The 70,596-nt window shown below is 51.4% G+C and overlaps 1 protein-coding gene and 1 long non-coding RNA gene across 2 annotated transcripts; both read left to right on the forward strand.

The window, feature by feature from the left end:
• The first annotated feature begins 28,325 nt into the window (after window positions 1-28,325).
• TRIB1 (tribbles pseudokinase 1) lies at window positions 28,326-36,014 on the forward strand. Its single transcript, XM_016135091.2, has 3 exons — window positions 28,326-28,719; window positions 30,819-31,111; window positions 33,588-36,014. The coding sequence occupies exons 1-3, from the start codon at window positions 28,360-28,362 to the stop codon at window positions 34,051-34,053; spliced, it is 1,119 nt and encodes a 372-aa protein (XP_015990577.1). The 5' UTR covers window positions 28,326-28,359; the 3' UTR covers window positions 34,054-36,014.
• Window positions 36,015-64,319: 28,305 nt separating this feature from the next.
• On the forward strand, window positions 64,320-65,366 carry LOC118612049. The gene is made up of 2 exons (XR_004954769.1): window positions 64,320-64,596; window positions 64,967-65,366. It is a non-coding gene; the product is annotated as an uncharacterized LOC118612049 (long non-coding RNA).
• The last annotated feature ends 5,230 nt before the right edge of the window (window positions 65,367-70,596 follow it).

The raw sequence follows: 70,596 nt of genomic DNA on the forward strand, positions 1-70,596 counted from the left end.
AAGGTCTGTAACGAATACTAGAAATGTCAGCACTTCATTCATTTAAGAGACGACAAAGAAAGCGGTTTAAAGAGGTCGGGGCGTGGGGAGCCAAAACAGTAAGCGAAAAGACCCAGCGTGAGTTAAACCACAGAAAATGTAGAAAGAAGCTGTGCTGAGGGATTTAATAAAATTTCCACATCTTAAAAGTGCCCTGGGTGGGGTCTGGGAAGTGAAAGACAGAGTCGTTTGTATCATCCTTTTCTCCCCCGAGGAAACCAGACAGCCACTCTCGGCCTCGGCCCCGGCTGCCTGAGGAAGCGGTGAGGCAGCCACACCTACAGCTCACGATAAAATCTGAGACCAGACTGCGAGCTGTGCAGGGGACGCACGTGGAGCTCAGGACGGATGCCGGCCTGACCCACAGCTTCCCGCCTCTCCACATACCGGTCCCTCCCAAACGTCCAGGGGACAAACAGGGGCCTCGGGACCGGCATCCTGGGCTGGCGTTCCCCCAGAGCCCAGAGACTGGCCATGGGATTTGCAGCGAGTCCTTGACCTCGCTCAGCCTCAGGTCCCCTCTCTGTGAGTTGCAAGTACAAGGACCTCTGGCCAGGACGGTGACATGAGACGGGCCTCGGCCAGGGGACGGCCCCCCGTCCTGCCTGTGTTGTGTATTCACGGCACGGACAAGCAACGCGGACACGGCTGTGGCTGCGAGGGTGGCCTCCAAGGGAGAAAGATGCTTTCTCTGTCACTTCGCCTGCTGGCAGCCTCCTGTCTCTGGACTCGTGGCACTGAGGCGGGGTGCGGGAGTCAGAGAGGGATGCAGGAGTCACCGGGCTTCCTGGGCTGGCCACCCCACACAGGCTGTGGAAAAGGGCACCCCCATTTCCGGGAGCTCTACCCAACACCTCACCCAACAGATTCATGACCCGCATCGGCAAGTTGCATCAGCAAGTTGGAGGCTTATGTCAATGACTTAGCCGAGGCCATCACTTTGCATTGGCAAATCTGTCCTCTGAACTTGACCATGCTGTTGCTGGGATTTGCTGTTTGACGTATGTGCACATGGTGGGGTGGGGGAGGGGGAGGTGGAAGCCCATCCCGTCCCCTTCCTGGCTGTCATCTACGTCTTCCGGAGACGGCTCTGCAGCGGCGGCTGCAGAAGGCGAACCTAAGGGTCTGAACGGCAGCTCGGCCCCCGGCTAGCGCGGGCGTGTATTTGGAGCAAGTTTCTTTCTGCCCCTCGGCCTCAGTTTGCTCATCTGTAGAATGGGGGTCATTGGGAAGATAAATCCGAGGACGTACGTGAAGCGGGAAGGCAGGGCCTGGCACGCCGTGTGCGCTCAGCGTAAGGACCTATGTCAGCAGCTTCGGCCCATGAGCCTTTATCGAGTATCTACACTGCGCCCGGCGTCTGGGCTCGAGGGCTACGGCAGCGAGCGAAGCAGAAAAGGTGTGATGGGGGATGGACAGTAAACAGGCAGAGAGCAAGATGCCTGGCAGGTGCATGGTGACAAGGACCCGGGAGGAAGATGGAGCCGGGCGGGAGGAAAGCGTGGTCGTTGTAAACAGGATAATTAGTAGAGGACGTGAGAATGCGCGATTCAAACCAACACCAGAAAGGTTAGCAGAGGATACGGGGCTGGCGATGGGGGGTCTGTCTTGATCTTGGACCAGCTGTTCCTTTCTCAGGCCCTGCTCGCCGGGCCAACTCTCTCCCTTTCCCCGTCGCTCTGCCTTTGGCCCAGACAGAATGCTCCACCTTCCCCGCAGCCCTGAGGCCCCCGCCTGCCTGTGGCCTCCGCAGGTGCTGCTCTCTGTCTGGACTCTTCCTTGAGTGCTCAGCAGCTCTCCTCGCCTGGCCAGCTCCTGGTCCCTCAGCACTCAGCTTAGCCGCCCTGCCCTCCACTAAGCCTCGCCGACCCGCTGCCCCCCGCCCAGTGGTCTCGTTAGGTGCTCGGCCTCCGGGTTCCCGCCGCCGTCTGTAGCACCCCCGTCGCGACACGAAACGCGGGGGTCCCTCCGAGCAGGGAAGGGTGCCGCCGCTGCACCGCCACCTGGGACCGGCGCCACGCATGTGTCGGAGGAGCACACGGAGGCGGGAGAACGTCTCCCGCCCTGGGCGCCCCCCCTCCCAGGGCTGTTCTAGGTCCTGGAACATGGAAACGCACGTCGTGATCGCCCGGCCCCAGGTCCCAGGTCCAACAGCGCCCTTCCAGCTTCACCCTCTGGGGTCCCCTCCCTGTCCTCCAGAAACTTGCCGAGAGCGTGGGCAGGGGAAGAACCCCCTTCCTGGAGGAGGCACGGGGGGGGGAGGGGGTCCTTTCCGGGGACGTCCCCAAGGCGCCCGAAGTGTTCTCGCCACCGCTCCATCGCATGTCGCGAGAGCGACGCGAAGAAACTCACAAAGTTCTAGGGGGATCTCGTCTTTCGTTAATATCGGGAGGATCCCTGAGATGAGTGAAAATGGAGGCAAAAGTTCAGAAAAAGATCCCGTGAGAGAAAGTGAAAGAGGAGCCGAGAGCCTTTCATCCGACATGTGCCGGGGACCTGCCCCGTGCCACCCTCCTGCCAAGGCACTGGGCGTGGAGGGATGGGAAAGTCCCCGTCCCAGCAGAGGCCTGAAGCGTGGAGCCATGAAGATGGAGTCTGGGTGCTGCTGAGTCTTGTGAAGGGCCCAGGAGGAGGCCTTCTGGATAGTGTTTTTTTTTTTTTTTTTTTTGCAGTGATACACTGTTTTTCTGTGTCATGCCCGGCGGAGCCAGTAACAGACTTGTGGCCTCAGCCGGGGCTTCCAGAAGTGTGGTCCTGGGGGTCTAAGTTGGAAGGTCAGAGGTCTTATTCAATGGAAGAGTGATGAACCTTCTTAGTCCACGTCCTTGCTGTGAGGGCACCGCCCACAGGCCCCTCCCAGCCCCAAGCTGCCAGGAATATTGGCTCCTGGAGCTCACGACTGGGTCCCTCTGCCTTCCCCAGGCACAGCTCACAGGTAAGGACTCAGTGACAGGGAAGCAGAAAGCGATCTGCTCCTTAGGGCCACCTCAGCTCCAGAGCTGGCATGGGCTCCGGCCTCTGTCACCAACCTGCTTCCTTCGCCCGCCCACACACACACCCCCCCACCCCCAACACACACACACACACACACACACACACACACACACACACACAAAGTGAGGACGGAGAGAATCGAGACTGTCACTGTTCCTTGGGGACTTCAGGATTTCCAGGCTGGAAACGTTCTCATTCTTTTTGGCATTTCTATCCGACGTCTGGCAGCCTTCACCATCTGGAAGTTCTTCCTTGCTTCGAACCGGAATCCCCCCTTCTGTGAAGTCTCCCCATTTCCTCTCTCTTTTCCTCCACGGAGCCGTGTTCCTGCCAAGAAAGAAAGTTAAACGGGAACGAAGACATATGGTTTTCTTATTAGGACCAAAGCCCACGTTTTAGGAGAGTCAGAGGAAAGCGTTCAGATAAGGGCAACGGAAGCGCATTGGCCTGCCACCGACATTTGAGATCGATTTTTTTTTTTTTAAGTTATCAAAATAGTCAGTCCTCCTTTCTGTCCAGTTCATTAAACTCTGGAGCAGTAGGAATGTGCTGGAGGCCCCCACTCAGAGGCGGCGCAGTGCGGAGAGCCCAGGGTTTGGAGTCTGACGCGTGACATCCCAAGCCTGTTCCTGCCGCTCGCCAGCAGTGCGACCCTGCGGAAGGCTCTTCGCCTCGGAGCCTCAGTTGTCCTTAGTGCTATGGAGAGAGTCAGGCCCAGGACGTGGAAACGCTCGGTAAACCGTGAAACCCTGGCGCAGTGCGCGTATCCAAGGCCGAAATCCTGGACAATTTTCTGAGCAGCTACTAGGTACCGAATCCCACCGTGTCTGGTTTTGGTTTTATTTTCTGAGAAATTGACAGAGCGATACTAAAATTCATGTGGAGATGCAAAAGACCTAGAACAGCCAAACAATTTTGAAAAAAGAAGGAAGTTGGAGGATCGATACCACCCGATTTCAAATCCTATTATAATGTTAAAACCGTCAGGACGATGCGGTATATATCAGTGGTGTAAGGATAGACAAATAGATCGATGTAGCAGAAGAGAGAGTCCAAAACGCAGACCGACACATACATGGATAACAGATTTTTTTTTTTTTTTTTTACAAGGGTGCAAAGGCAGTTCTGTCATTTCAACAAATGGTGCTGGGACAGTTGGATATCCGAATGCTAACAAACGAACTTGGAACATACACAAAAATGAACTTACATCATATCCCAAATTTAACCCAAGATGGACTATAGGTCTAAATGCAAAACCTAAAAACTGTAACATTTCTAGAAAAAAAAATGTGTGAGAGAAAACCTTTGTGACCTTGGGTTAGAGGTGACTTCAAATGGATAGATCGAATTTCCTCAAAATTTAAGAAAACTTCTGCTTTTTAGAAAATGACTATTAAAAGAATGATAAGCTAAGCTGCAGACTTGGAGAAAACAGTTGCGCACCATATATGTGACAAACAGCTTGTATCTAGAATATATAAAGAGCTCTCGAAATTCAATAATAAAGCTAACAACACAAGTATAAAAAAAAAAAAAAACGGATAAAAGATTTGAACAGACATTTACCGAAGAGAAAAACAGGTATCGAATGAGCACAATGAAAGATGCACAATGTCATTAGTTAGTAGAGAAATGCAAATTAAAACCATAGTGAGATACCATGATATATATAGATATATATATATATATGATATATATATATATATATCATATATATATATTAGAATAGCTGTTACGGACTGAATATTTGTGTCCCCGCAAATTCATATGTCGAAGACCTAAATCCCCCTCAGTGTGATGGTATTTGGGGGCGAGGCCTTTGGGAGGTGATTAAGGTTAAATGAGGTCATGAAAGTCGAGCCCCCGTGATGGAATTAGTGGCCTCGGCAGGAGAGGAAGAGACCAGAGCGCCCCAGGGTAGAGGCCCGGAGTGCCTCCGTCTGGTGGTGTTACAGGTGGGCTGACTCTCTGACTTCGAGCTGGCCGGATTCTTCACACCTGGCCCCTCAGACCCTTCCCTGGCCCTGAAGCGGAAGTGGCAGCAGGTGTGGGCTTGGAAGCCTGGGTCCGAGCACTGACTTGGCCACTACTTGACCTCTGACCTTGAGCTGATCCCTGAATCTTTCTGGCACAACAGACATATGATTCCGTATTTCCGTGGAGTGGAGTGGGTGTGTGGGGCTGATGGCCTCGAGTTCACCCTGCCGGTTTATGTGCGGGGTGTGCCGCCTGCGAGCCTGGTTGGGTTTCTTGTAGGTTCCCACGGAGATCACCCTTTTGTGGGAGGTATCTGATGCTCCCTTTCCTTGCTGACCAGGCGACGATTCCACTCATCTTTCTGGAAGTCTCAGCCTTTAGCCCGAAGAATTACTCAGGGGAAGTCAGAGCTCATAATTATTTGACTAATCCTCATGTGGCAACACATTAGAGATTGTTTTTTTAGCACAAGTCAGGGCCTGATTGAGAGATTCTCTCCCTGCAGCCTTGCCCTGTCTGGGTCTGAAGGCTGGGAGAGGGCGTCTCTTTCCTGGGAGCCCCCGGATGGGGAAATCTGGGTGCGAAGGTGCACAGCTGGGTCTCAGGACCCCTGAGAATCTACGTAATGCCACATATTAGTCTTCCAGGGCTGCCATAGCAGGTGATTACAAACTTGGGGGCTTAAAACAGCACAAATTTATTCTTTCTGTTCAGGAGATCAAAAGTCCAAAATCAAGGTGTCAGCAGGGCTCAGGGAAGAATCCAGCCTTGGCTTTTGCAGCTTCTGGCATTTCTCGGCACTTCCTTCCTCGCTAGATGCTCCTCTCATCTGCCCTTTCTTCTCCAATGCATAGCTACTGTCCTATCCAGGCTCTCTCTTCCCTCGCTGGGACTGGTGCAGTAGTCTTCCAGCCTGCCTCAGTCTCCTGCCTTCATTTTCATCTCCTACTCTCATTCTCTTTGCTGCTCCAGAGGGATTTTTTCTAACCCTCAAATTACCCCATATCTTCCCTGCTTCAGATAAATGTCAAAAGGGCAAGCCCAGTCTCCTTGGTGTGTGGGGTTTTTGTTTGTTTGTTTATGTTTGCCTGCCTTCCTTCCTTTGTTCCTTCCTTCCTTCCTTCCTTCCTTCCTTCCTTCCTCCCTCCCTCCCTTCCGTCCTTCTTTCCTTCCTTCTTTTTTGTCTTCCCTTGCTGTGGTGGGAGGCCCTGACCAGCTGCTCAGCTTCTGGTCCAGGTCTCTGCTCACGTCTTTCACTCTGATAAGACCTTCAAACAGACTTTCCTCTGACCTTGAAATGCCTTTTCTTCTCCTCATCATTCAGCGCCCAGTTCACCAGCCAGGATCTCTGGGAGGTCTCCAGCCCTGTCATGTGTCCTGTGCACGGCCATGGCCATTGTACTTGTCACCATCAGCATTATCCACTGACATGCCCAGGGCCTTCTTCAATAGAGTTAGTGCTCCTTGGGGGCCAAGATGGCACATCCTCAACCTTTGTGGCCACCGTCACGCCCAGCACAAAGCTTAGCACACAGCAGGTGCTGGATAAAGTTCATGGAGTGAACGGCCTACTAATGGCAAGTCGTTCAGAGGCAACAACAATCATTGGCTTAATTTTTTTTTTTTTTTTTTTTGGCACGTCTTAAAGTTGTGGGAATTTTGCTCCTACACGCACAGTGCCTAACTACAGGTAAAGCCTTCCTCAGGCACTTATCCTCTGTACACTCGGGCAGGTCACCAGGTTTCTGGAGGGAGTCTCTGCTTCCTCACCTGAAGACTGGGACTGTGTTCACCTCCCTCAAAACAGTGGCAACGTGACCATAAAGCTACCATCTGAGCCTGCAGTTCTGCTCCAGGGTGTACACCCGAGAGAAATATGTCCGCACAAAAACGCACACGTGGATGTTCATAGCAGCATTCTTCATCATAGGCAAAAGGAGAAAACGACCCAAATGCCCATCAACGCACGAATGCAGAAACAAAATGCGGTATATCCACGCAACGGACTGATAGCCGGCAATGAAAAGGAACACGGTACTGACATTTGCTACGACACGGATGAACCTTGAAAACATTATGCTGAGTAAAAGAAACCAGGCACGAAAGACGCGTTACATGATTCTGGTCATAGGAAGCAATAGGCAAACCCGTAGAGACAGAAAGTAGATTAGGGGTTGCCAGGCTCGGGAGGAGATGGAGGGGAGCAGTGGAGGGTAGAGCTTAAAGGTATAGGGTTTCTTTATGGGGTGATGAAAATGTCCTAGGATTGACTGTAATGATCGTGGTAGCACCAGGGCGCACTGCGCGGCAGGCGAACTACATCTCAACGAGGCTGTTAGAACACCAGAACCGAAACGAGCAGGAGCAGAGCGGCAGCATGGTCAAGAGCCTACGTTCTGACATCTCAGAGACCTGGGCTTAAAGCCTGGCTCCACCACTGACCGGCCGCGGAAGCGTGGGAAAATCAATGGGTTTGCCGGAGCACCAGTGATTCATCCGTAAAATGAAGACAATCCAAATACCTACCTCCCAGGGCTGTTTTAGGGTACATCAGAAGAGACTCGTAAAGCCCGTGGCACCGGAAGGGGTATCACCACCCCACTGTGGGTCCTCAGGGGCTCGACGGCATGGACAAAGGGACGCTCGGCTTGCGGTGGACGCGGTGCGTTCGCAGTGAGGTGGGCTCTGCTCGCGGTTCTGGGCGCTGGTCTGCAGCTTCTCAGGAAGCAGGGGGCTGGGCGAACCCCGGTTCCCAGCCCCGATTCCGCCCCGCGTCCTGTGGTGATGCAAACCACCGAGGGAGGAGGCGACAGAGACCGGCGCCCTCTCCTTCTCCGTGTCTCTTCGGTCTGAGTGGGTGTCACCCAGGGATGGCTGCCAGGGCGTTTGGAGACACTTCGGGTTCAGTGAGCTGGCCGCCTTCCCACTGGCTGACCCGGGGCCTCCGAGCAGGGCCGGGGGCTCTGGGCGTGGAGGCGGCTCTGAAAAGCCCCGAGCCAAGTCCCGCTCCTCTGCAGCTCCCGCCTCCAAGGTTTTAACCAGGCTGCATAAGGGGCTAGGGGAGCGATCTTGTCTGCCCCACCTCTCGGGGAGATGGCAACAGAGTGAAAGGTCTCAGAGCTTGTAATGACCATCTTTGATACGACCCCACTTCCCAGCGAAGCACCCCGAAGGCATCCGAGTGAGAATGTGGCGGCTCCAGGTCCCCGTCTGTCCGCTCGTTCCCCCGGCTCCACGCCCAGGCCGTAGGCGCCACGTGGGCGAGCACCCGCCTTTCTTGTTCATCAAGGGAAACTTCGTGCCCAGCACAGTGTCAGACGCACAGGAAGTGCTCCCGAAACATTTGAGAATAAAAGAAGGAAAAAAATAAACGAACACGAGAAAGGGGATCGAAAGAAAAGCGCAAAGCGTTTAATACGCCCCACGGGCGTCTCGGTTGCGCCCCACTGAACCCCTGCTGCGCGTGGCCCAAGTCCCAGCAGCTCGTCCCCCCTCCGCCTCGTCAGAGCCCGCCCACCCTCCACCCACCTCTGCCGGCTTCTCTTCTCCCTCCCCCGACCCCCGCGAATGTCAGGGTTCTCCCCTCCTTCCTTCAGTTCCCAGCTCTCCGCTGAGTGCCTTCCACGTGGCGTGGCGAGTGCTGGGCTCGACAGACAGCCGTAGCAGCTGCCGAGGGAAGGGCGCTTCCGAGTGGTCGCCTGTTTCCCTTCCCGCCGGCAACGGATGACAGGCCCCCCGTTCTCCCACGCCTTCATCAGCCCCTGATGGGGTTAACCCATTTCGCTTTACTTAAAAAATTCCGTCAAGGCCGCTTTAAAAAGGCATGACGTTTTCTCTCTATTTTCCTAATGCCCATGAAAACGAATGCGTAGATATTAAAATGGAAATGATTTATTCAAGGACCACCTCGAGGCAGGGGGCGCAGGCCTGGCTGGACAGGCATGTGCCCCTGGGGACCTGCCCCCCTCCAGGCTGCCCCTTCTCTTCTCGCTCCACAGAGCCTCTCAGGGTCTCCCTGAGCTTTCAGCCACTCCCAGGCTGTGGCGAAGGCCGACTGCGCTCCAGGCACCCTGCGGGCTCCCACCTGAACGACAAACACACAGGATCAGCGGTCACCGCTCTTCCAGGCACCCCCTTCCAGCACAGCAGGGAGCCCGTGTGCCGGCCCAGCCAGCCAGGAGCGGTCCCCCCGGGACCCCCTGCTGCCCTTCCCTCACCCGCCCCGCTCCGTTGTTCTGGCACCTTACGAACTTTTTAGGGGGGCCTTCTGCTCCCCATTGACCCCCTTGCCATTGCCACTGCCTTTGTGGGCCCTCCCTCCTCCTCCCCTGCTGTCTGGCTGGCCTGTCACAGACGCTCCTAAGGGACCTCCCTGCCTCCAAGAGTCCCGTCGCCTTCCTGTCCATTCTCATGGAGAGTTAGTCCCAGAACCACAGAGCCGGCCTCCACTCCTTCCGGCCCGACCCGCAGGGCCCCGGGGACAAGCTCTCTACACCTTAGCCTGACACTCGAGCCCCTCCGAGTGTGGCCCCAGGGCCCTCTCTCCGTTTCCTCCTATGTCCCGCCCCCCGCCAAACCGCTCAGCGTTCTGAGTCCAAGGCGCCTCACCCTGGCCTCTGCTCAGTGTGAGCCCTTCGCCCGGAACACCTTTCCAGCCTCCGTTCACCTCCTGTGGTGCAGCGCAGCTCTTACCTCCTCCAGGAAGCCTTCCCTGATCTCACCCCATCTAAGCCCAGCTCGGTTCGGTGTTTTAGGGGCCCCTGCTCTGTTCTTGCATGGTCCCCTGCTCCTCTCCATGCTCTGCTGAGCTCATCTGCCAGTGCCTGCAGGGGGCCTGACCGTGTCCAGTTGGTCTCTACAGCCCAGAGTCTGGCTTGTCAGCTGCGCTTAGCAACTGTTTGAGCTGAGCTGAACCCTTCTCCTCCCCTGGGGATCCGAACTTTTGTGAGGCTGCTGTGGCAGGAAACAGGTCCTCGCCACCGAAGTACACTGGGGCCAGCTGGGAGGAACATGGTCTCCAGGGCAGGGTGGGGGTGGGGGGTGAGAGAGCATTGAGAGAACCTTCTCACATTCTTTGAATTGAGTGGAAATGGCTTCAGGCCCCTGTGGGAAATATGATTGGCATGCAGGATCCAGGCTGTTCCCCCACCCCCACCTTCTGTCTCCGCTTACACAAGCCCAGCTCTGGAGGGTTGGGGGGGGCGGGGCAGGGCTGGACCCCGTATTCCCCAATAGGTGCTCTGAGGGGCAAGAATCCTGACTGTCCATGTGGTCACGGAAGAATGCCCACGACGCTCAGAATATCGGTTCTACCTTTCAACGCCATATTTCATCCACGGAGGCCACGTATAGATGGCCAGGAGCAGGGTAGGGGGAAGGGGTTTGGGGGCTGCCCCACTGTGGGGTCAGCTCGATCCCCACAATGCTTGATAAGAGATCTCGGGCAAGTTACACGTGAGCAGGGCGGGGCCCTACCGTGAGCGCCTCCTGGCCCAGAGCCTGCCTGTGAGTGATGGGCTCACTGTATCTTTCCTCCCATAATCCCCACCAAGGAACCCTGGGGTAGGGGTGGGAGTGGGGGCGACCCCAGGCTCATTTCAGGTTCAGGAAACCGAGTCATAGAGATGTGAAATCAACTGCTTTGCTAGAAGGTGGCAGATGAGTCAGGGTCGTTGGGCTCTGAAGCCGTGTTCTTTCTCTAATGCTCTCCGAAGGAACAGAGATAACATAAGGTTGTCGAAAAACAACAGACCTGTGTACATACATAACGAGAAATGGGAAGCAGGCTCCGACTTCGGAGAGCTGCATAAGTTACTCCCCCAGGAGTCTGAAAGAACCACACGGCCCTCCCCCATCCCAAACTCACACAGCCCGCGGGCCCGTAGGGGACACTCACTCACACGCCACTCAGGAAAGGCCCGTCCGCTGAGGCCCGCCCCCTTGCAGGTGCCACAGCGAGCTCTGATGTTAAGGCCGTGGGCCATCCTGGGGCCGCCAGGGGCGTGTCGTTTGGGATTCACGTGCCAGGGACCCAGCCCAGTAGGCTCTATCAGGGAACCTACTGCCCTGGTGAACCTACCGCCCAATGGGTGAGTCATTTCACTTCTCAGAGCCTGGGTTTCTGCGTCTGGGAAAGGTGGGCAGAACGATTTGCAGCGCCCACCTTCCGGGGGTGGGCAGGTGTGGGCTCCAAGGTAGGGAGGCATGGAAGAGCCCTCTGTAGCCTGACCAGTGGCCTATGAAAGGGGAGGGTCATCGATGCCGCTGTCACCATCGGAAGCCCTGAATGTGCCTCCCGGTTTCCTCTGGCTTCCACGGGTTCTCCTGGGAGTTGTGCAAATGCTCGTCACCGACCTCAAGGTAGGACAAAGTATCGATGTCCTTATAGGGTGTTTAAAACAGTTAATTGACGAAATATGTAACTCATTCAAAGGACGCCTACCCCACCCTCTGTCACCCTGAATAACTCCTAAGTGGCTGAGCAGTTGCTGGGACAGTGAGCCTCTGGGGCTTGAGGCCGGGGCCGGGTGCCCTGTGCCCACTCAGCCACGAAGAGCAAGACCGACTTCTCCATTCTGCCCACTCCTCTTGCTTCCGGGGGCCCACGGAAAGGGTCCAGTTTTCATTTCTTTTCAAATCAGACAATAAAAATGAATACGTTACTAAGGGTCCAGTTTTCATTTCTTTTCAAATCAGAATGATACGTTACTATGTAGTAACGAATCCAACCCATATTAAACCGATGCAGTCATAGAACACTGTTTTATTTGTTTGTTTTGTGGGGGAAGGGGCCCACGGAAGTCACAGCGAGGCCCTGCAGGGCCCGGGGAGCAAGGCGTGTCCTTTCTTTGGTTGGGGCCTCTCAGCTGGTACAAGCACATTGCAAAAATGCTACAATCCTTCGCAGCACTTCTCAGGAAAAAGGCAGAGTCTGCTTACCCAGCCCTTGAATCTCTCTTGCTTGGGACGATCGACGTGGCAGAAGCAACACGGGGTGAGTCCCGAGCCTCGGCCCCCAGAAGTCTCGCGGCTCCCATCCTCTCGCTCCGAGAACCTTGGGACCGCCGTGTGGATAACCCTGGGCTGTCCTCAAGGATGATGAGGGATGCTGGCCCAGTTGCTCTGTCACCCTGACAACGGCCAGCCAATCCTATGAGTCAGAGCTTCCCAGCTGACCGTGGACCCGGAGCCCAGCCAGTGGAGATTGGCAGAAGAACAGCCCAGCTGAGCCTGGCTCAGATTGCTGACTCACAGAATTGTCAGCTCAACAAATAGTTCTTGTCGTAAGTCACTCTGTTTTGGGGTGGTTTGCTACGAAGCAAACGCCTAACTGACGGGGCGGCTGCCTTCCTCCCTGAGGAAGGGTTTGTGAGTGAGGAAGGCGAAGTCACCCGTCATCTCGTCTTCTAATCCAAGGCTGAGTAAGCGAACCTGGCCGCTGCCGGTCCAAAGGTGTGATGCAAGCCACAGGTCCCAGGACGTGTGTCATTTTAAATCGCCTAGGAGCCATATTGCTCAAAAGTTCGAAGAAACGGGAGTTTCACTGCATTATTTATTTTTATTATTTTTATTTCGGAACGATGCGGATCTAGATTTATTCAAGTGGAAAACCGTCTACGAAACAGTGGGAGAGGCGGGTTATAAAACAGAAGGGAGGTTAATTTTAATATATTTTATTCAACCCGAAATATCAACCTTTCCGCGCCCGGTCGGTATGAGAATGGCCGAGGAGACCTTCTGCCTTCTTTCGTTCGCGCTCAGCCTTCGGAGTCCCGTGTGCGTTTGACACTGTGGAACAACCCGGTTTGGACCGGGCACATGTCGAGTGCACTAAAGCGGTTTGGTAAACGCGGGGAAGTGGCATTCGGCCACCCCGCCGAGCCGCCTCCTACCACCCCCGGGCTTTCCTCTGAGCCGGTGGCCGCGGGGTCCGGCCGGGGCTGCTGCCCTTGCTGTCCGTGTTTGCAGGGCCCGCAGAGGGTGCCCTGGCTGGCTCACGTTCCCTCACTCCTGGCAAGTGGCGGCACCTGCGCTTGGGACCACCCAGGCCACCTCGTCTCATCCCCTGGCTCCTCGCACCTGTGTCCTGCCCTGCGGGCGCAGGCTGGCAGAGCGTGGAGAATATCTGTGACTCTCCGGAGCCATTCGGTCCCTCCCCAGACGCAGCCCCCGTCGTCTGCCCCTCCGGTAACTCCTTTGCCTCACGGATCCATGGTCTCCAAGGCACCTGCGTCTCGTCTCGACCCTGCTCGGCAACCCCCCTGGTTCCCAAGTCCCCTCTCTTCTGCTCACAGAGCCATTTCTAGCTTCTCGCAGGGAACCTCGGGCTTTGGACTCACCTCCGTCTGGGTTCCTGCTCTGACCCTGTCTTCCTGTGTCTGGCACACAGCAGGACATTCCTGAGAGCCGAGCAGGGGCCCTCCTGGCTCCAGAAAGGAACATGTCCTGTTCCCAAGAACTCCCCCCGCCGCCCCACATCCCCCTGCCCTCACCCTGCCCCTCTCACGAACTTTCTGTTCCGTAGTTACTCACACTTATTCATATACAGAGAAAGCAACAAGGGACCACAATTGACCTAGTGTTTCCTGAGAGCCATGGCAAAGGGCCGGGTCTGAGTCACCCTCAGGGCAATTCTAGAGAAGGCCCAACCCCCAGCCCCTCCCCCCAGGAAGTGCGTTCAGACCCCACATCCTGGCTCCAGGCAATAGGGTCCCAGCCCCATCAGGGTTAAAGCCAGTCAGATGGATGATGATACCACAGCACAGGTCCCAACCCTGTCACTCACCAGCTGTGCAACCTTAGCTGGTTAGCTGAACCACCCTGAGACTGCTCGGGAGGGAGGGAGAGCAGGGAGCCCACCTCCCAGGGTGCTGTGAGGTCTGAGCGCCCTCAGGTCCACCCGCGATGGGCCTGCCATGACATGAAGGCTATGGACGACTGCAGAGATGATGACTAGGACCAGAGGCAGATGTGGGAGGACACCGGGTGGCCTGGGGGCCTCGGGCGTGTTCTCAATGTCTCCCCCCACGTCTGGCTACTGCCCAAGTTCATGGGACAAAGAGGGAACAATGGTTCCTCTGGGTGAGTGACTCAGGTCTCCCGGGCACTGTCAGAGATGGAACCCACCCAGGGGCTGTGAAATGGCCAGGCAAATGGACTCCATAGGCTGCTGGTGAGAAGGCAAAGGGAAAGAGGCCCTTCCTAGGGTAAATGGTTGCTCTCGCCCCAAAGGTAAACTGTGGGAGCACCCCTGACCATCTCCCCAGGCTGTCCTGGATCTCTCCCAAACCCCGCTGAAGCGCCCACTGACCACTGGTCCTGCTGGTGTCACTTATTGTCCTGAGGACCTCATGCCTGGGGCAACGACCTTGGACCCACCTTGCAGTTTTGGTGAGGATGGGGCTCGCCTTAGTCTCCTTCAGGGCTCTCTGCTTCTAATGGAGGCTGGAGACACCGAGAAGGGAAGAGGAGTTGGCGAGAGGTAGACAAGGTGCCTTTCTGGGCAGTTCAATTTAAAATGCTTAGGGCCAACCTATGTTCATTTCTCATTTCCTCTTTCGGACAACGCTGCCTCAAGCCCATTGTACAGAAGAGGAAACTGAGGCTTAGAATTAAGGATCTGCTCCTGTGGTAGTATGTGGGCTGACCTCTCTTCCTACTCGAAGGTTGATGGCAAAATTGAGCTCTAGTTTAATCTCAGTGACAGGACAGAAAGAAAAAAAAATGCTCATATTTATTAGAGCTGTTTCTTTGGAATCTGGTTAATTTTAAGCTATCCTGCCTCAACTTTATCCATGCTGTCCCCTCTACTTGGAATTCGTTCCCAACCCTGGCAGGTCCCACCTGACCTTCCAGATTGTCCTTCGGCATCCTTACCTCCCTAAAGAAGCCTCTGGAAAAAGCAGCAAACAAAATCATCTGAACCGAGAAACTCTTCCCCAACATATCGTTGGGAAGATGGCAGAAGGTCTCGGAGTCCTTGGGCTCAACAACTGTCCCCCTCAACCCCCCTTGCTGAGTGTTCTTAAAGGCCAAGTGGTCCGCATCCTCGTCCTCGAAGCCCACGTTGTCAATAGACACCACCGAGATAACACTCCTTCTTGTTTAGTTTTGAATTTCTTTTTATGTGAGAAAAATATGCCCCCTTTGACTGTGATACTAGAATTTCAGGTACTTACAGACTAAAGGACTAAGTAATATATGGCAAGTGGCCAGGCTGCTGAGGCAGCCGGGGAAGGATCGGGGCGGGCCAAGAAGTAAGAAGACAAGGAACGATGTTTGACGGGAGAAACGTAAGATCCGGGTCCCACAGTGTTCCGTTTCTTCTTCTGAAACTTGACATGCCATCAGCACAAACACCCGGGGGACATCTTTTTCTGGGGGAGGGAGTTTGGGAAGGACCAGAACGAGGAATGCCAAGAACGGCCTCACGCTGACGACCCGCAGCTCCCGTCCCTTTGCAGAGAAGTGACTCGCGGCAGTTTTGACACCCCGAGGCCCGAGCGTATTGACGTTTTTGCGCTTTCACTGCTCTGGCCGGGAAGACTTCCAGCTCGAGGTGGTTCTCCCAAGGGACCCGTCGCTGGGAATAAGGAGCGGCTGGAAGGAAGTCATGCTTGACTCACAGGGAAGAGCCCGCAGAACGCACAGGTGGAGGCCAGGTGGTTGTTTCAGGCCAGCCTGGGTCCCCTTCTGCTTTTCCTTTTTGTAGAAGGTTCCAGTTCGATCTGTAAAAATCCCTCTGCACTTCCTCCCAAACACACACACACACACACACACACACACACACACACACACACACACACCCAGGAATGTGCTTTCTTCTTTAATCCCCGAAAGCTCTATTTGCCTCCATTTTGTAGATAAGGACAGCTAATATTTATTGGTTGCTTACCATGACCCGGGCCTGTGCTGAGAGCCTGACTTTCATTAGCTAAAAAAAATCCTCACACCAAGCCTGTAACTGGGTTTTTTAAATATTCCTTTGGCAGACAAGGAAACCGAGCACAGAGAGGTGACTTGTGCAAAGTCACACCGGCTAGAAGAAATTGCAGTGCAGTCAGGATTAAAACCCAGGCCGTGGGACTCTAGGGCTCAAACTGGCGACAACCCTGTTTCTCTGCAGAGGAAAGTAAGGCTCAGAGAGGTTAAGCGACCTGCCGGATGCCGCAGAGCACTTGCACGAGTTGCACCTGGATCAGTCTAGCTAAAGATTCCTCATTCTCATGTTCTCCCGCACACCTCTGCTCGCCTCTGACCCCTCCCGGGAGCATCGCCTGCTGCCCCCAGCGTAGGCCTCCTGTGGGGAGGATGAGCACAAGACCGAGAAAGTCTGAATTCAGCCTCGTTTCTGCTGTGTGCTCATCCGGTGACCTTGAACGAATCGCTCTTCGCATCTGTCAGTCGCGATGTGGCTTCGCCCCGCCCACCCGAGAGGCCTTTGTTGACCGAATGAGAGGAGGGGCGTGGCCGCGTTGAATCCTTGAATCCGCCGCGGGGCTGTTGCTGTGTTCCTGCTGGTTTCTTAACGCCCCAGCCTGGGGGTAACTGTTCCCTGGGCGAACCTCTGACCTGCAGGGCCTTGTTCTGGAGGCCGGGTAAGTTTGGGGTTTCCTGCTGCTGTTCGAAATCACCACCCTCCATAAAATGCTCAGGGATGCAAGGGTTTTGCAATCAGTTATTGCATCAGGAAAGCGCTCTGAATAGCCCCATTCTCCCCTCTTCCCCGCCCAGCTGCCGGCTCAGCCAGCGGAGGCTGGGCGTGAGGGACATTGATACAGACAGTGCCTGCGGCTGGAGCAGGGGACCGGGACCTATCCCGAACCCCCAGGAAAGTGCCAGTCCTCCAGGGGGCGTACGAAGAGAAGCAGGAAGCCAAAGCCGGACTGGGGATTGGGGTGGGGGCACGTATGGATTGGGCGGCAGCCCCCACCCCAAGGAGCTCTGGGCCCCGCCCTGCCAGGAATCGGCTGTAACGCGGGCCGCGAGTTGGGCCGAGTTGCGCACCGTCTCTGAGCCTCTCATTCTTCATCTGCAGCAGGGGAGCCGTAGCTTGCCCCAGGGGGAGTCAACGTGCTTGACTCCCTGGGGACATCCCCTTTTTCAGATCAGGCCCCCAGTGAGCCTGATCATCGGTGTCATTACACTGTGACTCTGTCTGGCCTTTCGACTCCAGAAGCCTCATGGAAAAATCCACAGTTCCGGCCACCCCGGGCCTGCCACCGTGACCTTGAGACAGTTCCTCTGACCTCTGTGAACCTCATCTTTGGGTCGGGACTGTGCCCACCAAGTCCGTGGGGCAGTGGTGTGAATTCAGTGAGAAAATGAGTCTGGAGGCCCCAGCCCAGTGCCTGGCACAGAGGAAGTGCTCTTCAATGGTGGCCTTTATCATGACTCTTGCTCTGATGAGACCCGGAGGGGAGCAGAGCTCAGGGAACAGAGGAAGCGATTGTCTGGAGGTGGACGGGGGAGGGAGCCTCCCCGGACGGACGGGCAGTGAGCAGTGAGAGTCCTCGCCCCTCTGGGTCCACCGAGCCCTGCTCTGTCCACTTTATTCATTGGAGTGGCATTTGTCCTCACGGCCTGGGGACAGCGAGGGAGGCGGCCCTTCCGGAGCACAGCACCCGTGGGACTTTTCCCATGCCCTCTGTTTACCCACAGGTTCCCGCCCAGGGGCTCCTAAGGGACTTCTAACCCTCTCCTGCCCCACGAACCACTTTCCCACAGACATCATTTGGGAGATGGACTCTCAGACTCTCGGAGGATACAGGGACCGCCCATGGTCACCCCCGGAGGCGACGGGAGGTGCCAGCTAAGCGGCGGTGTGCCCGGGGACGCCCCTGTGTGCATCTCTTTCCAGTACCGTGTCCTGTGACCTCATGTGGGCACTTAGAGTGGGCCGCAGCGGGAGTATTTACAACACGAAAATCAGCAAATACCACACCCCTGAACCGACTGGTAAACATTTACTGTCCTCCTGCCCCGCCCCCCCACGCCAAGAACTTGGAAATGAGGCTGTTGCTAGAGGTAAAGTAAGATTGGCGGGGCTGTGGAGTAGGGGGAAGGGAGCGCTACAATACAGGTGTGAGAGAAGCGCGGGGTGAGCCCCCCAAACTCCTAGCTGGAGAAACTTCCAGAGAGAGAACTGGGCAGTGATGATAATTTGCGGAGCAAAAATCTGATGAAATAGCGGTCGGTCCTCGTGTCTGTCTGGAGAAAGGTAGCAGGGGGTTAGCGTAAGCAGATGGAGCTGGCCGGAGGAGGAGCATCAGGCAGCAAGCACCATGGGACGACTGGCGGCCACGCCGCCTCACTTTGTCGCCGCCGCCTGACCCCCCAGCAGCCATCCTATGGATGCCCCTCATCCAGAACCTGGACTCCCTCTCCCGTGCAGCTGCTTTGCCTGCACCCCAGAGTGGGCCCGACTGACCCGATCCAACGGCCGGCGCGTCGGTTAGCTTGGGCTCCCATAGCAAACACCACAGAGTTAGCAACTTATTTCCCCACGGTCTGATGGACAGTGTGCACCTCCTCCCAATTCGGTTCTCAGTGACCTCATGTGGGTACTTTAGATCAAGTCCAAGATCAAGGCGTTGGCAAGTTTGCCTTCTTCTGAGACCTCTTTCCTTGGCCTGCAGATGGCCACCATGTCTTCTCATGGTCATTCCTCAGAATGTGTGTTATCTGTGTTCTAATCTCTTCTTAGAAAGATACCAGTCACATTGGATTAGGGCCCGCCCACACGACCTCATTTTAACTAAATTAAAGGCCCTATCCAAACAGCCTAGGCAAAGTAAATGTTTTCATTGATCTGCTCACACATTCGTCCTGGTCCGCCAATGACCGCCGTTATCATCGTAATTCTCACTATATATCACGTTCTGCCGCCGGTTCAAGTGAATCTGACATGTATCCGCACTCCACAGGGACAACTTCAGATTCCCGAGCCTGGTCCATGAGGGGCGGTCTGTCAGAGCTGACCTCTCCTTCCTGTGTGTCCCTCGTCTGATTATTTATCTCTTTCTGCCCATGCTACGGTGCTCTGTGCCACGGGCTGCCTTCCAATTAATTCCACTGGGAGCTCGCTGAGGAAAGGGCTGTTCTTTGCTTTGGGTGTTAACATAATGCTTGGCACATAGTAGGAACTCAATAAATATGGGCTGAATGACAAATGACTCTAGCCAAGGACAAAGATCCCTTTCAGAACCCCAGTCCAGGTTCATCCCAATATACGAAATGGAAATATTCCCCAGGGGTCTTTCTTAAAACAAATTTTGATAAGTCGAATCGTGTTTTACTTGAGGTAGGCAAGCCTTCCCTCAAACCCACAAGCGAGGCCATACGTAGTCTCACACCATAGGTTAAGCGAAAGCACTTACATTATCAAGAGAAGGAGTGAAGAGAGAAAGAAGGAGAGAGAAGGTTGAGGGAAGTGACTTGAGGTGAACCAGCTTGTCTTTCAGTCCTGGCTCCCAATCTTTCTAGCTGTGTGGCTTTGGGCAAGTTACTTGGCTTCTCTGGGCTTCTCTTTCCTCAGCTGGCAAATGGGGATGCCGACACTCATTTGCAGGGCTGCTGTGAGGATAAAGGAGATAAAGTATGCAAAGCACAGTGAGTGATGCAGAGGTGCTTCCCCTGCCCCAGCAAAGGGAAGTCATCTTTGCCCAGACGTTCTCCCAGGGAAGGGGGTCGCCCGAACCCACCGGCTATGTGGACAGCGACCCTCCGCAGTCTTTCATAGAAAGCCAGGTTTTTGTCTGTCGTGTTTGTGTAAAGTGAGCTATAAAGTCTGCAAACGCCTTACAGCCGTCCTTGCTGAGATTGCAACTGTCAGTTACTCAGACCAGGGGAGAAGAGACCTCCACTCTGAGAGCAGAGAGGCCAGAGCCCCCCGGAGGAGCCGCCGGCCTCTCCGCCATGTGGCCGAGATGGCCTTTCCACCCCTTTTGCAATGCCTATGAAGGGGCGCACGCGTGGACACCTGCCCCAAACAACAGGTGGCCCAATGTGATCTGCCTCCAGCCCACTTCACCCTTCAGCTCACCGTCTGCAGCCTTCCTCAGGAATACTGCAGAACACAGGCCTAAAGTCGTCGTCGTCGTTGTCGTCGTCGTCGTCGTTGTTGTTTTAATGGAAATCCCAGAAACCGAACGGTCTCGCGCATGGGACCAGGCTTCCTTTGAGAAGGAAGGGAGATGGGCTTGGCTGGCTGCCACCATAGCCTAGTTCAAGCCGAGTGAGGTAAAATGGTATGTCTGAATGTTTGAAGAGGCAAGATGAACTAATTCAAAATAGCCTGAAGACCTCAGATCGGATCTTGGTAGGGTGGGACTCTCTTTTTAATAAGAAAAGGGGAAAAGCAGCCCGCAGGATACATGTGCACACGTGTGTATTTTAAATGAATGCTTTACGTGTCGAGATGACTCACTGCTAAGGCAGAGCTTGTAAGGGCTGAGCACAGGGGCCTCCCCAGATCCTGAGAGATGCTCAGGAGGATTATGAGGCAATTATGTGGGTGTTTAGAAAATGCTTTCTTTTTTTGTCAGCTCAGCTCAATGATCGTGGCAGGACAGAAGAAGGCGTCTCTGGTCAGTGGGACCCCTTTGCACATGGTTGTAAAATCCAGCCTGCCCTCGACTGGCCGAGCCCTCTGCCCCTGTGCGGCATGGTGCTCATCCAGGGGACAGGACACCCATTTCTAGTTAGCATCCAAAGGTATCTTATATAGGCTGGTGAGGTCCTGCCTGTCAGACCTCCTAATTTATCCAGAATAGTTCCAGAATGTTGTTCCAGTCATCTATTGATGTGCAACAACCCACCCCAAAACACAGGGTGTAAACAATCCCGTAGGTCAGGAATTCAGAAAGGGCACAGTGGAGGTGGCTCTTGTCTGTGCCGTGACGTCAGGGGTCTCAGCTGGGAAGATGTGGATGGCTGAGGCTGGAGGATTCGCACTCCAGATGGCCTCCTCACTCACCTGCCTGGGGCTTAGGCCAGGCTCAGCTGGCTCTATCATCGGGAGAGTCTTCTACCTGCGGCTCCTCCAGCATGATGTTCTCACCTGGCTGCACAGGGCTGCAAGTGTTCTCATGAGGCCAGGTGACCCAGCTGCGAGGCTTTTTATGACCCAGCTTTGGAAGTCTCAGAGTAGCATTTTCATTGTGCCTGATTGGTCAAAGTAGTCACAATCCCGTGGAGAGTCAAGAGACTGCCTCCCAATGGGAAAAGTGGCAAAGAAGTTGCGTCTATATTTTTAAAACTGCCACAATGGGTTTCTGAACTGGGCAGACAGGCAAAAAACAGGCGCAGCCTTTATACCTAGACCTCCTGCTCTCTCTCGGTTGGGGGCTTCTGTTTCCAGTCTCTGGACCCTTTACTTATCTGCCCTCCGGATGTTCTCACGGGAAGAGAGGATCTCAGGGGAGTACTTCCAAGGAGGCCAATTCGAAGCTCCACAGGAACCAGGCTGTTAATGCAAATGTGAGGTGGCAGGTGTCAGACAATCAGGAGCAGTGGGGTCTGTGGCGAATTACACAGTGCATGGCTCACTCCCAAAGGAGCCAGCATCACTGTGATGACCCAGCCAGACACGGCTGCCGATACGATTAGGCTTGGCGTGTGACTCCTGTTTCGTAACTCCTGATATTAAGTAAAAAAGAGTCATGTCAGAGATGGATCATCGAAGCCAGTGGTTTTTAAAACATATATTTTTTTCTCTCTAGAGCAGCAGAGCCTTTTCTCAAATAAGACCTTAGAAGGGAAGCAGCTGATGAACGGCTGCTGAAAACGGGATTGGGGAGCCTAGAACCCCACATCGACTTCCTGCTTTCTTCCTAAGGTGCCATCATGAAGCCCCAGTGTTCCAAGGAACCCCGTTTGAAAACCACCAGTTTAACATCTTCGTGCAGAAAAGCGAAAAAGCGAGGCCCAAAGAGGGGAAGTGACCCACCCGAATTCCCACCGTGAGCTAATGGCAGAAGTAGGCATGGAACCCAGGAAAGCCCGGGCCCTCGACACTGGTTTTAGAAGGAAAACCTCACGTATGCACAAAGGTTTAGACATATGACGAAATGTTTTTACAGATAAGGCATTTTTTTTTTTTTTTAAGGTGAGAGGCAGCAACGGGCATGTGAAAAAATGGGAGAGAGAGTGGGCTGAAGCTTCCAGGAACCCTTCATGGAAGGGTACCTGGGTACCTCCCTTGGACCTGGGAAATCTGGCCCTGCCCTGGCCCTCTGGCCACAACCCTTCCCACCTAGCCAGGGGCCTGCACCTGCCCGTATAGAACAAATTCCAGGTACCCAAGTACCTAACGCTCAGAACCTGCTTCTAGTGCCTAGGACTCTCTTTCTGGGTCCTTTTCTCAAGGTGACATGCTGGCCCTGCCATGTGGACCTCTAGGCCTGTGGGTGGTCCAGGGAGGACCAAGAGTAGCACCTGTACATGCATGGAGTTGGCATCTGTCGGCTGGATGTCCAGGACGTGCCTGTGGGCCCCAGAGGCAAAGGCTGAACCTGGGGCAGGAAAGAAGTGGAGCCAAGTCATAGACTCTCATTTGGACTCTGGTCCAGGCCCCCCGCCCCCCAGAGGTTAGCGGGAGGCCTGTGTGTCTCTGAGGCTTCCTGTCCATGTGCTTCAAATAAAGACAGAGAAATGTCGAGATAGAATTTCTATCCCCTGGGAGATTGGGTGGTATACGAAGTACAAAGAGCAATGTTTGGGGTCGGCCCGACCAGGGGTCCGATTCTAACTTTGCCTCCTTCCCGCTGTGTGATCTCAGACAAGCTAATCAGCTTCTCTGAGCCTTTTGATGAATCTGTCAATGGGTGGTAATAACTATTTTGTGAGATTATTCTGAATATGAAATAGGAAAACAGGCAAGGGTCTAGCATATGAAAGGAACTTGTAGTACATTTTCATTTCTTCCTCGGTTTTTAGAATCTTGCCTTATCACTAATATGATCTTTCTTAAATATGTCCCAAATTTGTTGTCGCTCATCTGTTTAGAATTTAGGATCGGGGAGTCTACGGCACGCGGTGTGTGTCTGCGAAGCCTCGTGCACCGTGAACCGGGGAGACGGAGGCTGGGAGCGCTGGGGGCTCCCCGGGTGAGAATTCCCCAGTGTTTCGGAACGGAGAGCACACTCGAAAACTGTCCTACCTGTGTCGCCTTGCACCTGCCCGGGTGTAAAAGGAAACGAATCAAGCCCTGGCTCGTCGGTAGCCCAACCTCATCCAGAGAAATCAATACAGGTTTCCCCAGATTACGCAATATGTAATTTCCTGAAAAGTCGGAGATAAATCAATATTTTCCCCAGTTCAACATGTATCGAGCATCCGGCGTCAGCTCGGCATGGTGCTGAGGTGACGAAGGACACACACACACACAGAAACACACGCACACTCTTGCACACACGTGCACATGCACAACCAGTCGTGATTCTTGCTTTCGAGGCTCCTCCAGTTTTACGAAGCCACACCATAAATGCACCAAAGGATCTCGCTAGTGGCAAAGAGTCACTTATAAAAGCAACGAGTCCTTTTAACAGGGGGAGAATTACTTCTTGATGAACATCCTATTTACTTACATGTTTGTATTTGTTAATTTGGCTTTTCATAGTCGAGGCCCTTTTTTCAACTCTGACGTATGGCGAGCCTGTCACAAATATTTGCTGACTAAAGGACCATAGTTCAAAATCGAAGCATACCCATATCTAATAATCACATTTGCGTACGGATAGATAACTGAAAAGTACTTTTTACATATTTGTACCTATTTGCTTCCATAAGCACCTTGTGGGGAGGAAGAGCAGGACTTTATTATTCCCATTTCATACGTAACACAACTGAGGCCCATAAAGAGCGACTTAGTTCTTCACATCAGTACCTAAAAAGTCTGATGGAAGGTTCAGTCCAGACTTGGCCAGCAGGGAAAGGCCCAGCAATGAAATCAGGACAATTTTAGCTTACTTGTCCCCTTGGCTGACCTGATGTCAGGCCCTGCCTAGAGTACATGTCCATCCTCCCAGGCGCCCAGGCCAAAGGCCCCCGAAGCTTAAATCTCTTGCTTTTCCAACAACCCACATTCTAACACCTACAGTTGAGTGGAAAGTACCATGACAGAAAGAGGACTCAGCTGCACCTGGATGACATTTAAATCTGCCTGCGGTGCTGGGAAAATCCGGGTGGTACTTTGAGGGATGAATAGGAACTCATCAGATTGGCAGGGGGAGGGGAAGAATGCCAACGGGAAGGAACAGCAAAGGTGAAAGTGCAGAGGTGAGAGGTGTGAACTGGCATGGTGTAGTCAGGGCCCTACCAGGAGCTGGCATGGGCAGGGTGGAGGCGAGAAGAAGAGAAAGGTGAGGCTGGGAGGGGAAGCGAGGCCAGGAAAGGGGGCCCACTTTTCCGTACTGTAGTGGTTGGCTTTTATCTGAAGGTCCTTACAAGGTTTTAGGTCAGGGCCTGATGTGATAAAGTTCAAATTTTAGGAAAAGTACTCCGATAGCTGTGTGGGGAATGGATTGGGGGAGATAAAGGACACGTTTTGTTTTGTGCGCCATGATTACTGCAGCACCCAGTAGGTGCGCTGGCAGACGAGATGCTCAGTGTGTGCCGAAGGGTGAATGAGCGACCTAATTAGGAGCTTACTGCAGAAATGCAGGTCCTAAACTAAGATCGCAGGAGTGGAGAGGCGTGGATGGACGTGGGAAAGTTACGAGGTTTGTATCAGTCAGGAAAGCAGAACCCAGGCTGGGGAGTCCGATGAAAAGAATTGAAAGTGAGGAACTAGTCACAAAGGTATTGGAAGAGCAGAAACAAGCTAGAACAAAACAACATGGTCTGGTGGGCGGGGGGAGCACCAGAGATTATCAACCTTGAGCCGCTGCCATCTCAAAGTGACAAAAGTGGTGTCACTTGACCCAGGAGCCGGAGTGTCTACAGTGAGCCAGGAACAGAGAGAAAAGCTGGGCTGGTGGCGATCTCGAGCGAGGGAGGCCTGGAATGGGCGGTCTGGAGCTGGGATGTCCCTCAGAGTCGGCCCAAGTTGGGGGGAGGCCAGGCGTTGATACTCCCACAATCACCAGTCATCGGATGTGGACCATGGACGAGGTCGCTCTTCTCAGTCAGGGCAGTTTCCAAAGAGGGCTCCCAAAGGCACCCCAGCGGTGGGAAGGACTGACTCCCTCCGCCCCCCGGAGCGGGGTCTGGCGGCACATGTCAACAGCCACATACAGGGGCTGTCTGTGGCATCTGGAGTCACAAAGGAGGTACAGCCAGGGCGTGAAGCAGACTAAGACAGGAAGAAGTAGCTGTTATTCTCCACCTCCTCCCACCTTCCCGTCTCTGTCTCTCTCCAGTGCCTCCCTCTGGGCAAACTGGGCTGGAAGCCAGTGAGCAAGAGAACATGAGAAACAGAGTGTGCAAGGGGCAGCCCCGGGGAGCTAAGCAGGAAGGGCAGGGGATGGCTCTGAGGGCGAACGGGGCTGGGCTGGGCCCCGTGATCCATTGGCTGTGGGCGACGGGGGGGGGGGGGCGGGGGGGGACAAAAGGCAGATTCAAGGAGAAATGGAGAAATGACTGTCAGGAGTTCTGGCCCCAAGGTTCGCTGCTCGTGGTGGTGGCGGCGATGGGATATCAGGAGAGGCAGTGAAGGAGATGCACACCTTGGGGGAAGATGCAGATGGACCACACCGAGTTTGCCTTCTAAGCACAGGTGTGAAGCCGGCAGCTCAGTGGACCTTGAATACTGGCCCCAAATAAACTCGAAAGACTGAAAACCTCAGGTCGATTCTCCCCTGGCCACAGGGCCAAGTGCAACCTCCTCGTCATGGCGTTGGAGCCTTTTTGGAGGTTTTCCCAAAAGACCTCAGCAGGCTTGGCTCCCTGCCACCCTTGCAGCCACCCTGGCCTCTTTGAGCCAACCCTGCCTTTCCCCGCGTCCTTGGTCTGGCCCTGCCACCCACCGTTTATACCTCCCCCTTGAGCAACAATCTCACCACCCCACACATCTAGATAGAGTCCTCCCTAACTCCTCTTTTCTCTCCACAAATTGTAATCTCTCCTTTAAGTCCCTACGAGTGCTTAAAAGTTTGACTACGCCACCATTTACTAGCGAACTGACCGCAGCAAGTAGCTTAGTCTTTGCAGGCTTCTCCCACGCAGCGGTTGTAAAACTGAAGTGCAGTAATTAATAGCAGTAAAGTGCTCAGAACAGTGCCCGACACATTATGGACCTCAATTAATGTTAGCTATTGGCGTTATTTTAATTTTCATCTCCTAATCCCCAGCATCTAGTCCTTACTAGATGCTTAATTAGTATTTGTTGAATGAATGGAAAAGAATTTATCCTTGGGACCTGACCTGGTTTTAGAAAATGAAGTATTCAGCGGAAGCGCAGGGACTCTGATTATAGTTGGGAGTCCAGGGACTCCAAATTGACTTGCTTCTCTCATTTAAGAAAACGACAGATTCTAATTCTTTTTTTTTTTTCATGGAGTTTTGTGCTGGGTCTGGCATGCATTTCGTGTTCACCCAAGTCGCACTGCGCGAATGCAAGCACACGACCTGGCAGGGTTGCCCCTGTGTGGGCAGCATCACTGTTGGTGGCCAGAGAGACTTCCACTCTGCTGCCCACCACGGAACCGGGGCTGGTACCAGGGCTGGCACCAGGGCCGCCCCCGGCCCCAAACGATACTGCGGAGGCCGGGGAGGGGGCAGGAATCCGGCGGCGGCCACGTGGGCCCCTTCCGCTTGCTCCCCACATCCTTTGTTTCCCACCGGCCCCGGCTCAGGAAGCTCTTTCTGCGAGTCACCGCGAAGGGGCGGCCAGGGAGCCCGGGGAAGCTATTTCCGTGCAATCCGGGCAGGCGGCAGGCGCGGGAGGGGCGTGGAGGTGGAGGCAGCGCAGAAGGCCCAGTGTTTGCTTTTATTTCACCCAACAGAAGGTTCTATTTGTGGAAGCGAACAGACGCTGGGGATTAGAGCTGGGAGGGGGCAGGAAAAGGAAAAAAAAAAAAAAAGCCACATCCACTACCACGCACAGGTCTTCCCCGGAACTATCGCGTGGGGGTGAATGACTGATTCGGGCATTCATCGCTCTCCCTATCCTCCCTTCCTCCGGGTGCAGTCGGGCCCACGTGGTGCTCACGGCTCCATCCGGAGGTGCCCAGACCCGGGGCTGCTGGGGGGATCCCCGGAGCCAAAGGTATAACGGCGGCGAGCAGCCAGAGGCGGGTGCAGAGAAGCGTGGTGCGCGCGCCCGCAGCCCATTGTGCTCGCTGTGAATGGGGAGCGCGCACCAATCAGCGGTTGGTTCTCCCCCCGGGGCCCCGCCCCTCCTGCCCACTTCCCGGGGACCCTGACGTCACGGGAACTTTTCCTCCGCCCCCTCCTCAGGCTCCTCTTGCCGAGCCCCGCGGCTGCCGGAGGGCGCGCGCCGCCTCCTGCCCAGCCCAGTCCGGGGGGCGTGTGCGCGCGCCCAAGCCTGTTCCGGACGCACCACCTGCGCCCGAGCGCGCGCTGCCCAGAGCATCCCCAGCGCTCGGGCCACCCCTAGCGTCCCCGCCGACTCAGCTCCACCTCCGCCCCCCCCCCTCCCCGCCGCCGGACTACCCCCTTCGCTCCGGTGACTGTTCGCCAGGCGGCAGGGCCCGAGTCGTCGCAGCCACCTCATTGCACAACCCGGCTTCCCAACTGTTTACACAGCCCGGCCTGTGAGTGTGTGTGTATACAGCGTGAGTCACCGGGAGGCGGAGGAGGTGGAGGAAAAGGAGAAGGAGGAGTGCGCTGGCCGGGATCGGTGCGGCGCACACACTCACTCACACTCAGTCACTCTCTCCGAGCGCGTCTCGTCCGCGCTCACACACGCCGGGAGCCCCGGAGCGCGCAGGATCCCAAGCGCCGCGGAAAAGTTGCTCTGGCTTTCGCTCCAGGACTTGTTTTGGGAAGTGCATTTGCTCCGCGGCTCCTCCGAGCCTGCGGAATCCTGCCCTGGCGGCTCGGGACCTCGCGACCGCCAGCCGCCGCCGCCTCTGCCTCAGGAACCGCCGGCAGCCTCGACAACAATAGCGGCGGCGCCCCCAGCAAGGCGCCCAGGGCCGGTGCACGCCGGGGTCCGGCGAACCGAACCGGCCTCCGCCCGCGGGACCAGCGCAGCCCCCGCGTGCACCGCGAGCGCTCGGGAGAGGCTCCTGCTTTACCCGCCGTGGGGGCCGAGCCCAGCTCCGTCTGCAAACTCCATCCCGCCGGCTGGAATAAGTCGCGGCTCCAGCGCCGAGCCCGCAGCGCCTTCCCGCGCGGATCCCCGGACGTACAAACCCGGGGGCCGCCCCGGCCCGGGACGGGATGCGGGTCGGTCCCGTGCGCTCTGCCATGAGCGGCGCTACGCAGCCCCGCGGCCCGGCCCTGTTGCTCCCGGTTGCCCGGGGCGCCCCGGCCAAGCGCCTGCTGGACGCGGACGACGCGGCGGCGGTGGCGGCCAAGTGCCCGCGCCTCTCTGAGTGCTCCAGCCCCCCGGACTACCTCAGCCCCCCTGGCTCTCCCTGCAGTCCGCAGCCTCCGCCTGCGGCGCCGGGTTCCGGCGGCGGCTCCGGGAACGCGCCGGGGCCCAGCCGCATCGCCGACTACCTGCTGCTGCCCCTGGCGGAGCGCGAGCATGTGTCCCGGGCACTGTGCATCCACACCGGCCGCGAGCTGCACTGCAAGGTAGGAGCCCCGGGGCCGGGACCCCGCGGGGGTTGGGCGGGTCGGGGGTGACGAGACGGCAGGCTAAGGTGCTTGGGGTCTCGCTTGCTGTCGCGCGGGGGCCGACGGTGTCACCAACGCTTGGGTTGCGGGTAGGACAGATAAGTGTTTTGAGCCGGGTAAGGCAGCATTTGACCAGGTTCACCCTTTGGGGGATTGAGGGGTTTTCATCGGGCCGACCTAATGGGGGCTCGGCCAGCTAGAGGAAGTGCAGCGTTCAATTGCTTTATCTCTTATTCCCTCAGCGCCCAGTGCAGCGCGCGGCGTTCCATATAAGTTATGGAATTGAAATGGATTCCAGGGCCATGCCATTCCCCTTCTCTCATTCTCCTCGCTCCCTCCGCCCCTTGTCCTGGAAGGACGCCCTGCAGTGGGTGCCTCCTTGGAGCCCCGAGCTGCTCGCAGCTCCCAGCTCCCTTGCCGGGTTTTTAAGGCACCCGGCCTTAGCCGTCGGTGTCGGGCTGGGGTCTTGGGAATTCCGGCGTGAACCTGCTCTGGGACGGGAACCCCAGCGATTAGTCTTAGGAGGGTGTCTTCCAGCCAAGGGAGGGGGAATTTGCCCGGAGTAGAAATGTTGGAAAACCCACGCCGGCCAGGAACCCTCGCTTCCATTCATGTCTTTATTTTCTGGTCAGCGATTTTTTTTTCTTTTTTCTTTTTCTTTCTTTTCTTTTCTTTTCTTTTTTTTTTTTTAACATAAGGCATTTCATCCAGGAGAGACCACTCCTAGAAACGGGATCCTCCTGCGCTCATAGACTCAGACCTTTCCCAAAGCCCACCCTTTGGGAACTTGACACCCCCGTCCCCGACATCCCGGAGATCTCTCTGGGCTGCTGCTCCTTTTCACCCGAAGGGTAGGGTCACCCCTTATAGTTAAAGTCGCTCTCTGGTTTTCCGCCACTCACCTGACCCCCCCCCCCCCCACCTCCCTGGGCTTGCTGCTGCCACCTACTGTCGGCCCTGAATGAAATTTCAAACGCATGATCAAGCCCAGATTAAAGGGTTTTGAGAAATCTTTTCTCTTGGTGGCGGGTGGGCTAAGAGCTGCTTTGGGAAGAGTCTGTGTGTGCCCTGGGGTGGGGTGGGGTGGGGCGGGAGGAGGGGGCAGCAGAGAAATGTTTCTAGCTGGTGCCAGAGCAACCAGGCCTCAGAGGTGGGGTGGGTCTGGCCATTGTGCAACCCCTTCCAGTTCCTCTGAGCAGATAATAGCTGAATCCAGATGGTGACAGGCCGTGTGTCACCGTTTCCAGTTGAGTCTAGGATATGAGTAACCGGACTAAACAAAAGGCTCTTAAAGAGACCAGCCAGCTTCTTAGAGGAGATCCTACCCATTTCCTGGGTGAAGGTGGGGGTGGGAGTGGGGGGGGGGGTGGAGGTAAACAAACAAATGAAAGAGCCATGGAGAAGGTCCCCATGTCCCGCACATTGCCACTCAAGGCTGCTTATCCCGGAGCCAGACTGGAGGCAGGTTGCTTAAGGCTGTGGTGCCACAGCCTCTCCGAGTCATCTGTTCCTTCTGACTAATGAGGGATCTGCCTGTTCTTCAGGCCCTGCTCCCACTTGAAGGCTGTAGTCACCACGTTCCGTGCTCTGTCTGTGCCGAGCACTGTGGGTCTGCAGGAGGCCAGGCATTTCCAGGGCCTGCTTTTCAGTTCCTGGAGATGCCGGGCGGGGAGGGGGGGGGGGGACCTTCTATCAACCAGTTCCAGCAGCTTTGCCTGCGAACAACGAAGGCCTGCAGAGGGTTGGGGACTTTGGGGCTTTGCTCTCTGGAGCTGGTGGCCTCGTGGAAGGTGGGGGCATATATAGAAGATAGTTCTTTCAAACCTTCTATATGGTAACCTGTTGTATATTTGCTAACCCAGACCCCTAGAGGTTGCTGGTTTGGGGTGTTAACAACAGCTGAGGCTGCAGGTGGTGGGGCAGCAGAGATGAGGGGGTGAATGAATGGAGCCTGCTGTCGACCAAGCCCCCAACACTGAGAACTGCAGCCTCGCCTGGGATTTTGGAGGTGGCCTCTGCTTTTCCTGCCTCTTAAGTGGGTCACCTTCTCTCTGCAGGTGTTTCCCATTAAACACTACCAGGACAAAATCAGGCCTTACATCCAGCTGCCATCTCACAGAAACATCACTGGCATCGTGGAGGTGATCCTTGGGGAAACCAAGGCCTACGTCTTCTTTGAGAAAGACTTTGGGGACATGCACTCCTACGTGCGAAGCCGGAAGAGGCTGCGGGAAGAAGAGGCCTCCCGGCTCTTCAAGCAGATTGTCTCTGCCGTTGCCCACTGTCACCAGTCGGCCATTGTGCTGGGGGACCTGAAGCTTAGGAAATTCGTCTTCTCCACGGAGGAGAGGTGAGCGGCCCCCACAGCCCCTCCTGCGGCCTTTTGGAACCAAAACAAAGGTGCAGGTTGAGCACCAAGGTGCAGTACCTTGGTTCAAAGCCACACCAGGGGCTCAGTTGTCCCAGGGTTAGTTTTTAGAAGTCCTCTCCCGGAGAGCCACAGCCAAGGTTGGCTTATTCTGCACTATCGTGGATGTGGCTTGGGGACACCTTGGTTCTTCTGCGAGATGTCGTGTGATGACAGGAAGCCCTCCCCACTTCCACCCCAGAATCAGGTTTATTTATTCTCCATTGTTGTCAGAAAGGTCAGTTCTTCTCCGTGCAAATGTCAACCTGCCCTTCACAACCTGGACTCCTGGAGGAAGGTTTCAAATCCTTGCTTTCACTGAGTGGGTTTTTTTTTGTTTTTGTTTTGTTTTTGGTACCTAGAAAGTGTCCCAGAGGTAGTTAGACTGTCATATTTGCAGAAGTCTGCCCTCCTCCACGTCATACTGCTGTTCCGTCTCAGGCTTGGCCCCCAATGTGCTCTTCACAGTGACTTTTTAGACCCCTTGTTTGGCCACGTCTTCAGAAAATAGCCACACTGAATGAATGATAAATGGAAGTTGGCTGGAGTTGGTTGCTAAATATAGATTATGGCTTACCTCATAAAGGACAAGATGCGCTTGATAAGAGAATAATGAGACCTTAAGGTTCAGGGTTGAGGTTTCAGACAAGAGAGTTCAGGAAGCTGCAGGAAATACACCTTGCCTGATTTCAAGAGGTGGGCCACATTTCTTGTGGAAAGATTAAAAAGGCAGTACTGTCTTAGAACTTGTAGAGGTGGGCGTGTGTTATTTGGTTGTAGCTATTCATGCAGGGCTGACTTCACCTGTGTTTTTTTTTTTTTTTTTGGTGTTGTTACCTTTAACACCAAATCCAATGACAAAAAGTAATCGGGTTGAGTTACCAGAAAGCACGACTTTGTATCTGACCTTGCAATAATTATTGGAACATACCGATTAGCAAAGAAAAGCAAAGTGTTTGCAATGGAGAAGTTTCTAGTTCCTGGCACATGCTCTTTTGATACGGTGATGTATTTTCTGAAACATGCCTTTCACACCTCCTTACGAGCTTTTGAAATCCACATTGCACAGGCGAATGAATGTCATGTGCGTGGAGTTTGGCAACCCGAGGGTTAAGCAATGGCAGGCTGACGCGAGTGTGTAACCAGCACAGGTGCAGGGTTTTAGTGCTACAGCAGCCAATCAGGGGCAGACAGTGCGGGTTGAGTCATATTTTCCGTTTACAGAACCAATGGGTATTTTACATAACGACAGGGAGGTCAGGCTGAGGACATACCGAAGTTAGCACATGCATACTACACTCCAGGGAACAGGAAGGCAGGAAGGTTAAAAAAAAAAAAAAAAAAGCAACCAGACCTTTCAGAGGAAAAGGAATTGACCCATTAGCCAGGACCAAATGTTTGCATTTAACTTCACAACAAGCGACTTACTGAAACAGAGCTATTTCAGAGAAAGAGGGAGGAGCACCAGCTGCCACCAGAAATGAGAGGTTCCCCACATTCCTCGAGACTTGGGAGGCCAGACCTGAATGAGACCCCTGCAGCTTCCTAAGAGAGCCTTTGACTCAAGATTTTTCAGACTTTTAGTTGTTCACTAAACAGATAAACCCCCCACGTGGGGTATAAATTCTCAGAATACCTGCCGTCCTAGGGTGTGCGTGAGTGCGCGCATGCGTGCACGTAGGTAGGCGTTTTAGGGCCCCTGCATCCTTCGAATCCGATACCAGCCCCTTCTGTTTGCTCCTAGCACCTCTCTGTCCAGGCTGATCGTTCTTTGCAGTTAAGCACTCCAATAAATGTAATGGACGTTCCATGCATCCTTCCCATCACAGTTCCCACGGCCTGGCCCCTGTGCACAGTTCCCTCTGTGTGGCTGTATCAGTGTGAGCAGGGGTGCCGACAGTGTGTGCATAAGGACAGTGGCTCTGGGCTCTGTGTTCTGTAAACGCGAAGCATGGGTCCAAATCTCCCAGGCCTTCGGCGGCATGATGAGGACAGAGGCTCGCAAGGTGCTCAAGCCCCCCCCCCCCCCCGAAGAATAGAATATACCGCTCTGCCCCGATAGCTTTTGTAGAAAATGCCCGCATCCCCCAGAGACCAGCTCCCGCTTCTGCAATGTGCACTCTGTAAGTTGTGTAACCCGTGTTAGGAGGGTTCTTCCGAGCTCCAGCATCATGGACAGTATGTGGGGCTTTGCATCACACGCTCCACCCCAGGCGCTCTCTTGATATTTTGCAAATGTTTATTGCAGTTTGTGAAATCCTGAGACCTGGGTGGTTGCATGGCACTGCTTACTGGGTGAAGGGGTAAATGGCATTCCTCGGGCCTCAGCTATGCGCACCTGTGGGCGCTGTTGTTGGGAAAGCCTTATTTTTCATAGCAGCCGATCTGGAAGTAATGGCTTGTCTTCCCTCTCCTGCAGAACCCAGCTCAGACTGGAAAGTCTGGAAGATACTCACATAATTAAGGGGGAAGACGATGCTCTGTCAGACAAACACGGCTGCCCGGCCTACGTGAGCCCCGAGATTCTGAACACCACCGGGACCTACTCCGGGAAGGCGGCGGATGTTTGGAGCCTGGGGGTGATGCTCTACACCCTTCTGGTGGGGCGATACCCCTTCCATGACTCAGACCCCAGCGCCCTTTTCTCCAAAATCCGCCGTGGACAGTTCTGCATTCCCGACCACGTGTCCCCGAAAGCCAGGTGCCTCATTCGCAGCCTCCTGAGACGGGAGCCCTCCGAGAGGCTCACCGCCCCTGAGATCCTACTCCACCCCTGGTTCCAGTCCGTCCTGGAACCTGGGCACGACGACTCAGAAATGGGAACTTCAGACCAGCTTGTCCCAGAGTGCCAGGGGGACCGTGACGTTAGTTCCTTCTTCTGCTGATCCCAAAAAAACCTCAGAAACCTCATAATTCTCACACATGGCATTTCCATTTCTGAAGACGGACAGGCCTTCCGACGTGGTGCCAACCAGACACGCGATGGCGTAAAGACTGTAGCTGCTGACCTCCACGTGGCGCCCCCTGACTCCTTGCGATGAGTGACTTCGTTGATCCGAACGGCGCACGCTCTGACAGGCTGTCCGCAAAGCCATCTCCCCCTTCTGAACGAAGCCTTCCCAACTGTATCTTTGTCAGATTCGGAGCGCTCTGCATCTTTTATGGGTGGCAAAGAGTATGGATATCCTGCAGCCTGTGGTCAAGGGGAATGAACTCAGACATCCTAAAAGGAGAGGGAGGGAATCACGCAATGGCATTCTGGGCAATAACCTATTTTAACAGGGTGACAAGTAATTTGGGCCAATCAACCTGCCATCTTCAAACTTGTCTTTGGTAGCTAGACTTTGGCTACCCCAGCTCCTCTGATCGGAAAGTTCTGTTTTTTCCCCCCCTTAAGTTTGGTTTAACACTCACCCTTTCTTCATGCACATTTACCAATGACTGCTCCGTTTTGGGAGTAGACTGTTTCGGGAGCATCGGAGCCTGCCTGAACCCTGCACCCAGACTCTCACCTCCATTTCCTGCCAAGACCCCCATTTGCACTAATGCCTTCTTTCTGACCTTGAAACAGTCTCCTTTTCCTCTTCGCTAGAAAAGCACTTACCAGCTGACCTTGGAAAAGTATCACAAAAGATGTGAACTCCTGGCTATTTCAGAACTCTGAGCTCAGACAGAGAGACTGAGGACTTCCAAAAATGATTCGAGCACTTGAAACTCTTGGCTTTTTTGGTTCCCCTCAAATACGTTAGCCTTCACCCTTCACTCCCCCATACCCCCCCCCCAAGTCCATCTCAGGGTGGAGCATTTTGTTTAGGAGGAGAAAGATAGGGAGGCTGTGTACTTCCCTCTCCCAAGAGCAAATCAAGTGTTGAACTTCAGAGAAAGTGAATTTTGGATAGTTCTCAGACCAACTTCCAGAATTATACTCTACCTTCTTCCGCCCATGGACCTGTTCTGTCCTTGGCATTGTGTGCGTGTCTGGAGTTTTGCATGATAGGTTGTTAATATTTCAAATGTGGTGTGGTTTATGAATACATCTGTATAGTCAGCATCTGGAGTGAAACAGCAAGCCCCGAGTTAAAGTCAGAAGGGACTTGAACCGTCGTTGAGTCCAACTTCTTTCCTCTTCCTGCCACCTCCCAGTGCGGAAATCCCCCCTTCAGCTTCTTTCACAGCTGGAAATCCAGCCTCTGTTCGAATGCTTCCAGAGACAGGAACTCACTCCCTACAAAAGGCACAGCTTAACGGAGAAATGGCAACTCGCATTAAAAAACCAATACAGATGCAATACCAAGAAACGTCTTGGACAGGACTGAAATTGGGTGGTTAAACGGGTAAACCCAAACATACTGTAATTTGAGAAATGGCACAAAAACAGGCAGTCATCTTTAAGGGCTACGCCTAGGCAAACTACTAACCTGCATCGTTAAGAACGCCGTGTATACCTCATGTACTGTGTACTTTGTACATATATTTTACCTTTTATACATACGTCTGATTTTTTGTTGTTGTTGTTTTGGCTCTGAGGCTTGTTTTATTATGTCTGTCTGAATAACCTGCGTGTCTAAAACCACGTGAAATGTGAATGATTTTTGGCAATATTACCCTGACAGAATCATGGGACTCGGAGAAGAGGGAGGACAGAGAGGCCTCTGTCGCGTCACTCGTGGTTGATCCATTGTTGTATCTGTGATACGTTACCCGGCCAGGGACTCCGGGCTGGCTGGGGCTTCTGCCGGAAAAGCTAGAAACACTAGATCCTTCCTGTACATGTGTATATATGTGAACAGTGAGATGGCCGTTTTCGACTTGTAGAAAAATTTTAATAAATCTGATTTCGTAAATAGGCACGGTGAATTTCTTTCGGCTGGTGCGTCCTCATGCTGGGGCGTGCAAAGGACTCTGGCCTTGGCTTGGACTCTCATGGGGGAAACAGAGGTAAAGAGATGATGATTATTGTATATGACTATTTATTATATACGACCCCTGCCATTGAAGTGGGTAAATTGGTTTTGATGGGTGAAGCCAATTTGGTAAAATCAGGTCGGGGGAGGGCTAAGCGTTGGATTTAGAGTTGAGAAATGTTAAAAGAGGAGCATACATAATTAAGCCTTGACTCGTGAGGGTTTCTGTGGCTTTTGGTCTCTTTTAGGTCAGGGACCCTTGAGAATTTGATGAAAGCTATGGACACTAATCATGGACATACACGTGTATCCAACAGAATTTTGCTATAATTTCAGATGTCCACATAGATTCCTAAAGCCGTTCCAGGCTTCCTGTTCAGAACCACCCTCCCTTACCCCATTAGATTTAATTAAAATAGCTAATTGAGGCATTTCCTTTCCCCCTCTGTAAGCATAACAATGGAAATAAAGGAAAAACTAAAGACATTTTGAACTAGAAAGGTAGAAAAGGAAAGGATTTCGATTTCGTGAGGTTTATGGCTTCTCTATTACATCAGAATCTATTTTAAATGAAGTTAATTAGCAACCAGAGTGATTTAAAAAACAAAAACAACCCTATGTTGTAAAGTAGCAAATACACAAATACACAGGAAAAGAAAAAAAAAGCACATATAAGTATATAGCTCTGAATTTTCACAAACTGAACACAGTGGTGTAACCAACAGCCAGAGCAAGAAAACTAAACAGTGCCAAGACCCAAGAAGCCCCTTCTGGCCCTTCTAGTCCCTTCCCTCACACCCTCGCCAAGGGTTACCACTGTGGGACAGAATTTTAACTCTTAACTGTAAGAATTAGAGTAAAGACTCAGCAACCAATTCTGGGCCTCAGGGAAGAGGCACGAGGCAAGCAGAAGTTACAGGGGACCCAGCTGCCCTTTCTTCGAACTCGGGCTGAGATCATTCAGGAAAGCAGACCTATGACACTGGAAACCGAAGCCAGGGGGCAACTCGGGCCTCGTGACTCAGGAACTTAAGGAAAGAAATGGAAAAGGCCCATCAGAAGCAACATGGGAAATGGCCAAACGCTCGGGTAGCTTAGGAACTAGGAAGCTGGGGGTGGGGCTCTGGCCGTCCGGTGCACAGCATCCTTCAACCCCAGAGTGCCTGGGGCGCGCCTCAGCCTAGAACGGACATTAGAGTGTCTCCCTGCTCCAAGGAGCCCAGACGAGGCTCAGCCTAAGTCCTTGAGCATATAGACGGCTAATACTTTGGACTTCACCGAGCTTTTTAATCTAAGGATTTCGAAACGCTTCGCCAGCAATTAAGGTTACAACACCTCTCTGTACTGTTGTTACATGCAGCAAGTGGAGAGAAATGTGAGTCAGGATTGGCTGGGAGGGCACGTGACACCACGAACCCATAAATTTAATCTCTTGTAAGGTCGGAACGAATCTGGGGCAATCGCAGCCACTCACATTGTAGAAAGTTGGGATGAAAGTGTGTTGGGCACTGATCATTTTGGAGCAAATCAGGCAAGTAACGTCTCAAGCTTTTATTCACATTTTACTTTCTAGAAGTTTCCCTCTTTTCCTCTCCTCTCTCCTCCAGCCTTTACGACAGTCTGGTGAAACAGGCAAGTCAGATAGTATTTGCTCCATTTTATAGATGAGAAATCAGAGGTTTAAAGTGCCTTTCAGTAGCCGCCCAGGAATAAACAGCTCAGAGCTGAGACATGAACTTCAGTTTTTACACTCCTTGCCCAATGTCGTCGCCATGTCTGATCATCACCCCACAAAGCCCAATGGTAAGAGTGATGATTGACGAAGGCGGTTCAAGACAAATACAAATACTGAGTTTTAGCCCCATTAACATCTTCAAAACAACGCAGGTCCTCTGTCATGGAGGTGGGAGCATTAGCGAAGGGGAGAGATGTTATTCGATAAACGATTACTGTGTACATACCATGGACCAGGCACTGTGGGAGACCCTTTGAAAACTACCTAATGAAATGCTAAGCTCCATGAGGTCAGGGACAGTGACAGTCCTGCTCACCAGTGGCTCCCCAGCATTTGGCACAATGCTTACCACAGGAAGATGTCCGGTGCCAACGTGGATAAACAGGTGGGTGCATGGACGGGTAGGTGGATGGATGAGTGGATGAACAGATGTGTAGGTGGATGGATGCGTGAATGGGTGAGCAAATGGATGTCCTCTAGCAGCTTGGAGCCTAATGAGCCTCCAATCAGAGAGCCAAGAGCAAAGAAGTGGAAATATTGTGACTGGAGTTTCATTCTAGCTCTGATGTCCTTCTGCTGCATCTCCTTCTGACCTTGAGCGAGCCTATCTGCCACTCGGGTTCTCGTTTGTTCATCTTTCAACTGGAGTGATATTCTGGTTTCTTTGGTTCCTTCAGCTGCTCCTGGATTCTGTGATTCTGTGAAAACAGGCCCCATATGTTCTCCATCAGAGTGACCATGAGAATAGCTTTGTGCTTCCTGTTAACACTAGTCACAGGCAGCATGATCGCGTTCCTTGTCTAATTTTATTCTGGATGAGAAAAGGCATTTTAGTCATGAAGATTATGGAATCGGCTTTTTAATATGACTTTGGCTAGGAAAAGGAGGGCAAGTGTTTAGTTAATCATTCCCCTGTCTCCCCTGAAGAAAAGGATAAAAGGGGATGGGGAAGAAAGACCTCTTTACCAACCCCCTGGGAACTGCCCGTATCCGATTTCGATTTTACTGGAGTCTTAACGATCCCAGTCATAGTCCAGACTTAGTGGATCCCAGAAGAGATAAGAGAAAAGAGGCAGCGAGTGTTATTCCTCAGTCCCGCTAGGTATTTTATAGTGCGGGTCTCTTTCTACCTGCTCAGTAACCCTGTGAGGTGAGTGATTTGTTCCCATTTAACAGACGCGGATGCTGAAACCCAGAGGGTAAGCTCAAGATCACCCAGCTAGTGAGTGGGTGGCTGGGACTCCGACCCAAGCCTGCGAGACGCTAGATCTTTGCCCCTTCCAGTCCTGTGCTTTCTGTTTGGGGTCTGAGGTGTCAGACCAGCAACACGGCGTCTCTTTTTTGGAGCAGCCATTTTGCTGGGAGAGTTGGTGCTGGGGCGTGTACAGTATGCCGGGTTAGTCATGTCAGTCTGATGTCTACCAGCTGAGACCGGTCTGAGGCGCGCTGGTGGTGGACTAAGTGTTTCACGCGAATTAGCAAACGATCACCTCGCAGCACCCCTGCAAAGCGGAGCTGGTGTCGTCCCCTTTCCCAGACGAAGAGACTGAGGTTTAGAGAGGGTGACGGATTTGCCCAAAGTCACACAGTACAGCATTCATTTGCTAATGAACACACCCAGATCCCTTAACCATGATGGCTTACCGCCTCTTCATTTTCTGAACGGAGAAGAGACTTCCTAAGTGATTTAGTCCTAAATGCAATCTGGTATCCTGGAGCAGGAAAAAGGACATCAGTAAGAAAACAAGAGAAATGCAAATAGTCCGGAGTTTAATGAATAATAATGTGCCATTGTTGGTTTCTTAGTTGCGGACAAACGTGCCATGGAAATGTAAAAGGACGGCAGTGGAGGAAACTGAGTGAAGGCTATTTGGGAACTCTCTGGACTATTTTTTTGCAACTTTTATGTACATCTAAAATTATTCCAAAATAAACCATTGATTAAAAACATAGATTTAGTGCACGCTTGTCCCATTTTCAGCCAGGGGAAACCAAGGCTGAGACTGAGAAAATCACAGCCAAGTAGTGGCCGGGCCACTCCTACCCCAGCACCCTCAAGCCTGCCCGCCGAGCCCCAGCTCCGTGGGTGCTGGCAGGCATGTCGTGGGTGACCTTCTGGACTGCGCGTCTAGAGCTGCATGAGGTGACTGTGAGGCGCGTCCGCGAAATGTGTCAGAACCTCTTCTTGACAGGACATGGCATTTCGAAAGCCGAGTTTCTAGGTCTGACCTTTAGATCAGTGACTACATGAGTGTCTCCGTGAGTTTCCTCATGCCGTCATTGCGCTCAGTCACCCACGGCCCGGTGAGCCAGCCCGAGGGCTGTGCCACTCAGGCATGAGTTTGAATTCCATGCCTCATTAGCTAGAAGGCAGCGGGAACAAGTTGAGGAAAAATGGCCATGTGGAGGTCAGGGCTCAAGTACATCCACACAGATCTCTCCTCCAAGCTCAAGAGGCGGCCTTGTCTCAGGGACGAAGAGCCTTGCACCTGCTGCCTGCAGTCTGCAAGGGTCTCCTCACCTTTGTCTGTGGTGGGGCTGCAGCCTCTGTAGCCAGGAAGCAGGTAAGTCCGCACTCCGGCCATGTCACAGATGGGAAAGCCACGCCTGAGAGCGGTAAGGACTGCCAATTTGCAGTGAATGCTCATTTTGTATTTACACTTTTTTTTTTCTCTCAATACCTGGCGTTAGTTGCTTTCCTGCGCTTTTGCTGATCAGTATCTTTCTCACTTCCTCACGGAGGATGTGCATTTGTGGATAACATTTTATAGCTGGAGTTTCACCCTGGACACACAATATGCGTCAGCCACGCTGCAGGAGAGCCTGAGCCCAGAAAAGGAATAATAAGGGCAAAGACGAAGATAGGAACCTACAGGTATGGCGTATTTAGTGTTCGCCCAGTCCCGTGTTAGCGCTTGGCAAGCATGGTCTCATTTAATTCCTACACTGGCTCTGTGAGGAAGATAGTCTTATTTGTCCTGTTTTACAGGTGAGTACAGGAAAGCCCAGAGAGGGTAAGTAACTTGCTCAAGGTCACACAGCTAGTAAATGGGATCTGAGCATGGGAAGTTCTCTAGAGAACATGCTCATAACGTGTGAGCGACCTGTGCCCCCATTTCGGCACGTGTTCACCTTTTATATTTTAGTACCACCACTGAAGTCCTGCCAGGTGAGTATGCCGTGACCTCTTTTGGGGGGAAAACACTTTATTTGCACTGTATTCCCCATGGGGCTGGCAGTCAAGAGGAAAGAGCCGAAGCTTCAAGATTAGGGAGACCGGGTCCCAATCTCGGCTCTGCAGCTAAACAGACAAGTCACGTGACCATCCCTTGCCTCAGTTGCAGTAATAACTGAAGCGGCAGTAAGAACATCTCCCCTAAAGGCTGCCGCTATGAGGGTTACACGGGGTGACGTGTGCCCGGGGCCTCGCCCAAGGTACCACGCAGACAGCTCGAAATTCTGGCACATCCTTCGGAGTGGAAAGAACCCAGCTGGGACGTCAAGACGGACCTGAATTTGGATCCCCGCGTAGTTCCTTCTTTGGTCTGTGACCCCTAACGTCCTCATCCATGCAATGGGTACACAGTAAGTGATTTCCAGGGCTGCCGGCAGGACCGGCGAGAACATGCACCACGGGCCTGGTTCGGGAGTGCAGTCTGGATCGGTCAGTGTTCCTGTTGCCATCACGAATTTTCTCCTCCCTCATTTATCCGCCCTGTTTTTTCCCTTCTTCCTCGCAACCTTGCTGAGGTCAGAGTGTTGATTGTTCTGGGGGCAGCCGGAGGGGAGGGCCAGTGGCAGGGAGCAGGGCAGTGCCCAGGGGGGTCAGCCTTCCTACCATCCGCGGCCCTGAACCTGCTGACTTTGACCTTCAGTCAGTTCAGGTGGGCAGCAAGCAGTCTGGTTTCTCTGACCTCGGTCCAGCTGGCTACTTCCTCCAGTGTCTCAGAAACCTCAATGAGTGTGAGACTTGAAATCTCCGTGTCACAGATGCCACCTTGGTTTCCAAAGCAGAGTCCTCCCTGGGATCCCACAAGGAGATCAGGGATTACAAAAATGAACACATGGCTGGCGTCTGCTAAGGCTGGGGTAGCTGAGCTCCAGCCAGCAGCAGGGTGGCCAAGCAAGGAAGGAGCCCAGAGAACAAAGTCTGCAGTGCGGCTCTAGTACTTACCGAGGAGGGAACCAACCCGCCCCGCCTCCCTTGCCTGCGTGCGAACGGGCATTCTCACCTCCCGAGATTGTGCAGTGTCAATAAGATCAGACCTTTGAAGCAGTCCCCACGTGCCTGCCATGTGCGAGACACTCAACAGACACGGGCTACCAATATCCAGGACCAAAGATGATCAAAAGCAATGAGTTAATTCATTAAAAAGAATGCCCGCTGACGCTTCTCATGAGCGGGGGTTGGAGATCTTGTTAAGATGCAGATTCTACTCATCAGGGTGGGGGTGGGGACTGAGCATCTGCATTTCCAACCCATTCCTGGTGAAGTCTGTGCTGCTGGCCCAGCAACCACAATCAGTGCAGCAAGGGGTTGCGACCCGTTTCCAAACAGACCTGTCAGGCCTCAGTTAAGATGACCTAGTCCCTGAACATGGCTTTATTTGGTGTAAGTCCAGGAGATGGAAATGGAGAGGAACCGACATCATCGAGCAGCCTCGGCGTAAGGTGTGTTGAGTGATCTGTCTCTTGGAATCCTTGTAGCATCTCCGAGGGACATTAGCAGCTCCATCGTACCCATGGGGAACCAGACGCAGATGTCAGGTGCTCAAGGTCACGAATCTTAGTGAAGGGCAGGACTGGGCTATGGATGTGGGTCCATCTGCCCCCAATCTCAGCACCTTCCTCTGTACCTCGGGGGCGGTGGCAAGAACCTGAACGCAGCCCCCTCCTCTCTCTGGACCTCAACTCCCCTGTTGGTGAAAGGTGTGGCCTGCGTGTGAATGACCTGTGAGCTCGCTCCCCACCGTCCTGCTGGAAGAGTTTATCAGTCGTGAGCTCTCTCCTCTTACTCAGCACTCGCTTGGCTGTCTCCCCACTCTGCTTCCCGATTTGGTGCCGATGTTCTGGTGGCAGACATATCAATGTCACCCTGTCAAGTAAAGAACACCAGCAGAACTGCTGAACATGGTCATCTTCCCAAAAGCAGACAGAGTGGTGTAGCGGTGACCAGAATAAACTCGGCACCTGGGCCAGAGAGAACATTCTTCCCTTGCCCAGAGATGGGCCTTTCGGCCTCCCTGCAGGTAGAGAAGGCCACTTGCGTCAACTTGAAGATATGTGGGATCCAGTTTCACCCGAAGCCCAGTCTTGGAGTCTTAACCCCACAGGGTCTGAGTGCTAGAAGAATTGATTCGAACCCGCGCGTGGGGAGGCGGGCAGATGGACCCCCCTTAGTCAGGCGGGCTCCCACGCTCGTCCTGGCCTCGCCGACCGGCGGTGCCGAGAGCTGGGCAGGATTTCAGAAGAGCATGTGGGCCAGAGCCGAAATCTCTGGGTTGAAATCCCAGCTTTTGTAGTGTGCCAATAACTTGGGCGAGTTATTTAATCTCCCCGGACCTCTGTTTTATCCTCTGTAAAATGGGGCTAATAGTACTAGTTGTCTGGTGGGGTTGTGATGAGAATTAACTGAGATAATACATGGATGGAGACCCCTGAGAACAGGGCCGAGCACAGGGTAAGCACGCAGAACGTGAGCCATCCCTGTAAATACGAAATCCCTCAGAGCAGGCACTTCTCTGTTTCGTTGATTGTTGGGTGCCCAGTACCTAGAATAGTGTCTGGCACACGGTAAATGCTCAGAAATAAATGTGCAATGGTTGAATCAGGGAAGCCTCAGCAGTGGTGGTTTTCGGACTGTGTCATAAAAGACCCGAGGGTGCCGGGGGCGCCATGTGGTGGGCTGGAGGGGCCGTGAGGAAGAGCACTTGAGCAGAAGTCAGCCTCGGTGCGCACCCTCCCCCCACCCAGAGCCCCTCTAATTTATATGCTGTATATGTGTACATTTTCCGAATTAAGTTTTATGGGAAAGAAGATTTTTGCAGCATGAAAATAGTTTGACAATCATCGGTGCCCAAAATTTGGTCCCCAGACCACTTACGTCTGATCGCCCCGGGTGAGAGCTCAGAAAGCAGATTTCATGACCCCATTTAAGGTTTACCGAAGCAGATTGTCTGGGGAAGGCGCACGCATTTTCCGTCAATGTCTTAGGGGGTTTCTGTGCCTGCTGACATTTGAAGAACGCATGTCAAATCGTGTTATAAGTGGGGAAATTGAGGCCTTGCTTGGTGAGGTGCCTGACTTCAGGGTCTCTCCTAGGGGGGCTGTTGGAAAGGCTGGTGTAAAGGTGCCTTAAGTCCCAGGCTATTGCTCCTTCTAAGCGGTGGCTTCTGTGACTCTTAAACGGATGAGCCGCTTGCAGAGACGCCTACCAGGTTATCAGAGGGGGTGCTGGGAGGGAGACGGGTCCGATCAGCACCAGCTCAGCCTTGTGGCAAATTCCCGGCTCTTGGAGCTTTGGCTTTTCCTACACCTGCCCCGGGGTGGGCTCTCAGTGGGTGTTGGTGGACTGGAAGAAGGAGTGAATAGAAGAGTGTCTTTCTTATGGAGAGCTATAAACAAACAGTGTACAATAATATAGTGGCAGGTAGTGCTAAGTAAGCTCTGTGAGGAAAATACAGCTAGGAAAGGGACAGAGGTCTTACATGTATTTTCTTCTAGAAGTCTTATTACAGATGGAGGTTTTACACGTAGGTCGATGATCCATTTTGAGATTTTGAGTTGACTTTTATGTGTGATGTAAAGTGAGGGTCTAGGTTTTTTTTTCTTCTTCTTTTTTTTTTAATGTTGATCATCAGATTGTTCTAGCACCATCTGTTGAAAGGTCTGCTTTGCAGACAGTCCTTGCCCACCCTTCTGCATAGAGTAGAATTTCTGGTCCAGGGTGAGTGATGGCGGAGAAAGGGGTGAAGGTCCAGACTGGAGAAAGCCTTGTGTGGGTGGGACGGGGCTCCACGTGACCCACCCAGTGGCTCTCACGGCAAAGAACACCAAGGACCACCACGACGAAACCGGCGGCCCCGGGAGGTGCCTGGTGGGGTGTTTCTCTCGGTGTTCGCAGAGATCTGTACCGGTCTTGCGTAAACTGCAGATTAGGAAAGCGTTAGGTAACGAGCAAGCAGCCTGGCGTGGGGCCCGGGACGCAGCCCGCAGGGATGGCCTTGCCGGGCAAGTCAAATATCACTGGAACGGGGACAGGATGGCTTCCTCTTTCCCTCCTGCAGCCAGAAGGGAGCTCCTGCTCCGCCCGCCTGGCCTGGCGGTGTCTGCCTGGCTGTGTGTCTGTCCCAGGCCTGTGGAAGTGCAGGTGGGAGGGGGTGTCGGGAGCCCCCAGGAGCCGCATAATTTAACACATTTTGGGGCTCTGTGCAGAGGACCGTCAGCAACAGAGGAAAGTTCATGCCAGGCCTCCCGCCTTCTCCAGTCCCTGACGAGGTTGCCGGCTGCCTCCCGGGACCACTTAGATGTTCGCCCCTCACCGTCCCAATCCAGGACCCAAGGACGGACCTCACAGGGAGCCGCTTCGTTCAAGAGTAGCACTGTAGTGGCGCAAACGTTTGGTGAGCATCGACAACGAGCTCATGGATTCTCTCGTTCATAGGCTCTAGATGTGATCCCTGCCCGTTCAGTGCTGGCTCTCCAGCTGTGGAAGACGAGAGTTCCCACGTGTTAAAAGTAGAAAGGAAACGAACCTTCACTGAGGGCCTCCTCCGTGCCAGACCCTGTGTTGGTGGTCTCCAGACATGACCAGATTCGTTCCCACGGCAACTCTGTGAGAGTGGGAAGGTTATCTTCATCCTTAACATGGAAATCAGAGCTCAGAGAGGTTATGTAATGTACCCAAGGTTGCACGGCTAGTAAGTGTCATAGATGGCCAGGGTGTGAACTCAAGACTGTCAGACTCTAGAGCCTATGAATCTTCACTAACCATGCTGCCATACTGTGCACCCAGAGTTCTGTTGGGGGATGCGGGGGTCACAGGGGAGAATGAGCCGCAGTGCCTAATAGCAAGCCCTTGCTGTCTGATGACGGGCAAGTAGAAATAACTAGGATACGGAGGTAATGTGGACCGCGATGGGTCCGCAGGGGACCTGGGTAGCATTTGTGGAGCAGGTGGCATGTGGGTGTGATCTTAAAGGACAGACGGTGGTGGGAATAGCAATAGCCAACCCAGCATCACTATGTGGCGAGCCCTGACGTGCTTCGTGAATACTAACTCACTTAATTCTTGAGGTAGATGCTATTATAATCTTTATTTCACTGAGGCCCAGAAAGGTTAAATAACTTCCTTATGGTGACATGGCTGGTAGACAGGAGAGCCAGGCATTAAACCCAGACTCTGGAGGGGGAAGTGAGGTCAGCCAGGAGGGGTATGTTTGTGGGGTAGCAGAGTGGAGGGTCAGATTGAAAAGAGAGAGGATCTGCATGCCAGACCGGAGGGTCAGTTAGTTCCTTGTCCTGTGCCCTTGGTGGGTTTTCCGGAGGCTTCGTGGTAGGGGAGTAATGTCAGCAGACCTGCGTTTAGGCAGATGACTCGGTGGGGAACTGTGAGCGAGGAAGGCAGCATGGGCAGGTGGGTACAGAGACGGAGCCATGAACAGTGAGGTGCGTGTGGTATCGGAGGACCAGCACCGGACCAATTCCCAAGCCCGGGCTCTTCTTAGTGCCTGTGTGGCCTTGGGCAAGTCCCTTTCCTCTGTGTGTGTGTGTGTGTGTGTGTGTGTGTGTGTGTGTGTGGCAAATAGACATAACATAAAATTTACCATCTTAAGCATTTTTAAGTGTACGCTTCAGCGGCCTTAAGGACATACACATCATTATGTAACCATCGCCACCATCCTTCTCCGGAAATTTTTCATCTTCCCAAACTGAAACCAAACCCGTTAAACACTTACTTCTCACTCCCCTTCCAGTCTGCCCCTGGCAACCACCATTTGCGTTTCTGTGAATCTGACTACTCTCGGGAATCACACTGTGTTTGTCTTGAAGTGACCGGCTTATTTCACTCAGCATAATGACTTCGAGGTTCATTCATGTTGTAGCCGACATCAGAATTTCCTTCCTTTTTAAGACTGAATAAATAGTTTGTTGTGCGTGTAGACCACATTTTGTTTATTCATCAATGGACACCTGGTTTGCCTCTATCTTTTGGCCACTGTGAAAATAATGCCGCTATGAATGTGTAAGTATCTGTTCGAGTCTCTGCTTTCACGTCTTTTGGATACATACCCCGAAATGCACTTGCTGGATCACATGGCAGTTCTGTGTGTAAGTCGTACTGGTTTCCACAGTGGCTGCACCGTTTATGTTCCCAGCAGCCATGCACACGGGGTCCTGCCGTCTCGATGGCCTTCTCCTCCCTCTGGGGCTGCTGCAAACTGTCTGCATCATGGGGTTCATGAGCATCTTTTGAAGGCCAAATGAAACAATGCTTGTAAAGCACTTGGTGAATTATTATATTATTCTTGTGACCACATCCAAAAGGGGCTTGGTCCCCTGCGGAGCAGCTGGCACCTGTGGGAGCTTCCTCACCTGCCAGCAGACACCTGCCTTCCGGTGAAGGAGCTCTGCTTCACCCTCTGATGACAGCAGGCTCACTCCTCTTCCTACAGAGGAGGGTTTCCCACCTTAGAACAGCATAAACCTAGATGCTCCAGGCCAAGTTAAAGAACCCACCGTCTTGTTTAATTCACCAAACTTCGAGGGCACAATGCCAAGCCTGGGTGTGTGTGTGTGACTGTGACTAGTGCCCAGTCCCTGCCTTCCACAGGCTCTCAGTTGAGTGGCAGATAGAACCCAGTAGCAATAGAAAATTTCTGTCTTCCTTTTAGGGGGATTGCACGTCGTTGCCATGTACAACACCCTTGTGGTCATTTAATTTGCTTTGAACCATGAAATGTGAGAAGAATGAATGTGTGTTACTTCCGGTGGGAGTAACACACATTCATTTAGCATATTTTTCTTTTCATTCTCTATGACAACCAATGATGTTCCCGGAACAGGTTGCACTGTTCAGCTGGGTTCCAGAGTGAAGGTGACGCTGGACAGAGGGATGGCCAGTCTGTGCTAATACGTAGGATGTGAGAAATAAACCTTTGCTATTGTAAGACACTGAGAATTGGAGGCTGTTTGTTATGTAGCATAACCTGGCCCATACTGACTAATGCACCAGTAAACAGTTCACCATAGTGATGAGGAAAGTACTGGTAAAGAAATGAATAGTGTTCCACGGGGATGCAGAGGAAGGAAGGAGGGAACAAAGGTTAACCCTGTGGAGAGAGGTCTCTGAGAGTTTCTACTTTAAATCTTGTATTCATTTACTCCTTTCAATAGCTTCGTTAAGGTAGTAATTATTATCTTCATTTTTCAGGTAAGGAACTTTCAGCTCAGAGTTGTTAAATTTCCTGGTGTCATTCAGCTTGGCATGAATAGAGCTGACATGCAAATTTAGGTATCCCTGATACCTACACCCTGGATTTTTAAAATTCATAGTAACTAACACTTATGCAGTACTTTTTACATGCAAGCTCCGGATGATGTTCTAAAGGCTAGGCATGAATGAATTCAGTTAGCCCTGATAGCGACCTCATAGATATTTTTCAATGCTTGAAATGCAATAAAATTGCAGTAGTTTGTTTGTTTGTTTGTTTGTTTGTTTGTTTATTTATTTTTAATGTGAATGAATCGTCAAGTTTGGACACCCAGGATAAGCAAACAGTATGTAGCTAAGAACAGGAGTCAGTTGTATGTTGAAGTAATGAAATGGAGAGCAGCCTAGAAATGGATCAGCTCCCTATCCCACCCCCAGCTACTTTTATAGTTAAATGGCAAGTTAAGGAGCTTTAGGGGACAGAAACACAGGAATGGTTCAATTTCCGATGTGCAAAAGTCTTAGTGGCCAGGTACATTTGGGGGCAGGGGTGAGTGGGACGGGTCACTGACATTTTGGAGAATGTTCTGCAGCAATTTTTTTTTTAAAAAAAACTATTATTTAGAATAGTTTTAGATTTACAGAAAAGTACAAAGGTAATACAGAGTTTGATACTAGGTAATACAGAGTTTGATACTCTGTATTACCAATATACTCTATACCCAGTTTTTCCTATTATTAATATCTTATATTAGTATATGACTTTTTTATAATTATTGAACCGATATTGATATATTATTAATAACTAATGTCCATAGTTTATTTAGATATCCTTAAGTTTTATCTAATGTTTGTTTTCTGTTCCAAGATCTCATCCAGGAAGTGTGGTGTCTTCTTAGGCTCTTCTTGGCTGTGACAGTTTTTTAGACTTTGTTTTTGGTGACTTTAACAGATTTGAGGAGTACCGGTCAGGTATTTTTTAGAACAGTCCTTAATTGAGATTTATCTCATGGTTAGTCTGGAGTTTTGGATTTTGGGGAATATGATTATGGCGGTGAGATTTGTACTTATTTATTTATTTTGTATTTATTTACTTTTATTATAATGACATTGGTTAATGAAATTCATTAAGTTTCAGGTGTACAATTCAAAAGTAAGGCATATGTATATATTGCATTATGTGTTCGCCACCGTGTACTTCTTTTTAAGATAGACATTCAGTTAGTTTTGATGAAAATGCATTGTGGATTACATAATATTCATGTGAAGTTGCCATGCCGATAAGGGATAAGGGCACCTGAACCCAAAAGAGAAAACGGAAAAAATCACACGACCATGTTTTCTGCGCCTAACTTCATTCTCTCTCCTCCTCTGCCCCGAACCAACAATGCTGAGATTTCTGGATCTCGATAACGTTTTCTAAATGGAAGTAAACTGACTCGGAAGGAGCCAGGGCGCTATCGCATTTTTCACCCTAGGCCAACCCCTTTCTGGTCCAGTGTTTTCTTCCTGAACAAATCTTCTTAGGATCAGAAGAAGGTGGAGAAACAATTCTATTCTCAAGGGTCTGCCCAACCAAGGCGCCTCACTCTGTTCCTCCCTCCCTCCCTCCCTCTCTCCCTCCCTCCCGCTCTCCCTCCCTCCCTCATACATTTATTAAATTCCAGGACCTATGGTTGGGCTAAAGGTTGACTGAGACAGGGCTGCTGCTGCCAGGAGCTGGGGTTTGGAAGGAGAGACACACAATGAATGAAAGCTGTCGCTTGTCATAGGTCTTGCAAGGTGAGCGTGTACCTGGGATTGTATGGCCCGATGGAGAGGAGAAAAGGTCATTCTTTTGGATTCATGTGAAGCTTGCCAATCAAACAGAACGGGGCGATATAAGATGTCAATAGAATGAGCTTCTTAATGAGTGGGGCCCTATGCGTCAGTGGCCAATGAAAGCAGATTTAGCAAAGAAGATCTTTTCCCAGATACCATCAGGCTTCTGGGGAGTGACAGGTGCCTCTTCCTTTCCAAGTTCTGCCTGTGTGATAGCAAACTGTTTGCTTTGCACCTTAGCCGGCACATGGGCGGTGACCCAGCTTATCTAGAGGCTGTGACATGTTTTACTAACCGCCATTCTTTAAGTCCCTGGCTGTTTTCCACAAGGCTTATGACAAAGCAATCCTTAGGAGAGGGAAGGATGGTGCTTTGCAAAGCACTAGGAATCTTGAGCCGTAAGGTTTGGGTTCAATTTAACATTAATAAAAACTGCCTCTATGTGGGGGACAGATACAAAAAGCCTGCTTTTATGCTAAATGCCTATGTGCACTATGTCATCTAATTCTCTAAAAAAGTATGAGATAATAATCATCCAAATGAGAGTTACTAATTATTGAGCATTTCTTATGTGCCAAGGCTGTTTAAAGAGCTTGACATGGATTACCTCATTTAATTTTCACAATCACCCTCTAAATGCACACAGCTTAAGCATGGAGCTTGCTGGGGTTTTACCCATGTAAACATCCACCATGTAGATTAAGATTTGGATCATTTCCCAGCAGGCTTTCTCGTGCCCCCTCCCAGTCATCACCCCCCGCCCCCCGACCCCCGAGGAACCACTCTTCTGGCCGTAAATATGTTTTTAAAAAATAATTTTTAAAAAATTATTTTTATTAAGGTGAAATTCACATAACAAAATTAACCATTTTAATGTGAACAATTCAGTGGCATTTAGTACCTTCACAATATTTTAGCGAGATTCCTCTGATTGTCAAGCCTGAGCTGTTGATCACTAGGCCATTTCCCCCTGACTAGCTTTATGACTTGGGGTCTTTCCTGAACCCCAACTTCCCAATCTCAGTAATCTTCCTGCTGGGCCATGGGAGGCTTGATTGACAGCCCTTGTAAAACTTGGGGTGCCATACAAGCATAGTCATTAGAATTTAGCTGGTTCTATGATACCGTGGCTGTTTGTGAACTTGAAGGGGGCTGGATGGGCCCTGGGAAGGAGCCGTCACTGTTTGGGAGTCAGGGTGGGGGCATGGGCCAGTGGGAGCTCAGCTCCTCCTCTTCCCTCTGAAAGTTCCTGTGCTTAGCTGCGTCCAGAGGCTGCCATGCCAAACACCTAAAATCCTAGGTCTCTGTATTCAAGGAAATTCACCTTCTGAAATATTCCTCCCAGCCTGGTGGGGGCCTAGAATATGCATCTTCCGGTCAGGCTCAGCAGGAGCCCCCCACACCAGCTTCGTTATCATTTATGAAACTAGTTATCTGTTCCAGAAGTCAGATGAGGAGAAAAAAAAGAAAGTCAAGTGAGCAGACATGGGGCAGGTATGCTCTCTGAGGGGGATGGTGCTTTATTAAAATGAGTCCCTGTTATTCGTCCAATGCCAGCAAGCTAGCCTAGTATCATCTTCTATAAAGCTGACTTTCGAGTTTCTATCCTACGCATGTAATGTCATATCATGGAATGTCATCTTCCTAAATGACAGTCGTCACCTCTGTCAGGAACTGAGGTTCCCATGAAAGTCTCAGTCCTGAAGCTAGTTTGTGTGTCCAGTGGGAAAAATGGACTTGGGGTGTGGCACCCTCATAGTCCTGCTCTATTTGCCCCCTGTTTAAATCTAGCTTCTCTTTCCAAATGGTTTCTAAGGGGAAAAATATAAAGAATGTTCCAGAGTGCTCTGCTGGCCCAGGGATGGTCTGCCAGAGCAGTTCCTGGATTACGGCCTCTTCCCCCATCAGCAAATCATGTGAAACAGATTCCTGTCAGCTGTAAACCCTGAATGTGGGAAAAAGAGCTGACACACAGGGCTCGTTTTCATAAAGTTGACATTTCTCATGAATAGCAAATTCTTGAGTGTGGGCAGTTGACCAAGACCAGGAATTCTCATTAGCTGGTGATAATCAGGCATGACTCTGACTGCGGAAGGCAGCTGGGAGGAGAGGTCATCCGTGTGGGCAGTGACGACCCACAGCTCATAACTGAGTGCGATCTTGCCAGAGTGGTCGCTGAAATACTAAAATGCTCTGTATAGGCTAGTAATTCCGATTACCTTCCCGGCATCTCCGGTCCTCCCCTGGGGACCTCTATCTCCCCATAATCCAGCAGCCCAAGGGTTAATGCTGACCTGGCATAGCGTTCCAGCCGAGGTCCAGCTGGAGTCTGACCCTCCTGAGATGCATCGGTGGCAAACTGGTGGGTAAATAAATGACATGCCTCTCCTGGCTACGGGGCACCAGTTCCTTCCTTAGGCTCCGCAGAGACCTGGGCTCAGGCCTCCACCTTCTTCCTGCTTCCTGAGAATGCGACCTCTGATCCCATCTCTGTAGGTTTGAAGGACATCTAGGAAATGAGTTAAACTGATCATTTCCCATCCAGCAGCCCAATCCCACCCCTCTCTCATCCACGCTCCCCAAACCGTCAGCGTTAGCTGTTTTCGTTCCTAGCTTCACCTCTGCAGCATTTCCTGGTCTTCCCAAACAGAATTAGTCACTTCCTTCTCTGTGTTCCCATAATATTAGAAGCCATCATATTTCTGTGGTCCAATTTTATTTTACGAACACAGAAAATTTTCTCTTATGGACGTGTGAAAGCTTGTAAATATTTCTTTTTCTCTGTTTGTTTTGGCTTCTGAGGAGCTCAGAGCCCAGCCTGTAGCTTCCGTCCATCAAATGTTTGTTACGCGCGTGGCGAATTAACTTTCTCCCTGGCTTTATCTTACATGCAGCCTTTCCCCCGCTCCGTTTCTTTCTTTATATAGATTTGTATTATATCCATCTATGTGACCCACTTCAAATGAAAACTACTTTTTTTTTTTTGCATTATTAACTTTAATGAAATCAACACAAATAAAAAGCACCGTTTTAAGTCTACAGCTGATGAGTATGACAGGTGTGCACACCCACGTGGCCAGCACCGGCATGGTGACGTGTATTACACGTCCATCACCACAAAGGTCCCTTGTCCCCTTTCCCACTCCATTCACTACCCACTCTGGTCCCAGGTACCACTGATCTGCTTTCAGCCACTACACATCAGACTTGCCTCTTTCTCGAGTTTCCTATCAATGGAACACGGCCTTTTGTGTCTGGCTTTGTTCACCTAGCATAATGCTTCTGCAGGGCATCCACGTTTCTGTAATGGTTCCTTTTTACTGCTTGGTAATATTTCATTGTATAGATATATCACGATTCATTTCTTTAGGTTCCTGTCGATGGACACACGAGTCGTTTCCATTTTTGGGCTACTATGAAAAAAGCTGCTGTCATCATTTATGTATAAATTCGAGTGTAGGAAAAGAAGACAGGTGAGGTATTAGTCGAGGTTCTCCAGAAAAACAGGATCAGTAAGATTTGTTCGTTTAGTCGTTTATTTATTATAAGGAATTGGCTCGGATGATTATGGAGGCTGAGCGGTCTCAAGTTCTATAGTCAGCAAACTGGAGACCCAGGAGACCTGATGGGGTAGTTCCCATCCAAAGGCCAGGAGGCTTGAAATCCAGGACAAGCTAATGTTTCACTTTGAGTCTGAAAAATGCTGATGTCCTAGACTGACGACGGTCAGGCGGGAGTAAATCCCTCTTACTGGGGGCAGGGTCAGGTTTTTTGGTCCGATTCAGCCCTTCAGCTGATTGGATGAGGCCCACCACGTTAAGGACAATCTGCTTTACTCAGTCTACTGATTTAAATGTTGATCTTATGTTGAACGCACAGCACAATATACATATGATGTCCTATTGAATTGTATACTTGAAACCTATACAATTTTATTAACCCATGTCACCCCAATGAATTCAATTAAAAAAATTCATGAGAATGGCAGAGAGAATGCAGTTAGCATTAATATGATGGCTAAGTGCAGGGCCAAGGGAAGGAGGGAGCAATTGGAGAGATTGTTTTATGAACTATACAGATGCCTAACCAATGTATTATATACTTGAAACTAATTTAAATAAATACATTTATTTAAAAAAATTTGTGCTAATCTTATCCAAAAACAGCCTCAGAAACAACCAGAGTGGTGTTTGACCACATAACTGTGGCCCAACCAAGCTGACACACAAGATTAACATCTGGTATCAGCAAACGCACCAATAAATATAGAATCTAATTTGTTTACTGATTTTGGCTTCAGGGCTCGCCTTCCTCACTGGGGTACGCCCATGTACCAATGGCGAAGGCACTCATCTGTAGGTAGTAGAAAGTCTAACACCAATGGCTGCAGCAAACAGCTGTTTTTACTCCTCACATAGCGAGAAGCCTGGGGGTGGGTGGGCGTGACACTGGCTCAGCTGGTCCGTGTGGCCGCCAGAGACAAGAGCTCTTTTTCTTTTTCATCTTCCACACCTGGTGCCGTGTCCTCAGGACTGCAGGATGCAAGGTCACCATCCCTAGGTCTCGGCTCACAATCGAGGCAGGGGAAAGAGGCATACGGAAGCAGAAAGACTGGGGGAGACAGTTAAGTTCTGTCCCTTTTTATTAGGAAAGCAGAATCTTTCCAGAAACCCAACCCAGCAGCTTCTTCCTCATATTTCGTTGGCCAGAACTGGGTCATGTCACCACTTCTATGTCGCAAGGAAACTGGGGAGCAGGGTTGTCACATCTGGCTTATTTCAGTCAAGGACACATTGTTACCCCAAGTAAAATCAGAGTTCTGTAGCAACAAAGAACGAACACATTTGTCATTCACGACATTTACCGTTAAGACCTTGGCATGGCGCCTCGTACACAAGGGTGCTTAAGAAGGTGTGTTCGGTTGGGTTGATTTCAGAAGCTCCCTGTGTGAGGAGCCAGAGTTGGACCAGAAATCACTGAAATAGGGGTCTCGGTCCCTGCCACTCCCAGCTGTAGGATCTTGAGTAAGCCATTGAACTTTCCCAAATCTCAGCTTCCCAACTCTGCAAAATGAGACCAGCGCTTCCTAAATTAAGTTAAGGTCTTTGCAAAGGGCGAGACACATACTAGTCAAAACCACTACTACCATGGAACCTGAAAAGATGTTTTTTTTTTTTCCTTCAAACCCCAAATTCTCTGCCCTTCTTCCTACTGTGCTATCCCTAATGGCCTGTGAGGTTCTACAGATTCGAGACAGTATCCGCCCTCCCGACTGAACTTCGTCCTTACTTCTTAGCACCAGGTAGCCGAATGCAGTGCTTTGATTCTCCGAATTGTGCCCCTCTCCTGCTCTGAGTCCGCTGGTAGAGACTGGAGCTCCAGGCAGAATTCCTGCGTCTATACTGATACTTCCTGGGTCAACACCGTGTCACAGGGTTAGCAGGGCGGTTTTACTTCCCTGACCTTGCTCTCTGTCACTCATGAGTCAAAGTTGTGCAAGTTCATTGGAAGGCCCCTCAGGAAGGGTTTTACCGATCACCACTGTGGCCTCCATTGGCTTGATGTGCTGACCCAACAAAACTGACTCCTGAAACTTTTTTTTTTTTTTTTCACTCTCTGGCCTCATCTTCTCCTTTCCTTTCCTGAGAATTTGAATGCACCATCTTCCCTGTCTTGACATTATCACTTGACCCCACTGGCATTCGCTTTTTGATTTTAGTTCCTTTTCTCCCCGTTTATTCTCAGGTCATTCACGGTTTACCCACCCCAGTGGTTCCAGCACTTTCTTCCCCCATCACTTCCCTGAAATAAATGACCTCCCCCAGAACCAAGTGTCCTGGGCACGTGTTGGGTTTTTTCCTTCCTGGTGCTCTTTGTGGCAGCTGACCCTTGAATGCTGGCGTATCTGCTGTTCTGTCCTTACCCTAATTTTCTTCTTTGAAATACACTCCACCTGAACAGTGTGGCTTCTCCTTCTACTTGTCAATATTACCCAGGTCGATATTTCCAGGTCAGGTCTCTCCTTCAGAACATCCTTTACCAATACGGAAGCTGAAATGCGCAGAAGTTAAGTACCACGTGCACGGTCACCAGCTGTTTATTTCGCCGGCATGCTCTCACGCTGTCTGCAGAGGCGCAAGGGGGACAAGTACGGCGAGGGGCCTGACATCTGTGGCGCGCTCACCACGCACGTGCTGGGAACCAAGTGCGCTGGGCCCTTTTGGGTCATCTCGTGTACCTTTGCGTTGTTTCATTATTATTCCCTGTTTGATAGATGAGGAAACTGAGGACCGGGGAGGTGGAATAAACTGTCTTTGGTCACACAACTGATCTGTGGTTCAGAAAGCTCGAGCCTTCTGACACCAGAGTTAGGGCACTCTTTCGTTCCACTTTAAAAACCCAGATTTAGACAAACGGCCTTTTAAAACCGGTCGGTCTAGGCCATGTGAGCGTGTATGCCATTTCTGGGGGGCCAGGGCGCTGACGGGAGTAGCTGCGGCATGCGCCCATAACGCAGCACCAGGCACGGACGGCGTCTCGAATTAGACTGGGTCAGCAGTAGCAGGTTTGGGTGTTAGCAGCCATGTAATGTCATGCAATGTCAACCCTGAAATACCTTGGGCTGGCTCCAGTGAGATTCAGAGCCAGCTGGACACTGAGAAAGCCATGGAAAATCTGCTATTTACTGTCGTCCCTTCCTGGTAAGCTGGGACTCAGATTTCTCCAGAATTACCTGGGTAGTTATAGCTGCAGGGGAAGGAAGGAGTTAATTCTCCAGGCTGGGTCTTTTGCAAGAAGCCTCGTGCTTTGGTTATTAAAAGTCTGCCTGACATGGGAGGGAAGAAATGGACCCTTCTGGGAGCCTAGTTAAGCAGCAGAAATAGTTTTCCTTTGGTCAAGCACAGGTGGGGGGTGGAGGCTTGCCTGCAGGTCCGAGACAGCCAGCGCCAGGCCGGAGGGTCTTGTCTGCCACATTCTCCTGCTCATTCAGCAAGACTTCCTGGTCTGTCATCTCCTGAATCAGGTTTCTGCCAAGAGAGTCCTGTGCTCACAAAACTTCTGAACTGCTTTTTCAAATTGCCCTAATTTTTCCTTTCTCATTTGATGTCCGTTGTCATCAACAAAGATTTCAAAAGGTCACAATAAACCAAATGAAAACCCAAGTCTCTTCCAATGCCCTGCAAAAGTAATTTTGATGTATACATTTAACTTTCTAGAATCACCCAGTGTCTTCTTGCAAAGAAAGTTCTCTGCATGAGGCATAAACACAATTTTAAGTCATTAAAAAGCAAATGACAGCACACAAAACACAAACCAGAAAAGAAAAAAAAAATTGATAATTTCACTTCATCAAAATGAAAACTTATGCTTTTGGAAAGACACTATTAAGGAAATGAGATGAGAAGCCACAGAAAAGTAGAAAAGATTTGCAGGACAAACAATCCAATTAAGAAATAGTCAAAAGATTTTTTTTCAATAAACACTTTACCAAAAAGAACATATGCGATTGGCCAATGAGTTTGTGAAAAGATGCTCCAAATGATTAGTTACCAAGAAAATGTAAATTAAAACCACAGTGAAATACCAATACATACCCAATGAAATTACCAAAATTAAAAAAAAATTGACAATGCCAATTACTGGTGAGGATTAGGAGCAACGGGAACTCTCATACTTTGCTATTGGGAAGACAATATGAGATGACTGCTTTTATCTATTTTTTAAAATGGTAAACAAAGTTTATTATATTTAAAACTATCCAACTGGACTCAGTTTAGATGATCTCAATTTTTCGACTAGACTCCAAAGCATTGTAGTCAGGGATTGAATGCATGCCTTCTTCTGGCCATGAGATGCAGTCGGTGTGTTGGCTTTGGCTAGCCAACTTGTAGAACTTTTTCACATCCTGCTCGATCTGGCGCTTGTTGGCCTTGATGTCCATGGTGAACACCAGTGTGACCTTGATCTTCATGGCCAACTTCACTATTGGGGGAACTTGATGATAGCATATGGTCAGGCTCGTTTCTCTTAGAGATGCTCTTCTGCGGTGACTTGCGCTACCTTTGGCGCCACAGTGTCTTGGGCTGCTGGAAGTAGGCGACAAAGAAGGTGCTGGACCTTCATTGTTTTTGTGGCTTTGGACACCTTTCGGCACTGTCTTCTGAGTCTTCAGAGCCTTTGTTTTGCATTTAGAGCCAAGACTTCCTTTTTCCTGTTCGGTGCCATCTTCATAAAAATCTGGGAGACCACTTAGGAAAACAGTTTGGAAGTTTCTTGTGAAGTTAAAGGTACACTTTATGTATGACCCATCAAGCCTCAGAGAAATGAACATATACGTCTACACGTATACCTTTACGTGAATGTTTACCTCAGCTTTTCTTCTAATAGCTCCAACCTGGAAATAACCCAGATATTCATCAGCTAATGAATGGATAAGCAAATAGTGGTACCTCCATATATTGGAATACCATTCAGTAAAGGAATAAACTACTGATCTAAGCAACGGCATGGGTAAATCTTAAAATCGGTATGCTTAGTGAAAGAAGTCAGACATGAAATGCTGCCTATTATATGATTCCAAAAGTTTAATGACAGAAATCAGGTTAATGGTTGGCGGGGGCTGGGGAAACAGAAAGAGAAAGAGAACGATTGCCAACATGCACATGATGGAAATGCTCTGTATCTTTGTTGTGCTGATTAGTACATGACTGAATTTGTCAAAACTCATGTCACTGTGCTCCTAAAAAGGGTCAATTTATTGCGTATAAATGACACCTCAATAAACTTGACTAAAAATAAGTCCTAAGAGGCATGTTGAGCCCAGGCTTTGGAATCAGTGGGTCTGGGTTTAAATCTCATAAATTTTCTTTGTAACTTGGAAAAGATGCCTTGACTTCTCTGTGAGTCCATTCCCACGTTTATAAAATGGAGTGTATTGGTTAGGGGAGGCTAACTGCTGTAACATACAGATCCCAAATGTATCATGGTTCAAGTTTTTTTTATTATTCTACAGTGTAAGGTGGTTTCCAAGCTGTTGGTGGTTGTGCCCCATGCAGTCATCAGGGGATGGTGGCTTCCAGTGGGTTTGTAATCTGAAACATTTAGCTTCCATCCAGTCAACCAGGAGTTAAGCACCCCCTGGAGGTCTTTATGGGCCAGGCCTGAGTATTACCTCCATTAACATTATACTGTAGAGTACTCAGTCACATGGCCACACCCAGCTGCAGAGGAGGCTGGGAAATGTAGTCTAGCAGTATGCCCGGGATGAAGAGAAGAACATAGGTTTTGGTAATCAGCAAGCAAATGGGGATAAAAGGATATGGCATATAATAGAGTGTGATAAGTGGCAAGATGATTGATCGGTATGAATCATAGTCATAACATCTTGATAATATTCTCCCAGCTTCAATCGTAATAATAATTGTTATAATTGATATTATGGAACAGGGGCTCCGGACTCAAATGCCTAGAGTGGCCTAGAATATGATGTCACTATGTGAATTTGGCCTGCATCATAAAAATAGGGAATAGTGAGGTCTGTAGTCGAACTGGCGATGACGTGTCCTGCCGAATGGCCTAGCAGTTCCCCCAGATTGTAGACCCCTGTGGCGGGTGACCACAATGCATCTGTGGACCACTCGTGTTGTCTTACAACAAAATCTCCTATCGCGTATGTGCTTGCTCATCAGCTAATGAGATGAATTCTGTTTGTGAGCTGGCTACCAAAATCCATTCTTCTGTTTTTCCTATTATTATTAGACTTGTATCTGAGCATGTGGATGGACAGTTAAGATTGTGTTTCCCAGCAGTCTTGGTGGTTAGGTGTGGCCGTGTTCCTGAGTTCTTGCCAGTGGAAGTTATGTGTGCCACTTGTGTGCCTGAGACTTGAGTTATGGGGCAAACCTCTTTCTTGGTATGGCAACTGGAACTCAGCTGTGATGGTGACTCAACTTGGGCCACTCGGACAGCAATAATGTTCTAGTCTAGAGGATGTTGGAGCAATAAGAAGCGGGAACCTGGGTCTCTGAATGACCACGTGGAGCAGAGACTCAGTACTGACCTGGACAGCTCATTTTGAGGCTGTTTCACGAAAGAGAAACCTAAAAATTTGGACTTCTTTGTTAGAGCAGCTCAGTCTTCATCTGACTAATGTGGTCAGATGCTCTCACGAGCCAAACAACTTGTCCCTCTCGTCAGCTTTATTGCCTCTGCAATTTCTATCCAGGCCTCAGATAAATTCAAAATCACTACATGTTGGAGGCAGTCAAGATTACTCATGAGTAATCAAAACTTCTGATTGTAGAAAATAACAATGGTCCAGTCAATCATTTGGCCAATCAAAGAACATGCTTGTAAATTGTTTATTTTCAGTTTAGGCATAAGGAGAATGCATCTCAGGCAAAAAAAGGTGGGAAAGGAACTCCTTTATTGAGCAGGTGTGGTGTGCTAGATGCCGAAGTAGGCATTTATAGATACAATCTCACGTTCATTCTCTTAAGAGTTTGTCCACAGACCTGCTGTTATTTATTATTGCAGATGGAGAAATCGTAGCTCAGAGAGATAAAGTTGCTGAGCCAGTACATAGTATGGAATCGTGGGTCCCGACTGCGGTGATGTAAAGGCAATGGGCCTTCCACTGGCTGAGGGGTGCTCATGGCCTTTGGCAGACTCCTTTATGCAGATGGGACCCTGGGGAGGCCTGGACCTTCTTATGAGGGCAGTTGAGCTGAGCTTCTAAAATTACAAATCTGATCACACTTTCTCTTGTTAACAACCTGCCAATGGGCCCTCGTTGTCTATCAGATAAAACTCCCAGGTCTTAATAATTTGACAGTCAAAGTTTTAGTCACCTGACCTCTAGCTTCACCTGTCATCACATCCTTTTTGTATGATTTATGCTCTCTCCGTCCCCTTGGCTCTTGCCCTTGCTGTCTCCTCTTCGGACACCCCTCCCCGTCGCTGACTCCTCCTTCAGGTTGCAAGATACAGACGCCACCTCCTCCAGGAAGCTTTCCTTGCTGACCAACCCTCTGCTCCTGCTGGATTACACGCCCCTCCTCACTGCTTCCCTCTCTTGGAGCAGTTCATGAGCTGTGTACTTTGGCTAGCCCGTTTGAGCCTCGGTTTCTGCAGCTTTAAAATGGCTACAATAATAATTGTACTTGAAATAGAGAGATATAGTAAAGTGAAAAGGCATCGTCTCCATAGAGCTCTTTGCATCATGCCTTGCTCAGAGTAAGCCCTCGATGCCTCCTGCAGGAGATTGGGAACTACGAGCAGGCCCCCCGTAGCTGTGTATCTCCAGCACCTAGCCCAGGGCGGGGCGCTGCCATGATCAATAGATGTTTGTGTAGGGACCAATGTTATTTTCTTTGGGGAAGTCTCAAGTAGACTAATTATGCGAATGACTAATTGATATAATGTTTTACCAGCAACTGTGGGTTGCAGATATGTAGTGACCTGCCCAAGGCCACACAGAAGGTATTTGGCAGAGCAAAATTTTTGTCCCTTGTGCAGGAAGGCTACCACATCCAACTGATTGACTCAGGGAAGGAGACTTTTTTTTTTTTTTTGTCTTGGTGAGGGAGGAAGAGAGGATAAAGAAGGTACCAAGATTCCCCCTTTCTTTATTTTGTTCTCTGTAGCGCCTGTCTGCGAACCCTCAGAGAGCAAGTTCATGTGCTAACAAGAACAACAGTAGCTCTCACTATCCGCCAGCCCCTGTGCTCTGACGAGCTCTTCATGGCATTATCTGGCTTCTCTGCACAGCAACCCTTGCGGGCGGGAACTGTTTAAACACCATTTTACAGATGAGGAAACCGAGGTTAAGCTTCCTGACTTGCCAAAGTCTCCCTTTGTGAGAAGCCGGGCTGGAATGCAAGCGCAGCCCGTGGGACTCCGCAGCGCACCCACGGACCTCCGAGCAGCGCTGTCTGTCAGATAAAACTCCCAGGCTTTTATCAGATAAAACTCCCAGGCTTTCCAGTTCAAGCCACATCAGCGACTTAGCACATCTTTCCGGAGAACGTCCTGGAAAAGGCATTAGACTAATGCAGAGACACAATGCTTCCCAGAGGAGGGAATAGAGGAAACCCACACACGATGATTCATCCTCTTACTACGTGTTGCGTGCTGTTCTAGAGCTGTGGCATGTGTCAGACTTATTTCATTGTCACAACAAGCCTTTGTGGCAGGTACTAGATTTACTCCCCATTTTAAAGGTCAGGAAACTGGGTTAACAGCTTGCACAAGGGGACACGGCTCCTAAACGGTAGAGTCTGGCTTTGGACACAGAGCCGCTACACCACGCTGCGTCGTAGGGTACAGTAATGCCAGCGGTGGCATTCAGAAAGGGCTTTGAAAGAGACCAAGGGGAGATGGGCGCAGTTGGGAGAGACACCCAATGAGGAGGTCCCGGGCAAACCCTTTCTGCTTGAACTCAAATCGTGTGGTAATCCACGATCCACGTCTGATACCATCTCTGGGAATGGGCCTGGAACAGTGAGAAATGGAGCAGACAGTTGAGCAAGGCAGCTTGAACTCTTAGGGAATGGAAAATTCTGAAAAGGAAGGTGCCAGGAGCTTGGAGAGGCAGAGCCCCAGGTCTGAGACCCCCTTCCCTGGTCTCGCTCTACCCTAAATTTATCCTGCCTGCTTCTCCACCTGACCCTCCGATCCCTGTCTTTCCTCCTCTCTTCCTCCCCAATGCCAAGCCGTCAGGGTACCATTATCAGCATCATTTTGGAAGAGCCAGCTGAGCCCTGGTGTCCTGGCCGGTCCCGGACTTTGCCAAGATGGAAGGTTCAGAGAGGTAAAGCAAACCTCCCTCAGCCCCACAGTATTATTAGAGCATTTTTATCCTGGTTCTGCTTAGCCGGTCCGAGCCTTTAAAATGGGAATGACGATATCTTTCCGGGGCAGACATTAGTCCTGCTCCCCACCCACCCTATTTGTCTTTTCGGATACTGTACGTGTCTTCTTTTATGAAACAATGGGGAATTGAAGGGCAGAAGGTCTACTTTACGGTATTTCAGTAACCCACATACGGCTTTGCCCTTAAAAAAAGATGTCAGTTAACAAAACAGCCTTCCCCAAATTGTCCTGACCCAAAGCCAGCTCCAGAATCCCTGGGATCGCTGTGGCGGTTCAGCCACTATGTCCCCCTGGTGTGCTTGTGGCTCAGAGGGCTCAGTTTTCTTGAAAATCCTGTCCTGGCGACAGAGCCCAGGCTAGCAGAGCAGGGCGCTAGTCAGCAGGTTCAGGGTGAGACTCCATTTTTCTCCACTCGGATGGTTAGAAGGCAGCTGAATAATCATTTAAGTGCTCGCTGTGATGAGTGCCCAGGCCCCAGGTTGAGACAGGTGGCCTCAGATGTCCTGGGTATTAACGTAGCTAATCATGTGCATTGCTTCGCGGGGAGACAGGAGGGAAGCTGGGGCTGGGAGTCGATGGAGAGGCACAGTGGGACGCAGTCCTGGGTGTGCTCGTCGGTGGGCTGTCCTGGGAAACCGGGGTGCCTTGGCCAGTTCCTGAGGTGGCTGGTCCCTCACAGCGACAGTCTGCAGCTCCAGGATGACCCTGGTGTAGCTGTGGAGGGAGAGATGGGCCCAGTAAAGAGGTGCTGACAGACGGCTTGATCATGATCAAAACACGCACTTCCCAGGTAAGGAGAAAAATGCCACCCTTCGGAAGTAGAGAAAAGAAAAGAAACCTGCCAAGTCTGTGTCCCTGGAGGGTACCCGATGCCAGAGAAGAGGGAGCCTGGTTTCACTGTCCATCTTGGCTTGACCTGCATCGCCGGCTCTGAAGGGGATTAAGGTTTAGCCTGTATTTCCTCTTCCCTATGGCTGGACTTGGCCATACCTATCTTATGTTGGAGCTTTTTGAAAAAAGAAGAAAGAAAAAATGGAAGCTCTGTGGGATTCGCTACTGACTTCCCTTTAGTGTGACTAAGCAACTGCAAATATGCAAAGCCCAGCCTGGCCATCGCCCTGTATCTCTGCCCTCAATGCAGGCACTCGAAGCCCAGAGCATCTTCTGCCAGAGACAGCAGGTTTGCGACTCGAGCAGACCCAGGTCAAGAGCAAGTCAGTGCAGCTGAGTCAGTGAAGCAGGGAGAAGCCAAAGCCTTGGAAGAGTCTTCAAGGACAGCGCTCAGAAAACCAAGCGGTGCATTGTGTATTTTTTTTAAAAAACTTGTCTCCTGGTCTTTGTGAGCATCTAAGACTCAGGGAAACATATACTGTGGTTATGTGTGTTAAAAACTTTTTACAAGTTCTGAGAGAATACTGAATATGGTCAGAACGGTACATCTTTGCTGGTGTTTTGGGGGGACGGAAGTGAGGGTGAGGTGTAAACCAACATCAACTGGGCTTTTCTTTGATTGCTTTTCAGGAATAAAGCTTGGATCCTTTATCATGCTAAATTGGAACACTGTTTCTCCTTCCTTTATAGATTTATTCCTTCTCCTGGTGTTTGGTGGGACAAACTACGACTCTTCAAGCGTGATCGATTCCTGGCCTACAGTAGGTGTCTAGTAAGTGCTACTCTTTCCCGCCTATCTTCGGGTGCCTTTCTCTCCTCCTCATTTCCCCACACCCTCGACCCCGGCAACCACCATTTTCCTCTCTGTTTCTGTAAGTTTGCTCTTTTTAGAGTCTACATATAAGCGAGATCATACGATTTGTCTTTCTCTGCCCGCTTTATTTTACTTAGCATAATGCCCTCAAGTGTCATTCATGTCGTAAATGCCAGGATTTCCTTCTTTTTTATGGCTGACTAATATTCCATCACACACACACACACACACACACACACACACACACACACACACACACACCCCGCATGTTCTTTATCCATTCATCCATTGACGGACACTTAGGTTATTTCTGCCTTTCCTATTACAGGCAACGCTGCAATGAACACGGGGTTCAGATATCTCTTTGAGACAGGGATTTCATTCCCTTTGGAAATACACCCGGAAGCGGCATTTCCAGACCACACGGTACTTCTGGCTTCAACGCGGCGAGGCACCTCCGGGTCGTTTTCCACGGTGGCCGCACCGGCCAACGTCCTGCCGGCAGCTCGCCAGGGTTCCCTTTTCACCTCGTCCTAGTCATCGTTTTCCATCTCCGGCCTCTGTGATAACAGCTGTTCTAACAAGCGCGAGGCGATACCTCATCGCGCCTTCTGATTTGCGTTTCCCTGATGATTCATGCCTTTGGGAACCAGTCCACGTACCTGTCGGTTATTCCTCTTGTCTTTGGAAAGATGCTCGTTCCTGTCCTCTGGCCGCTTTTAATCGAATCACTTGTGTTTTTGTTATTGTTATTCGCTTGGACCCCTTAGCGTCACCTCAGACAAGACATAGCTAAAGCAAACTTTGGGTTGTCCTCCGCAAACTCCTTCTTTTCCGGTGTTCCCCATCTCAATTCGTAGCACCCCCATTCACCCCAAACCTAAGAACTGTCCCGAGCTTGCCTTATCTCACATCCTACGTTTGAATCATCAGGCAGTCCAGTCAAGTCCACCTTCAAACCGTGACAGTCCACTCCTCACAACCCAACCCTAGGCGTACCTACCTCTCACCTGGGCCCCGGTCGTGCCTTCGAATTGGGGTTCCCAGTTCCACCCACACTTTCTAGAGGCCACGCAGGAGGTCTGCCCGTTGCTGAGAGAAGGCCGTTTGTTCTGCAGATGAAACACAGCGCCATGTCACAGGGTATGGGCCGTCCCCGGTGTCTCTTGGCCCCCCGGGTGGGGGTCGGCGGGGGGTGGGGCTGGGAGGAGGAGGCCTGCGTCGGGGGGCGGGTGCGAGCAGAGGCAGCGCTCCTCGCGGGCTCACGTACCCCTGCTGCCTTCCTCGGCCGGCGGAGGCGGCAGCTGTGTTGGCGCGAGGCTTTCTCTCTTCTTCTAACTTAGCGCTTTATTCATTTCCCGATTAGAATTTTTGCGGCAACAGGCACGTGTTAACTTCGTAATAATAATGACAATAATTTCAAAAAGTCCCATACACCTGAGTGAAGTTTTAGGAAGAAAGATAATGAAAATTCTAGATCAATAGCAAGACATTCCAGATATGTACCTCATCCTCACAGCTGAAGAAGGGAGACCGGCGTGGGACATGGGGGGCAGCGATCAGCCACACTGTGTGATTTCCTGGACCGCATATTCTCTGCCAATCTCACCTCTTCGCCTTCCCTCAGGGGTTCCCCCACCCCCGTCTTCCTTCCTACAACAATCATCCGTGAAAGGCCAGGTGCAGTGTGCTAAATGGCACCAAGAGCCTGGATAGCCATGGGGCCCATGGGCGGGACCCGTCGATTCTAGATTAGCTTAGGTGTCTCTCTCTTGGGCCCTGGGAGCTCGCCATTGCTGAAACGCAATAGCCTTCGAGGCTGTGTCTGCTCCCCGTTGCTCCTTCCGTGAGTCATTCGCTCCTTTCTGGGATCACCCAAAATTATGCGCGTACCTGATAGGTACTTGCCAAGCATTTGGTGGAGAGGCTAAAGCTTCCTGTGCCTCAGTTTCCTCAACTGCACCACGAGGGAGGTAAAATGCACCCCGTATACCTCACAGATCTCTTGGGGGAATAAAATGAGAGAAGTATAACCTCTTGGTGAGGTCAAATCTCACGTGACTCCTTGTAAATTATCACGAATCCTAAGAAGCAGAGCTGGTTGGGGGGGGGGGCAGGATTATCTACTCTTACTGCAGGGAAAAGATTCAGAGATGTTTAATGACTTGCCTAAGATTGCACAGCAAGCTATTTTGAAATATTTCTCTGAACTTTGACCCTCCCCCCAACTCCTAGGCTCTTTTTTGAAACACAGAAAAGGGTCAGGGGGTGTTCTCCTCAGGCCACCGATGTTTACTGGATCAGGTTGACTGATTGCAAAACGGAGATTGGGAAAGGGGGGATGGGGGGCAGGGCCCAGGATCTCAGGGCTGCGGTTGGACCCCAGCAGACCCTCTGGCCACAGCCGCGTGCTCTGCCAGCCTCAGCGCCAGGTGACCCTCAGGCCCCACTGCCTCAGGTGGATGCCGGGCTCGAAGCGCTTAGAGCAGCACCTGGTACGTAGTGAGCGCTCAGCCCGTGCGGCTGCCGAGAGCCCTGTGCCTGGTGCTGCTGGTGCTGGCTCAGTTAGAACCCTCCGCCAGGCCCGGGGCGGTGGAGCTGGATCTTTGGACATCTCAAGAGGGCCAGGAGGGGTTCTCAGGGGTTCTCTAAAACAGCTGTGCTGGGGACCTCCCTGGAGAGACCGGCGGACACCAGAGACACAGGCAAAGGTTGCATTGCGAAGCAAGGTGGATGGAGATGGATTCTGGAGCCGGGGTGGCTGGGTTCAAATCCCAGCTGGGACTCATCCCAGTTGTGTGTTGTTCAGCCAGACATTTAATCTCTCTGTCCCTCATTTCCCAGTCTTGCAGTGAAACAATCGCGGGGCCTTCCTATCGTGAGGACGAAGAGTCGAGTTAAGGTTTCGGAGGGCTTGGAGCAGCGTTAGGTCAGTGCTTGGAGAGTGAACAAACCAGCAGCCATCCCTGGCCCTTCCTGAAGGCCCAGCTCCCCAGGTCCGGCCACCGTACAGAGGTGTGGCAGGCCTTTCATATCCCTCATCTTCAGATAATTAGATGAGACAAAAAAGGGGAGGACGTAAAAACCGCCCGCCTGCTCTGGACTGTGGCCGCGGTGCGCAGCGAGTCTGTTTTCTGCAGGTGCTCCCCGGGGGAAATAGCTGTCTTTTGGCAACAGGTAACGAGAAACCAGAACTGGTCAAACTGGGGGAACCTGCCCCGCACTCCCTCCCCCATCCACCTGACCTCCGGTCATAAACTCTGCTGCCCGTCTGTCCAGGCGGGAAGAAACTCTGCTGCCCGTCTGTCCAGGCGGGAAGAAAACGTCCACAAAACACAGAACAGGACGGCGTAGGCCCAGACCCCAGGGGCTGGCCCGAGGCGGGCCGAGCACTGGGCTGAGACCCCGCACACCTGGTTCCGGGTTCCGGTCGAGCTCTGGTCCTGGGGCGAAGTCCCGAAAGCTCTCTGAACTTCAGTGTGCCCTTCAGTAAAGTGAAGGTTGTCACACTCCAGTGCAGGGACAATAGATACAAACATGTAAGCAGGAGATCCGTGCGTTTAGAACAGTGAGTAATAATTCTCACTGAGTAGAGAGCTTCTGGGGCACCTGGCGCCTGTCCACGGGGACATTTCAGCACAGCCTGTCCTTGGGGGTGTTCAAACCTTCAGCCTGCGGTGTCAAGGCTCAGGAGAACCTCACATGCCGATAGAACGTGGCAGGCAGGAGACCGGCCTCGGACATCAGGGGGTGCGGCCATATCTGTGGTCTGTGGTCAAGAGACCTGAGTTCTTATCCGGTTTCTGCCACTGCGGGGCTTTGGGCAGTCACTTTCCTTCTTTGGGTCCCTGGAAATGAGAGGCCGGTGGCAGGAAGCAGCGCAGTGTGGCAGGGTGTAAACCTACTAGGTAATATGCATGAAATTCTTTTGCAAACTTCAAGGGACTACAGCATGGACAGCACTGGCCAGGAACCTTGGGCTCTAGCCCTGCCTCTGGAGCGAGCATGCCGTGTGACCTTGGGCAAGTCACTTCTCTCTGAGCCTGTTTTCTTGCATCTAGGGCTGGATCAGTAGTTCCCAAACAGGGTGCATGTTAGAATCGACTTGGGAATCTGGGTCTGAGAGAAGGGATGTCTCACCTTGTTCTAGACCGACTCAGTCAGAACATCTGGTAATGGGCGGGGAGGTATCAGGATCATTTCCAAGCTGCCCAGTTGTTGCCAATATGCAGACGTGGTTGGAAATGTCTGTCGCATCGATCCAGAAGGCTTGTGTAGACTTGAACTTGTTTGATTTCTAGAAGTTCATGAGACTTGGGGATCACAGGTGTCCCTGACACAGATAACAGCATCCTCCCTGCCGGGAATGGAGAATTCCTGCCCAGCCTCCAGCTGTGTGCTAGAATTTCCTTAGGGAGCTTTAACAAACCTCCCGTGACTGGGCCTCACCCAGGGCAAGTAAATATGAATGAGATCTTTGGGGTTAAGGCATCCTTATTTAAAAAAAAAAATCTAAATCTCCCCAGGTGACTCTAATGTGTAACTGGAATTGAGAGCTGCTGGTTTAAGAACAGCCGGCAAGTCAAATAACGCAGAGACCCCTTTCTTTTTCTGCCCAGACGGGTCAGCCTTCTTGATCCTGAGGGCATGCTCTGAGTGGGGCAGGTGTCTAGAGGTTGCAGACTTGGACTCTGAAACCAGGTAGCCTAGGTTTAAATTCCAACTTGACCTCCTGATTGGCTATGTGACTGTTGCAAACCACGTTGTGATATTGTGATTCATAAGCTGTTTGGTCTCCATTCCTTTTCTAGTTCACAGTCCCCAGATGCTTAGAATTCCCTAATGTGTGGAGAGTGATCAAGGTGCCCTTTGTTATGTCAATGAAGGTGACTTTTTGACCTCGCCCAAGGGTGGGGCTGGTTTCCATGGGAACCCACCACTGATTAGCTGTTTGGAGCTTCAGTTAACCCTCCTTCCCTTCTCCTTGGAGGGGAGAGGGACTGGAAGTTGAGTTTAGTTGCTAATGGCTGATGACTTAGTTAATCATGGCTGTGTAAGAACCTCCCATGTAAACACACCGGAGGACAGCTCCTTGGACCTTTTTAGGAGAGCTTCCATATTCGCTGCTCTGATGCTCCCATGTGCCATGTGCCAGGCCTCCGAGCTCCCTGAAGACAAGAGCTCCTTCACGTGGGACCTCACCCATGAATCTCTTCACCTGGCTGTTGCTTTATAACCTTTACATATATTCTTTGTAATAAATGATAATATCATTACTAAATGGGTTTTCCGAATTCTGTGAGCCATTCCAGCAAATGAATTAAACCCAAGAAGAGGGCTATTGACACCTCTGATTTATAGCCCGTCGGTTAGAAATACAGGTAATAACCTGGACTTGTGATCAGCATTCTGAGTGGGAAGGGGACATTGGAACCTGTTGGTCAGAGCATTGGCAAGAGCCCAGGCGTATTGATGGGGGGATGTGCAGGTTTGTCAGACTGAATCCTTAACCTGCAGAGTCGGATGCTACCTCTCAGTGGATAGTGCTTAAATTGAGTTGAATTCTTAGCCACCCACCTGGTGTCTGAAAATCACTTGTTGGGACGGGAGGTGGGGGGATGTTCGTAAAACGGGTTCATGATGGCGACTGTCTCATGGAACTATGGAGATTTAATGAGTTAATGCCTAAGAAGGCTGACCAGGCCCAAGGCTCCCCCATCTCCCCCTGTAGCCCCACTGCTAATTACGGCTCTTATTCAGCAGGTCTTGGGTGTGGCCCAGGAACCTGGTGACTTTAATGTTCAGCCGGGGCCCAGAAACACGCTCTCGGGGTACGATTTGATGAGAGCCCACTGCCTTGCCTTCGGGCTCACAGCCACAGGACACAGAACAGTTCTTCGGCAGCCTGGGAGTCTGGCTTTTTGGTTCAGAAAACACAACTTTGCCCAATTATTTTCA

The sequence above is a fragment of the Rousettus aegyptiacus genome, unplaced genomic scaffold, assembly GCF_014176215.1.
Source record: "Rousettus aegyptiacus isolate mRouAeg1 unplaced genomic scaffold, mRouAeg1.p scaffold_m13_p_15, whole genome shotgun sequence".
In the NCBI taxonomy this organism is placed as follows: Eukaryota; Metazoa; Chordata; class Mammalia; order Chiroptera; family Pteropodidae; genus Rousettus; species Rousettus aegyptiacus.

Bases quoted from the DNA above. Each gene is read 5' to 3' on its own strand.
- TRIB1 (XM_016135091.2), top strand. From the start codon at position 28,360: ATGCGGGTCGGTCCCGTGCGCTCTGCCATGAGCGGCGCTACGCAGCCC. The intron at 28,720-30,818 runs GTAGGAGCCCCG...TTCTCTCTGCAG, and splicing joins GCCGCGAGCTGCACTGCAAG to GTGTTTCCCATTAAACACTA. The intron at 31,112-33,587 runs GTGAGCGGCCCC...CCTCTCCTGCAG, and splicing joins GTCTTCTCCACGGAGGAGAG to AACCCAGCTCAGACTGGAAA.